The sequence below is a fragment of the Phyllobates terribilis genome, unplaced genomic scaffold (genome assembly GCF_046119375.1).
Source record: "Phyllobates terribilis strain yellow unplaced genomic scaffold, ASM4611937v1 Scaffold_11__3_contigs__length_659146591, whole genome shotgun sequence".
Lineage (NCBI taxonomy): Eukaryota > Metazoa > Chordata > Amphibia > Anura > Dendrobatidae > Phyllobates > Phyllobates terribilis.
In genome coordinates this window covers 352,606,387-352,678,475 of record NW_027362771.1, presented here as the reverse complement: position 1 = coordinate 352,678,475, position 72,089 = coordinate 352,606,387, and the positions used below count along the sequence as shown (strand labels likewise).

Below are 72,089 nucleotides of genomic sequence, written 5' to 3'. Positions count from 1 at the left end.
TACATATTGTTTTGTAAAGTTCATTGTTCTACAGTTGTATGTATAAATATATTTATATCTGTCTCCTTTTTGTTATATAAATAATTCTATGTGTTTTAATAAAACTGTTTGAGAACTATGGGCTGAATTTTCATTTCCAGAATTATAAATCTTGGTATGATATTAGTGAAGAGAAACTGCAGGTGGATCTGTATCAGATCGTGTTCACACATTGCGATTTGTTGGAGAAATGATCTACAGCAAAGTCCTCACATGTAGAGCCGCACTAAATCCTTCAGATATCACCGACAATTTCTTTTGTCTTCAGCAGCAACCTTTAACCCCTTTCCGACATGTGCCGTACTATTAAGACACATGTCGGGCGCACCTTTCCGGGCACATGTCAGCTGATCTGTACAGCTATCATGTGCCCCTAATAGCCGCAGGTGGAGTCGTGATCCACCCGCAGCTGTTAACTAGTTAAATGTCAATCTCTGACAGCGGCATTTAACTCGCGCTTACAGGAAGTAAGACACTAATGCCACCCGTCGCCGCCCGTGTACATGATGGCAGGTCGTCGATGGGTTGGCATGACAACCTGGGGTCTGCAGGAGATCCCTGCGGTTGTCATTACCAGATTGCTATGAGCGCAGACCGCAAGCGAGCATTTCTGCTACACACAGGCGTTCTGATCATCGCCTGTGTGTAGCAGAGGCAATCAGAAAATTGCAGCTTCTATTGAAACATGCAAAATGTAAAAAAAAAAATGTTTAAAAAAAAAAAAAGTTTAAATCACTCTCCTTTCGCCCCATTCAAAATAAAACAAACAAAAAATTAAATATACATATTTGGTATTGTCGCATTCAGAATCGCCTGATCTATCAATATATAAAAGGAATTAATCTGATCGGTAAATGGCGTAACAAGAAAAAAAATCAAAACGCTACAGTTACTTTTTTTAGGTCGTCGCAACATTGCAATAAAATGCAATAAAGGGCGATCAAAACATCGGATCTACCCGAAAATGGAATCAGTAAAAACATCTGGTCAGCGCGCAAAAAATAAGTCCTTCCCCGGCCCCAGATCACAAAAAAGTGAGACACTACGGGTCTCGGAAAATAGCGCCATTTTTTTTTTTTTTTTTTTTACAAACTTTGGATTTTTTTTTCACCACTTAAATAAAAAAGAACCTCTACATGGCATCTACAAACTCGCAATGACCTGGAGAATCATAATGGCAGGTCAGTTTTACCATTTAGTGAACATGGTAAAAAAAACACTTTGGAATTTCACTTTTTTTGCAATTTCACTGCACTTGGAATTTTTTTCCCGTTTTCCAGTACACAATATGGTTAAATCAAAAGTACAACTTGTCCTGCAAAAAATAAGCCCTCACATGGCCATAATGACCAAAAAATAAAAAAGTTATGGCTCTGGGAAGAAGGGGAGCAAAAAACTAAAACTGAAAATGGCCCGGTCATGAAGGGGTTAAAAAAACAAACAAAAATATACTCGATTATGTGACTTGGCTTTCCATGTGGCCCATACAGCCTGGTGGGCCGTCCAGGTCGTATGTGGGGCAAAACATTTTTTGACAGACTTTTTTTGTTTGTAATGAGGCATTTTCGTAAAGTTGCTTTTCGCTGAGGGTCTGACTGCTTGTGCTGCTGCTGTTCCATAGGACAGAATCTGTCAGAAGTCTCCTTACATATTTTACAGAGCGTTAAAATTGCACCTCTTACAAATTTTGAAGAGTATTTTTAGTCAAGGAGGAGGACATAATTTGCAGTTACTCAAATCTAGAGTACGTGGATACAAAATACTGTTTTATCTCATCAATAGTATCTTTACTCATGCTTGATAGCATTGTTATGAGTAGTGTTGAGCGAATTTGTTCGGCATTTCAAATTCGTGTTCGGGGTTCCGGCTTTTTCGGGCCAAAAAATCGACTCCGCCCACGAACATCCCTGATTTGCCACTTTGTCACCAGTACTGGTTCTCACTAGTAGAGTAAACTTGTTTTCACCGAATCACCCCCTTATCGCTCATCCTATCCGGCACAATGCAGCACTTTTATCTCATGTAGAATTGAGCAGCAGTGCACATGCTCAGTCTGACCTCCATTATCACCCTATGGGGATCTCCAGCGATGCTGTTTTTTTCTGGCAGCCACATAGCAATGGTCAGACATCTAACCTACTTCTTAAGGCGCATTTCAGACATCCGTGTTTCCAGTACGTTTGGTGTCCGTTTCCCCACGTACTGGAGACACCGACACACGTAGACCCATTTTAATGAATCGGTCTGTGCACATGTCAGTGTGTTTCCTCGGACCGTGTGTCATTGAGCAAAACACGCTGACATGTCCGTTTTTTTCTCGCAGCACTGGCCGCAAAACTTCCCGCACAAAGTGATGATGTGTGTCATCAGTGTGACACGTAGCGGCGTTTGGGAATCAGTGTACCGTTAGCGCTGTTCCCAAGCGCCGGGTGCTGAAAGCTACCCTCATCATTGTCCCCTACTTGCTGTGATCAGTGCTTGCAAGGGACAATGATGAGAGTAGTATTCAGTCCCCGCTGTGTCCAGCAAGTGTTAAAATAAGAATATAAAAAAAACAACTTATACTCATCTGTCCTAAGTGTCCCACGCTGTAATCTACCTGATCGCTCACAACGAGAAGCCAGGGAGAATGACTCACTGCAGCGAGCGAGCTCCGAACCTTCACTTAGCTCAGTGAGTGATAGGACACCACTCAGTGAGCTCAGCGGAGGTCCAGGGCCCGCTCGCTGCAGCGAGTCATTCTCCCCAGCGTGAGTGGTCAGATGGATTACAGTGGGGGACATCTTCTGACAGGTGAGTATAAGGATTTTTTAAATTTGATTCTTATTTTTACATCAGGACACAGCGGGAGCAGAATACTACTCTCATCATTGTCCCTTGCTAGCGCTGATCGCAGCGCAAGCAGGAGACAATGATGAGGGCAGGGTTGAGCACCCGGCACTTGGGAACAGCGCTCACTGTATGCTGATTCCCAGGCGCTGATACTTGTGATACTGATGCGGCACATGGCTGCCACACGTATCACACACACGGACACTGATATCTCTAGTACTGTTTTTTCCAGTATCGGAAATATCCGGACGTGTGAAAGAGGCCTAATTCTGTAATTCCCCATTGTATTTCCCCTTTTTCCAAGCAGTGTGAGTTGGACACTCATTGATCAGCAAGTTTTCTCCTGTCTCTTGGATCAGTGGTAACTTGTTTTCACTACACAAACCCTGTAAGGCCCATAAACACCCAATCCCTACAATCCTTTAGTGCAATGGTCTCTCATGACAGGAGTGCTTAGCCAAACGTTCTTGTGCTCTGTATTAGAGAGCAGGTGTCAAGCTCCTCTGGTGGCAGCTTATCTTCAGAGAGAGCAAGAGGATCAACTACTGGAATTCCAATGCGCCAGATCCTTCTCTCCCCTGACATCAGTTATCAAGGGAGAGGCAGGAAGCCCCAATACACGTCAGATTGTTGGCTGATCCTGCTGACTTTAGCTTTGTGTGTATGGAAGCCTTAGGCTATGTTCACACATGTTGTATTTTGCTGCATATTTTGTAGCAGATTTTTCTGTAAATTTTCAGCTGCGTCTAGCAGTACCAGCAAAGTCTATGAGAAACCAGAATTCTCTGTTCACACATGTTGCTTTTTGTTTGCTGCATATTTTCTGCCTTGCTTGCGTATTTGGAAAATAGAGCATGTCACTTCTTTCAGCGTTTCTGCAGCGGAAAACGCACCTGCGTTTTTGCTGTGTATTTTCACCAATAGGAAGTAATGGGTGGACAAAAATACGCAGCAAAAAACTCAACCAATACGCACGTTTTTTACTCAGCTGTTTTCCTGCCAGAGAAAAGTTAGCAGATTTGCAGCAGAAAAAAACACGTGTGTGAACATAGCCTTAGAGTAATCTGTGTAAGGGCTCATTCAGACGTCCATGCACCTCAGTCTGATCTCAGAATGCAATGCATGGACTTGCCGAGGCTCTGCCAACCAGAGCATGACAGCCTCATAGAAATATATGAAGGCTCATGCTTGAGTCGGGAGACCCGCGGCCAGTACGTGCATTGCATTCCGAGATGTGTATGGATATCTGAATGAGCCATGATAAACAGTACTGGCGGTGCAGAAATCATGAACCTCCGTGCAGTAACTCCGATCTAGTCATCTCTGTAGTGAGATAGCTAGAATGGAGTTGCTGTATGGAGGACGTCCTTATTCTGTGTGCCCAGAAATCTTGAACCTCAATGCAGTAACTCCATTCTAGTCATCTCTGTAGTGAGACAAACCTCAAGAAAAGAAACAAGTTGAGCCTATTCCAGGTCCACACTGATGATCTGCCTTATCTGGCAGATGCCTGTTGGGTTGCTCTGGTAGGTCATAAAATGGGCCGCCTGGCTGCTGTTGTCAGTGTACCATTGTGTAGCAGTGAGTCCTGCATTCTGTGCAGTCTGAGGTCATCTGTTCATCTACTTATTTTTATGGTAGATAAATAAACAAAAATGTCTGGATAACTCAGTGTTCTAAGAGTTTAGGAAGGTCACTCCACAAAGCATCTGGACACAGATTTGACAAGCAAGTCTCCTATATTGTGCACTAATTAGTAGCTTCTAAATCTTCCTGGCTGCAGAGTTTGCCCTGAAGTTCATCATTGTCAGAACAGATATTCACACAGGTATATAAGTGCTAACTTCCTACAGTATTTACTGGAAAAATATTAATGTGGTCACAAAATGACAAGTGTCCATGAATCGGAGCTGAACAATGTTCAGTTGGCAGGGGTACCAGAAGTGACACGGTGACGGGATGAGACAATTTGAGATGGCCTCTTAATTTTATGGATGATGGGCTCAGAAATTTGGCACATTTACTGAGGCACCTCTGTTCACCGTGCCAGAAATTTTACTCCAGTCGTAGACTGGAGTAATATTTTTGGTGCAAGAAACGCTGCCAGTTTATATGAATTTTTTAATGTGTTTTCTACCACATCTTTAAAATACAAACATACCTGGTTTGACGGGTTTACCGCGACAGAGAGGAGCCAGAAGACCACAGCATCTGAGTTCACGTACTGCTGGATTTAATAGAAGCACGTTTCTGTCTTATTAAATGGTGCTGGCTTCTTTCAGCAGTGCAGGAGTTAAACTGCTCAACCTTGAGTCTCTGTAGCTTCCTTCTTGGAAGTTCTCAGCTGTGCAGTATCAGCCACTTCCCTCTCCTATATAGTCTCTGCTCTGGCAATCTGGATTGCCAGGGTTAAGTCTTGTACTGCCTGGTGAGGAGTGGAGGATTCGTTGTTCGGTAGAGACATATAAGTAGAGTTGTACTGTGACTGTTTCTTGGTATTTTGGCTGAGTGCATAGTCCCATTGTCTTCTATTTTTGTTTTCCCTCTTAATCCCTTCAGTGTTTCCCTCTGTTGTCTGTGAGTGCATATTTTGTATGTTTGGTATTTTCCTTGTTTATCTGGTTTGTGTATTTTCATACACTATTCCTCCCCACTTCCCTGGGTGGGGAGGGGACAGATAAGGGTTGATTCAGGGGTATAGAAAGGTACGTGGCCCCGGCCTCTTCACCGTCAGAAGTAACCTGGGCAGCAGGGATAGCTAGGGCGCCCCTAACGTTAGGGACAGGGTAGAAGCCCCTAGTCCTGGGTTATCAGACAACAGTATTGTGACACCTGGAATCCTAATGAGATTGTTCACACAGCATTTTTGCTGCTTTTTCCATGCAAAATAAATGTGATTTGTAAAATTTAATTTGCAGTTTTTTCTTCTTTGCGTTTTTGAGCTACTATGCGTTCATCTTACAGCCACAGTGTTTAAATTCTTTCAGCGTTTTTGCTGGATTTTTTATCTATTCAAATGAATGCATCAAAAAAAGCACATAATGTATGCAGCGTTTTTCCTGCCAACATTGTTTTTTGTGCAGGAAACAATGCTGCAAAAAAGCACTGTGTAAACATTGCCTAAAGGCACATACATGGTTCAATAGCTCTGCATTCACATATTTATTTTTAGACCACGTTCACACGTTTAGTATTTGGTCAGTATACGACATCAGTATTTGTAAGCCAAAATCTGGTTTTGGTTTACAAATACTGATGTAAAATACTGACCAAACACTGATCGAGTAAACGTAGCCTGATGGTCATTCTAGCGATTGACCTAATAGTCCATGCAGTCGTGAAAGCGGTCACAATATAAAGGTTCAGTGATGAGTCTGGGTTTAGGGTCCTTGCTGAGTCATGTAAGTTCTATGTGGGCCGCTGAGGTCTCCTTTTTATTTTAGTAGACTATTAGAAGTATAACATATAGGTCGATATCATGGTGTTTTTTTATGTTGATAATGATATTTATTGCTAACAAGTATTTCTTCTTTGATTGTCTTTCATGCATATCATGTACAGAATTATGACGTTCTGAAACTTAATGTATAATGCCTGTGGACTCAGTGTTGTGCAGTTCCTCTGTTGTTACTCCTGGAAATGTGTGTGTATAGCATCTGGTGTAAGCAGAGTCACAACTACCTGATCTTACCTAATTGGCTTCAGCTGCTGTACAATGACATCTCCTAGAGTGCATGTAATTCTCAGAAATGCAGCTGTCAATTAGTAGCGTTGCGAAATTAGCATCTCTGGCCTTAGTGACAACTAAGGCTGTGTGCCCACTATGCATTTTTCAAGCGTTTTTGCCGCGGAATTTCCACAGCGAAAACGCTTAAACGCTTGGTAATATGTGCCCCGTGGTTCCCAATGATAATCCGCATGTGCTGTGCACATGCTGCGGAAATTTCCGCTTCGGATTATCATTGCGGAAAAATACGCAGCATGTCCATTAATTTTGCGGACACGCAGCGTAATTGCCGCCATTGACTTGCATTGGACCGCAGAACATCCACATGACTAAACGTACAGATGCGGATATTAAGCGTTTCGATGTGCGGATGGTACCCGGGTCTGGAGAAGAGGAGACTCTCCTCCAGACCCAGGTACCATAGTACCTGTAAAAAAAAAAAGAATTTAAAATAAAAAATAAAGATTATACTTACCTTCCGATGTCCCCCGGCCTCCTCAGCGATGCGTCCGGTCTCTTGTACGGCTTGCGGTGGTGTGAGGACCTGCCATGACGTAATTTAGTCATGTGATAGGTCACGCGACCGCTGAAGTCGGCGGTCGCGTGACCTGTCACATGACTCAATGACGTCATCGCAGGTCCTTCACACCACCGCGACCGATACACCACAAGGGACGCATCGCTATGGAGACAGGGGCCATCGGAAGGTATTTATTTTTTACCATTCTTATTCTTTTTTAACTATTACTTGGTCACACTATATAAATCCATGCAAGTTGCATGGATTTATATAGTGTGACAAAGTTGTCCAGCACTTTTCCAAGTGATGCTAAAATCGCTTGGAAAAGCGCTTGATAACCCCGCATGCAGAAATGCATGCAAAAACGCTTGACAAACGCTTCTACCTGGCGGGAAAAATGCATGTAAAATCCACATGTGTTTTTCCTGCCAGGGAGAAGCGTAAAAAATATGCAGCATTTCTGCTTCGTGGGCACATAGCCTAAGGGTTACCATTTTCCTTCTCACCTACAGTCTGGTACTACCAGCAATGATTAGGCAAGGTTAGACTGGGTAGGGACACACGAATGGTAGCAGCTATTTGTCAGTTTATTCATATATTTCCAGGAGGAATAACAGAGGAATGCCACAATGCAAGAAAAAAGTAACGTTCCATAATTGTTTTATAGGGAGCAAGTATTCACTAACAAAGACAAGTGAGGAAGCCACCAAAGGGCCCCAATCTTTCCATTCAGCAGTGGGACCTGCATTTATCGGACATACGCTATATGGCATATCCTTTCAATTTGCCATAAATGCCCCAAATGGGACAAACTGTGTACCCCACATGTACTGTTCTACTTGTGGGGATGGTGGGGTTTACATATTTAAAGGGAGGTGATCATCCCCAAATTGCATATTACACTAGTTATACAGGGGACTGATCCCCCTATAAAAAAAAAATCATACTAGCACAATTGTGGTACAGCTAATGAGAAACTAACTTACTTCAAATGCAAATGAGGGGATTTTGGTGCACCCTTGGTGTCGCTAAGTGCTCAGTGCACCATTACTCCAACACCAGAGAGGAGGAGAGGGCAGAGAAGAAATTTTACATATGCGGCTCCAGACTTCATTTGATCACTCTCTCTTTTGAAAGGCGGGAAGAGAGAGGCCAGCGGGCTTGTGTGACATAATGTCATATGAACCCTGGGAGAGTGAGTGCCAACATCGCTGGAATGGCGCCGGACGTGAGTATAAAGGTTCATACTCATATGTGAGAAAAACAGACAAGTGCAATCCGATAAAAAATCTGATTGCACTCTGACCAATGTTATTCTATGAGGCACATCTCATCTGCGATTTTTTTTCTCAGCCGAAATCGGAGTGAGAAAATCGCAGCATGCTGCGTCTAGCTGCGTATCTTGGACGAGACTCGCCAATGCAAGTCAATGGGTGCGAGAAAAAAAAACTGACGGCATATGGACCATCCGCATGTCATCCGATTTTTATGGATAAATTACCATTCTGAAGCATAGAACATTGTAAATGATTGCAGAATAATAGTTGCAGAGAAAAAAAACGCATTGCATACGGATGACATATGGATGCTAGGTGTGAAAAATCGCATTGTCTTCTCATGAAAATCGCATGACACTTGTCTGATTTTTCCGTCCAGATATTGGAACGTTTTTTTTCACACATATGGGTATGAGCCCTAAGTGTTGTTATTTTAACAGGGGAAAACGTGCTGATTGAGAAAGGGTTGTCAAGAGTTGTGGACAACCCCTTTGAATGAAGTGGTGTTAACATTTTTTGTAATGTAGGAGTGGGGTGGGGGGACAATATTGTATGTGGGATCTATGTGCCAGGGCTGATTTTTAGTCCCAGTCCAGCGCTGGCCTATACCCTATAGTAAGTAAATAATTAGTAATAGCACACTATATATTTATATAGTTACATAGGAAGAAAAAAGACCTAGGTCCATCAAGTCCAATCTTTCTCCACCAAATATACATTTTTGTCACATTTTTTTTCTTTTGTTTTTGCTCTGAAATGGCCATAGTGTGAACGTGTTCTTACACTTTCCACATATATCAAGTTTATGCTTCGGCTCATTTAGGTTAAGTGCACACAGTTCGTTTTTGGTGCATTTTTTGTATGTTTTTTCAGGGCGGAAAAGGGCCAAAAACGCATTGCATACCTTATTCCATGACTTCCTATGACATTTTGCAAGTTCTGTGCACATGATCTTGCACCGTTAAAAACGGTGGTGCTCCTGGCCAGCACTGGTCTACATTCGTCAAAAGTTGAATTTGGGACAAACTGAAAAATCAGTACTGAGTGTAATTATTTGTATAATAAAATTGCTAGTTTTATTCATCACAAAAAACTAAATGTTGCTGATTTTTTATGGCTGCATCAAAATATATAAAAGGGTATTAAATTAATGTACAACTTTGGATGTTTACTCACTTAAAGGGAAGCTGTCACCCTCTGGGACTTATCAGACCTCTAATATGGGCATACATAACATAGGTGATAGAAATGTTAAATCTATACATACCTGTATGGCCCGTATTAGAGGTCTGCTTGCTTTGAAATATCTTTTTATAAAATCTGTTTTGCTATGCCTATCTACCTACTTAATTTAAACATCCCCCCACCTCCCCGTCACAGGGCGCTGTGACGTGCAGTCTAGGTCTGCACATCCCGCACATGCGCAATGCTCCTATCACGCAAGGCGCGTTCTTTTTTCTCCCTGCCCTATTTTACACTGCTGGGCTCTAGTGCGCAGGCACCGAGGAGACACTGTGACTTCTGCTCCAGTGACCTCCGGGGTGCGAACAATAAGGTTTGGTCTCATCTTCCTCCCGGCATCCTGATTTTATAAAAAAAAAAGTAAGCAGACCTCTAATATGGGCCATACAGGTAAGTATAGATATACATTTCTATCACCTGTATGCCCATCTTAGTAGGTCAGATAAGTCCCAAGGGGTAACTGATTCCCCATAATGACCAAGACAAATTTTACAATTCTGACCAGGGTAAGTTTATGAGGTACTAACCCTGTAACGCTTCAACGGAGCTCACTGATTCTGAGACTGTTTTTTCGTGACATATTGTACTTCATGGTAGTGGTAAAATTTGTTCAATATGACTTGTGTTTATTTGTGAAAAAAACAGAAATTTGGCGAAAATGTTGCAAATTTTCAAATTTGAATTCTTATGCACTTAAATCAGAGAGTTATGTCACACAAAATAGTTATTCCCACATGTCTACTTTACATCAGAACAATTTATGAAACATTTTTTTTTTTTTCTTGTTAGGAAGTTGTAATGGTTAAACGATGACCAGTGATTTCTCATTTTCCCAACAAAATTTACAAAACCATTTTTGTAGGGGCCACATCACATTTGAAGTGATTTTCAGGGGTCTATACGACAAAAAAATACCCAAAAGTGACACCATTCTAAAAACTACACCCCTCAAGGTTGAAAAAACCACATTAATATTATTATAGATTATTATAGCGGCATTTATTCCATGCCGATTTACATGTGAAAAAAGGGGTATACATACAAAAACAATTACAATGATCTTTAACAAAATGTGATGACGACTGGTACAGGAGGAGCGAGGACCCTGCCCGCGAGGGCTCACAGTCTACAAGGGATGGGTGAGGATACAGTAGGTGAGGGTAGAGCTAGTCGTGCAGCAGTATGGTGGAGCAATGGTTGCTGAAGGTTGTAGGCTTGTCGGAAGAGGTGAGTCTTCAGATTCCTTTTGAAGGTTTCCACGGTGGGCAAGAGTCTGATATGTTGGGGTAGAGAGCTTCAGAGTAGGGGGGACGCACGGAAGAAATCTTGTATGCGATTGTGGGAAGAGGAGATAAGAGCAGGAGATCTTGTGAGGATCGGAGGTTGCGTGCAGGTATGTACCAGGAGACTAGGTCACAGATATATGGAGGAGATAGGTTGTTGATGGCTTTGTATGCTGTGGTTAGGGTTTTGAACTGGAGTCTCTGGGCAATGGGGAGACAGTGAAGGGATTGACAGAGAGGAGAGGCGGGGAATAGCGTGGGGACAGGTGGATTAGTCGGGCAGCAGAGTTTAGGATAGACTGGAGGGGTGCAAGAGTGTTAGAGGGGAGGCCACAGAGCAGGAGGTTGCAGTAGTTGAGGCGGGAGATGATGAGGGCGTGCACTAGTGTTTTTGCAAATTCGTGGTTATGGAATGTGCGGATCCGGGAGATATTTTTGAGTTGGAGTTGGCAGGAAGTGGAAAGGGCTTGGATATGTGGTTTGAAGGAGAGATCAGAGTCTAGGGTTATCCCAAGGCAGCGAGCTTGTGGGACTTGGGAGAGAGAATAGCCATTGACGTTGATAGATTGGTCAAATGGGGGGGGGGGTGAATGAGATGGTGGAAAGATGATGAATTCTGTTTTACCCTTGTTAAGTTTTAGAAATATAGCAGAGAAGAAGGATGCGATAGCGGACAGACATTGGTGGATTTTGGTTAGTAGGGAGGAGATATCGGGTCCATGGAGGTAGATCTGTGTGTCACCAGCATAGATGACACCAAGCTCAAGAAGTTTATTAACCCTTCAGGTGATTCACATGAACTAAAGCAATGTGACTTCCGCTCCAGTGACCTCCAGGGTGCGCAACAATAAGGTTTGGTCTCCACTTCCTCCCGGCATCCTGATTTTATAAAAAAAAAAGCAAGCATACCTCTAATATGGGCCATACAGGTAAGTATAGATTTACATTTCTATCACCTGTATGCCCATAGTAGAGGTCTGATAACTCCCAGGGGGTGACAGATTCCCTTTAAAAAATCAATTTACTTCAAATAAAAACACCATGAAATCAACCACTGGGATTTAGCTTTCTTATATAAAGCAGGATGAATCCTAGAGGGAGGAAGGACCTGGTGCATTGGGCCTTTAGTTATAGTATTAACCCCGTCACAACATATATGATGCAGTTACATCATATGTCATAAAAATATAAGAAAAAAAAAACAAATATCCCTTTTGCTCCATTAAAAAAAAACAAGAAAAAAATACACAAACTTGGAATTGAGGTGTTCAGAAAGGTCTGACCTAACAAAATATAAAATAAATTAATCGGATCGCTAAACGGCATGACGAGAAAAAAATTGAAACGCCAGAATTAAGTTTTTTTGGCCGCCACAACATTGCAATAAAATGCAATAAGAGGCGATCAAAACACGGTAGCTACGCCAAAATGGTATCAATAAAAACGTCCCACCAAAAAAAAAAAAAAGCTCTCAACGCCGATGTGGACAGAAAAATAAAAAAGTTATGGGGAGGAAAAAAATTAAAATGAAATAAAAACGGAAAGTCACCCGAGGGTTAAAACACCCCTAGGTACATGCATGGAAAAAATCTGTGGCCGTGTGATCCACAAAAATGATTACCAGTAAATGAAACGGGATGTGGATGTGATCAGAGCAGGATATTGTACAGACTGAAATCAGGGGGAAAATTCCTGCGTATAAACGTCCCATAAAAATAAATATCTGTGATCAGACGTCCTATCTAGACCGCGCCTCAACATTACTGCGAAAAATAACATTACAGTATTCATATATATCTATATACAATAAGTGTCCTGCAGCCCAGTGGGATTCAGCATTGTTATATAGGGCAGTATAAATCCTAGTAGCCAGAAGGGCCTGGTCCCTCTGCCCAGTAGGAAATAGCCGGCTCTGTGTGAGAAAGCAAAATCCTAGTGGCCAGAAGGACCAGGTCCTTCACCGCACTGGGATATAGCCACAACCCTGATCCAGCCCCGGGTGCACCGCAGCCTCCGGCTCCTCTGCTATCAACGCGCTGCCCGACGTCCCCTGCGTGGCACTGTGGCGCCCCTGAGGGTTCAGTCGCCATAGGGGTACTGCACCTCAGATAGAGGTGTGGTATCTCCTCTTTCAGGTAAGGATGGAGCATCACTCAGGACCCCACTTCACACTCAACACTACACCACTCCTGTCCTGTAGGGGGCCTAAATGCACCAGGGTGCTGCCCCGGCCCGGGATAGAGGAGATGGGGGGGAACCAAAGATAGGGGGAACCAAGTAGTGGGTGAGGGTGGAAGACACACTTACAGGAAGCACTTATGAATCTATATAACCTATGGCCATCTTAAGTTCAAGGTCTTTGATTGTGGTTTTCTGTCAGGGTCCAGCAAGAGTCTGTAGCTCGCTGAAGATTCATGGTCCTCGTTCTCTGGCCTTGAGACGAGGAGCGGGTCAGAGTTAACCCATGTCTCTGCCCGGTCAGGGTCCTGTTCTGAGAAGGCCTTGGAGGGGAGCAGAGGAGATAGGCTCCACAGGCAAAAGGATCCCAGGGAGATATGGACGGAGCGGAGTCGCCACCTGTATTCTTCATTTTGGCCTAGCCAGAGGGATTCCTGCTGCAAGAGGGGTGACCGGCCCCCGATATCTGACTTTGTCACTTCAAGTCTCAGTCAGAAAAGCCCGGAGGCTTAGTGGATCCCAGGGGGATACGGACGGAGCGGAGTCGCCACCTGTATCTCTCACACTGCGTTTATCCAGTGGGACCCCGCCTTACACCACGTTCAGACCACACACAGTGAGGAGAAGACTCAGTGGGAGAACAAACTAAGGAGAGGAACACACCAGCGGGGTCTCGACCGGTGCTCCTGATCTACCTGGAAAGTGCTGAACCCCCTACCCGGTGGCCACAGTATGCTGTGAGAAGCAGAGAGAAGCTTTGCGGCTGAAAGTTCATCTAAAGTGAGTAAAGACCTGGATGACTTCATACTCCGCCTCCGCTTGTTTATTCCTGCACGGAACTGCACCCACCATACTTCTACATAGTCCTCCTACCCACTGCCCTGAGGCCTGCTCCGCCTGTGGGGAGTAGTACCAACTGTGCTGCCAGAACACCGGCCTCAGAGGACTGCCGCAGCGCTGGTGGCCATCACCAGGAACCGCAGGTGGCGTAGTCGAATAACCACTCATCCTTGAAAGCCCAATATTTTTATGTGACAGCCCTGGGCACGGAACGGGTCGAGGCCACGACTGCATCCCCCCACCACATCTACACTGACCCGGCTCCGAGTAACCCCCAGCAGCCCAGGGAGGGCGTCGCAGCACCGGATTCCAACTGCCAGAAGTACCCTGCGTGCTGCAGAGGTGACAGACGACGGCTTCTGTACCGGGCGACGCTGACCCCGCCAGGGGGTACCGACGGCGGGGGGCAGGCATAGGACGATGTTAGGGGCCGCCTGCCCACCCGGCCGTCACTGTGCTGGAGCTGGGGGAAGGAGCCTGGTGGCCAGCGCTGGCCAGCGACAGTTGATTTTGTTTACTCATGTTTTTAAAACGGCGCCATCTACCGCCAGGTAAATGTATTCACAGGACATGTAATGTGCGGCTTTATGCAGCTCGCTCCGGCGCTCCCTCTACTGGTGGCTGCAGGTAGTGGTCTTGTCACCATTTGTACCATGAAGTACATATATAGATTATATCATGTGCACTATAGTAGAGATTCCGGGGCACATCCTGTGCTGGGTATATCGGGGGTGGTTGTTCTATCAGAGAGAAGTTTCTAAATAAATATTTATTCCAGATTACAAAGAAAATGAAGATGTTTTCAAAGCAGTGACAATAATGAATTGCTCTTCTGGTCCTGGGCTTCTCTCTTCACCTCATCGCCTTCTGCCTTATGACATCGCTTGATCCTCCACTCGCACCAGCTGCAGCCGATCACTTGAGCAGAGCAATCGTCTCACCGGCAGATGTGTCCTCCCCTTAGACGCCAAACAAGAGCAGCATTTTCTCCAGGCCACAGATGGAAGATTGTGATGAGCTTTTCCTGCGGAGCCTGAGATCAGTAAATCACAAAGTGACAGATAAGTGTCAATGATCCGTGTCCGTATTCCTCTCTCCACTACCTTCCCTGTGGTATAACTTTCTAGGACCCCAGTACAATGGCCGCAGTATACAAGGATTGCAGCAGGTGTCACCCCTCGCCCCTGGTATCACATCTGTTACTGTGCGGCTGAAGCTGCTGCAGGGACTGTGGGAGAAATCATAAAAACACTGTCCCATATTACTGCCGCCATCCTGTGGACACTTTCACAGACAGATTTTGGCCTGGATTTGGGTCAGGAATTTGTAAGCCAAAATCAGGAGTCGGAACAGGTATCTCCAAGATAGATTTTATCTGTTTGCTTCACTCCTGGTTTTCTCTTAAAAAAATACTGATTTAATCCATAGAGTATATGTGGTGGTTGCATATCTGTAGTATAGATGTGCTGTCTATTTACACACAGAATGTGAAGTGTATGTGTTAGGCTACCTTCACACATCCACTTTTTAAGGACTGCAAATACGGACACACGCACACCCATTGTATTCAATGGTGGTGCATGAATGTCAGTTTTTTCACATGTCCGTGTGAAAAACTTGCAGGCATGTAATTTTTTCTGGCAGCACGAAGGATATACGTGCGTGCCGCACACATGCATACTAATGACACACGTGCACACTGATGACACACGGTTGACAGCTTGACCCAGGGGAATGCATTGGGGGGGGGGGGTGATAAAATGTAGTGAACAACCCCTCTAAGGTCAAAATTGGCTTGCTCACTAAGGGGATAAAATATATGGTGGGAGTCCACAGTTTTTTTTTTTTTTTTTATCATCAGCGTTGCCTGGTCTTGCAGGTCGCAGGAAGACCAGGCAAGGCTGATGACAGTTGTCAGCACCCGGGGCCTGGTATTAGCGCTAACCAGGGCTGTGGAGTCGAAGTCGGAGTCCATTTTGGTGAGTCGGTATAAAATGGACCAACTCCAACTCCTAAACTATATAATAAATTGGGTACAGTAGTTCAATGCAGTTTATGGGGAATATTTTTTTTCGTAAGAATTTGGGAAAGTTATGAAATGTCCTATTCCTGATCTAAGGGTCTAGACTTTTAGCTGAGATGAATCTGTGCTACAGTAAATTTATCACTTAAACATGAGCCATGTATGAGGGAGTCGGAGTCGGTGTCATGGAAATTGAGGAATCAGAGTTGGAGTCGTAGTCAGAGGTTCGGCTTACCGACTCCACAGCCCTGGCAGAAACCCCCCCACAAGTGACCCCATTTTGGAAACTAATTAAGGAATTAATTTAGGGGTATACTGAGCATGTTTACCCTACAAGTGATTCAAAAAACTTTATAACATTTAGATGTGAGAACAAAAAATAGTTTTTTTTCCACTAAAATACTGTTTTAGCACCAAATTTATAATTTACACGAGTGGTAATGGGAGAAATTGGACCCCATATTTTTTTATGCAATTTCTCCTGAATGTGGCAGTACCCAATATGTGGTTGTACACTACTGTTTGAGCACACAGCAGGGGTCGGATGGGAAGGAGCGCTACTTGGCTTTTAGAATGCAGATTTTGTTTGAATAGATTGTGGGCTCCATTAGCTGAGCCCTTGAGGTGCCAGAACAGCAGAATCCCCCACAAGTGACCCCATATTAGAAACTTCACTGCCTAAAGAATTCATGTAGGGGTGGAGTGAGTATTTTGAACCCATATGTTCACAGAATTTTATACGATTGAGATATGGAAATATGACATTTTAGTGGTAAAAATTACATTTTTGTATTTGCTGCAAATTTTTCAGGTACACAAGGGTTAATAGTTGAAAATGGACTGCATAATTTATTGCGCATTTTCTCCCTAATGAGGTGCTGCCCTATATATCGTCAGAAACTACTGTTAGGCCACACTACTGTTAGGGCTGAGATGGAAGGAGCGCTATTTGGCTTTTGGAGCACAGATTTTGTTAGAATAGTTTGCGTGCGACATTTGCGGAGCCCTGAAGTGCCAGAATAGCACAAAAAAAACAAAAGTAACCCCATTGTAGAAATTGCACCTCTCAATGAATTCATCTATGGCTGCAGTTACTATTTTGTGACATCCACGCCAAGCTTTTTTTCTGGAGAAATGCAAATATGCCAGTTTAGTGCCCATACATTGTGCCCCCATATATTGTAGTGCCCCCATACATTGTGCCCAGCTTGTGATTCAGGAGACATGCACCCCGTAAATTAAGTGCTCTCTCCACACTACTTATTGGTAACATTTTGGGGTACATACTATTTTTATTATATTATAGAATATATTCTGGCATTTGGCAAATATTAAAATTTATGGTAATCCTAATTAACCTAAAACGGGAAAGGTTTATTCTGATTTCATGTCAGATATTGAGAAAAACATACACTATATAAAAAGACACATATACATGTAAACTTCTTGTTTCAACTGTAGATAAGTTCCTTGAGGGGTCTAGTTTCCAAAATGGTGTCACTTGTGGGGGGTTTCCACTGTTTAGGCACATCAGGGGCTCCCCAAACGCGACATGGCGTCCGTTAATTATTCAAGCAAATTTTACATTCAAAAAGTCAACTGGCGCTCCTTCCCTTCCGTACCCTGCCATGTGTCCAAACAGTGTTTATCCCCACATATGGGGTATCGGCTTACTCAGGGGAAATTGCACAACAAATGGTATGGTGCAATTTCTCCTGTTACCCTTATGAAAATGCAAAATTGTGGGCTAAAAAACATTTTTTGGGGAAAAATGTGAACATTTTATTTTTACGGCTCAATGTTATAAACGTCGGTGAAGCAGCTTGAGGGTTCAAGGTGCTCACCACACATCTAGATATGTTCCTGAGGGGTCTAGTTTCCAAAATGGTGTAATTTGTGGGGGGTTTCCACTGTTTACCTCTATGTGAACAGGCCAGCTGTACTGCATTATCCTTAGGGAGTTCACAGCAGAGTTTCTGTAAATTTGTCTTCAAATATGTATATGTACGTATGCCTGTATGTGTACTTATCTGTGTATATATTTGTATATGTGCGTGTCTCGTATTGTATGTGTACATATCTGTGTACCGTGTGCAAGCATGTTTGAGTGCATGTCTACGTACTGTGTGCATGTCTGCCTTCTGTATGCGTGCATGTTTGCGTACCGTACGTCATGTCTGCATCCTGTGTGTGTGCATAACTCTCACTCACTGACACACACATGTATGCACTCTCACACACTCCCCTCCACACTCTCCGACTCTCTTTTTCTCTCTTGCTCACACATTCTTTCACACTCTCCTACACACAATCTCACACACAGACACTCTCTCACACAAACTCACTATCACGTGCGCACACACACTGTCTCACACACATTATCTCACAGTCACAAAAACACACACATACACTCTCCTACACATTCTAATTCACATTGTCTCTCGCACATTCTCTATCAAACACTCTCATACACATACACTCACACACTCTCACATACACACCCTCTCACACACTCACTATCACGCTCACACGCACTCACAAAAACACATTCTCGCACACTCTAATACACATTCTCACAGACATACACTACCATGCACGCGCACATACATTCTCTCACACACACACATATTCTCTCACAGACAAACACAAACACATTCACTCTCCCACAAACTCACTCGCACACACACATTCTCACTTACACAGTCACAAACCCACACAATCTTTCACTTAAAAACACAGCCACACACAATATCACACACACTCTTTCTATCACACTCACACCTACACTCAAACATTCTCACACATTCTCTCACACACACACATTCTCTCTCACACACATATTCTCAGGCTGCGTGCCGACTATGCGTTTTTCAAGCGTTTTTGCCACGGAATTTCTGCAGCAAAAACGCTTAAAAAACGCTTGGTAATACGTGCCCCATGGTCCCCAATGATAATCCGCATGTGCTGTGCACATGCTGCGGAAATTTCCGCTGCGGATTATCATTGCGGAAAAATACGCGGCATGTCCATTAATTTTGCGGCCACGCAGCGTAATTGCCGCCATTGACTTGCATTGAACCGCATAATATCCGTATGAACACATTTTCACAAGCGGATATCATACGGTCCAATGTGCGGATGGTACCCGGGTTTGGAGAAGAGGAGACTCTCCTCCAGACCCGGGTACCATAGAACCTGTTAAAAAAAGAATTTAAAATAAAAAATAAAGATTATACTTACCTTCCGATGTTCCCCGGTTTCCTCAGCGATGCGTTCGGTCTGTTGTATGGGTCGCGGTCGTGTGAAAGGACCTGCCATGACGTAATTTAGTCATGAAACAGGTCACGCGACCGTCGGTGGTTGCGTGACCTGTCACGTGACTAAATGATGTCATGGCAGGTCCTTTCACACCACCACGACCCACACAACAGACCGGACGAAGAGGAGAAAACACCGGGGGCCATCGGAAAGTAAGTATAATCTTTATTTTTTACCATTCTTATTCTTTTCTTTAACTATTACTTGGTCACACTATATAAATCCATGCCGGTTGCATGGATTTATATAGTGTGACCAAAGTTGTCAAGCACTTTTCCAATTGATGCTAAAATCGCTTGGAAAAGCGCTTGATAAGCCGCATGCAGAAATGCCTGCAAAAACGCTTGACAAACGCTTCTACCTGGCAGGAAAAAATCATGTAAAATCCGCATGCGTTTTTCCTGCCAGGGAGAAGCGTAAAAAATATGCAGCATTTCTTCATCATGGGCACTTAGCCACACACACACACACTCACACATACACTCACACATTCTCACACACAAACCGTCACACACTCACTCTCTCTGACATACTACACACACTCTCTAACACACACATTCTCACACACACACATTCGCACGCACACTATCTTTCGATCTCACTTTCTCTCTCACATTCTCTCACTCACAGAAACACTCACACAGGCACTCCACATACACACTCTCTCCTACACAAAGGCACTCACACACACGTTCACATATAAGTACTCTCAGACCAGACACTCTCACACTCATACACACACACTCTCACACACAGAAACCCTCACACAAAACATTCTCACATTCCACACACACCCACACTCTCCCCCACTCTCACACAAACACTTCTGCAGAAGCACACATGCTCAATCTCTCACATACACACCCTCACACAAACACACACACACGCTCCTACACCCACACACGCACTCTGAAACATGCACTCTCACACAAACACATTTTCACACATTCACTCTCACATACTCTCACACGCTTTCCTACACACACTCATCTACACACAATCTCCCCCACTCACAAACTTCTACACAAACACACATTCTCATACACACTCACTCTCACACTGTCTCACACACACACTCTCTCTCTCACACAAAAACACTCTCTCCCCCAATCTCACACACACTCTCACATTCACACAGACACACATTCTTAGACCAGACACTCTCTCACACACACTCTTTTTCTCTAGACACTCTCACTCTCTGACACTCTCCTACACACATCGATACTGAAAAACAAATGGGTGGATTCTGCGCTGTTGTAGGAAGAATGACGAATGCCACTCTAATTGTAAATGGTTTAATGATTTGACATTTGTTTTCTAGTATCGATGCTTTTATCTCCTCGTGGGTCTGCAGCAGCCTTAAGTGTTTTCAGTGGTTGTGTGTACAGAATGCAAACCAGGTGAGCGCAATTGTGCTATCTTTTCCATATCTGCGCTTTGTCTCCTTCCAGTCTCTCTCTTGGACTCTCCTACACACACACACTTCCCTTTGCACACTCCCCTCCACACACTTTCTCACACACAAAAAAACTTCTCACTCACACACACAGGCATACTCAAACGCACTCACATTCACACAAACATACTCTTTCACACACACATTCTCAGACCAGACACTCTCCTTCATACACACTCTCCCCTCCACACACTCTCACACGAAAGCATACTCTCACACACACTTTTATATACTCTCTCGCACTCACACACAATCTCACATGCACACTCACGAACACACTCTTACACACAAACACAATCACACACTCTCGCATGCACGCTCACATGTACACACAATCCCACACACACCCTTACACACAAAAACTCTTTGATACACATACACACACTCTTACACACTCTCACACGCACACCATCTCTCCTTCACTCACACACTCCTGCACAAACACATTCTTACACAATCACTCGCTCACACACTCTCCTACACACTCTAATACAGTCTGACACGCTCACACACATACACTCAAATACACTCTCATACACACACTCACTCTATCACCCACATACTCACCCAATCTCACACAAACACACACTTACACAAACACACTCTTAACACACAAACTGTCAAACATTTTCTCTTACACACAAGCACACTCTCTCTCACACACACTATCCTACACCCCCACTCTCAGACACACACTCCACACTCTCTCATACAGACACACGTTCCTACACACATACTCTCTCTCACACAAACACACACAATCTCACACACACTGCTTCACACAATTATCACTGACACACACTCTCTCACACAAATGCTCTCTCATTCACACACATACGCACTCTTAAACACAAAAACTATCAATGTACTACTACCTGCTAAAAAATTAAGTAGTGTAGGTCAGGCATAGAGAAAATGGAAGTTTCGCAAATACATATTACAACTATTGTTTAATAGGCAAACATCACATGTAGGGTTTGCAAGCTATACCTTCTAGCTACTTTGTCTAAATTAGAAGCAAATTGTTTGAAGATTACTTCTACCTAAATGACAGAAAACGCATCTATCTTGGTGATGGATAAGACAGCTTGAGTGGATATGGAGGATGCTGTTTTTTTGATAGCAAAATGTTTAAATTACACCTAATAATTTATGAAAAGTATCAGATTTTTCTAACTATTGAACTCACATTAATTTAAAACTAACTCACAAACACACTCAGACAAACACATTCTCAAACTCTCCCACACAAACACTCTCCCACACAAACACTATCCCACACACTCACATAAACACACACTTTCTCTCACAAACACACTCACTCAAATACAAGCACACTCACATAAACACTCACACACAAAAACTCACACAAACACGCTGACAAAAACATGCTCATACATACACGCCCACACAAACACACTCACACAAACATGCCCACACACAAACACGCCCACACACAAACACGCCCACACATGCACACCCACACTATCCCACACACTCACAAACACACACTTTCTCCCTCAAACACTCTCACATAAACCTATAAGCACACTCACTTAAACACACAAACACGCTGACAAAAACATGCTCACACATACACGCCCACAAACACTCCCAAACACACTCCCACAAATATACTCAAACAGTCACATAAACACACACACTCACCCAGACACTCACACAAACGCTCTCACACAAACACTCACATAAACACACTCTCACACACACACTCACGCTCACACAGACACACTCAGACAAGCTCACACATACACGCTCACACACACTCACACAAACATGTGCAAAACCTGAGATGATGATAGGCCAAACCTGATTTGAGCGCGAGATTATGATAGGCCAAATCTGACAAGGGTGGAGATCATGGTGGGCCAAACCTGATGAAGGCGCGAGATGATGATAGGCCAAACCTGAGATGATGATAGGCCAAACCTGATGGGGGCATGAGATGATGATAGGCCAAACCTGATCAATGCGCAAGATGATGGTAGGCCCAACTTGATGATGGCGCGAGATGATTATATGCTAAACCTGAGATGATGATAGGCAAAACCTGATGGGGGCGCGAGATGATGGTAGGCTAAACCTGAGGAGATGATAGGCCAAATCTGATGGGGGCGCGAAACCTATCATCTCCTCAGGTTTGGCCTACCATCATCTCGCGCCCCCATCAGGTTTTGCCTATCATCATCTCAGGTTTAGCATATAATCATCTCGCACCATCATCAAGTTGGGCCTACCATCATCTCGCACCCTCATCAGGTTTGGCCTACCATCATCTCGAGCCCTCATCAGGTTTATCCTATCATCATCTCACGTTCTCATCAGGTTTGGCCTATCATCATTTGGCATTCTCATCAGGTTTGGTCTACCATCATCTCACGCCCTCATCAGGTTTATCCTATCATCTAGCGCCCTCATCAGGTTTGGCCTATCATCATCTCGCGCCCCCATCAGGTTTGGCCTATCATCATCTCAGGTTTGGCCTGATGGGGGCGCGAGATGATGATAGGCAAAACCTGATGAGGGCGTGAGATGATGTTAGGCCAATCCTGATGAGGGCGCGAGATGATGATAGGCCATACCTGATGAGGGCGCGAGATGATGATATGCCAAACCTGAGATGATGATAGGTCAAACCTGATGGGGGCGCGAGATGATGATAAGCCAAACCTGATGAGGGCACGAGATGATGGTAGGCTAATCCTGATGAGGGCGCGAGATGATGGAAGGCCAAGCCTGAGATGAAGGTAGGCCAAATCTGATAAGGGCGTGAAATGATAAGCCAAACCTGATGAGGAAGCGAGATGATAGGCCAAACCTGATGAGGGCGCGAGATGATGGTAGTCCAAACCTGATGAAGGCTCCAGATGATAGGCCAAACCTGATGAGGGCTCCAGATGATGGTAGGCCAAATCTGATGAGGGTGCGAGATGATGGTAGGCCAAATCTGATGATGGCTCCAGATGATGATTGGTCAAACCTGATGATGGAGCGAAATGATGATAGTCCATAGCTGATGAGGACACGAGATGATGATATGCCAAACCTGAGATGGTAATACGCCAAATCTGATGAGGGTGCGAAATGATGATAGGTCAAACCTGATGGGGGCGCAAGATAAGCCAAACCAGATGAGGGCATGAGATGATAGGACAAACCTGATGAGGGCTCGAGATGATGGTAGGCCAAACCTGATGATGGCGTGAGATGATGATATGCCAAACCTGAGATGATGATAGGAAAAATCTGATGAGGGCGCAAGATGATGGTAGGCCAAATCTGACGAGGGTGCAAAATGATGATAGGTCAAACCTGATGAGGCCTCGAGATGATGGTAGGCCAAACCTGCTGAGGGCGTGAAATGATAAGCCAAACCTGATGAGGGGGCGTGAGATGATGGTAGGGCAAACCTGATGAGGGCTCGAGATGATGGCAGGCCAAATCTGATGAGGGTGCGAGATGATGATAAGCCAAATCTGATGAGGGTGCGAGATTATGGTAGGCCAAATCTGATGAGAGAGCGAGATGATGTTAGGCCAATCTTGATGAGAGAGCGAAATGATGATAGGCCAATCTTGATGAGAGAGCGAAATGATGATAGGCCAATCTTGATGAGAGAGCGAAAGGATGATAGGCCAATCTCGATGAGAGAGCGAAATGATGATAGGCCAATCTCGATGAGAGTGCGAAATGATGGTAGACCTAACCTGATGAGGGCGCGAGATGATGGTAGTCCAAACCTGATGAGGGCGCGAGATGATGGTAGTCCAAACCTGATGAGGATGCGAGATGATGGTAGTCCAAACCTGATGAGGGTGCGAGATGATGGTAGTCCAAACCTGATGATGGCTTCAGATGATGATTGGCCAAACCTGATTTGGGTGCGAGATGATGATAGGCCAAACCTGATGAGGGTACGAGATGATGGTAGGCCAATCCTGATGAGGAACAGAAAAAAACATGAGTACAAAATGGTATAAAAAGTTCAAGTTTTATTTAGTCAATCTGTAAATAACTTATATTTATATTATGGATATATTAATGTAATACATGACAAAGTGCAATGTGCTGGAAGAAAAACGCAGTCCTACCTGCAAAGGCATATCATACCCAAGCTAAAAAGATAGAGTCCATATACATAGTGTGGTATCTTTCCAGAGATATACTGGATAGAATAAGGCTGTATATTAGAAGTGGAGCACATAAAAATGTTTAAACCAAACCCAGGTTTACCAGATGCTTACCACAATTGTATATGGTGTCCAGGGTGACACGGAGGACAGGTGGCAAAGGTGTCTCGACACATGTTTCGCTTGTAAAAAGCTTCATCAAGAGACAGGTAAATGAAAGAGAATGAACAGTACATTTATAAATACACCCACAATTGGTCACATGGTGCGTCATGTGATTGAAACACATAGCTCAAGATAAATAAGGATCTTAGACGGAGCATGCGTGGTAGTTTTAAACCCGCTCTGCCCCATGAATACTGAGCATCATCATGCAAATCAGGATCAAATGAAGGCCTGAAGCGGCGCATGTGTGGCAGTACCAAACCCGTTCGGCCCCATGGATAATGGCCGTCACGCCCCCTGTATGCATCTCCAGCAAGTGCGGTCACGCATCCGGAGACCACACACAGGGGATAAAGATAGCCAAATCCATGCGCGGAAGTCGGGGGGCAGCGGCGCAGGCGCACATCGGCCCGTAATAGCACAGGCAATCACCGAAAATCAAACATATGTCACCAACAAATATTACCTCAGCTGGTGTATACAGTATTTGGTGACATATGTTAATATATTAATGTAAGTTATTTACAGATTGACTAAATAAAACTTTAACTTTTTATGCCACTTTGTACTCATGTTTTTTTCTGTTCTAAATGCTATATGAGACTATTCTGGCTGACTCTGGATTTACCGAGGTTTCAGCCATTGTTTCCTTAAGATATGTTGGTCGTTGTTTGTACAATCCTGACCAGGGCGTGATATGATGGTAGGCCCAATCTAATAAGGGCGCGAGATGATGATAGTCCAAACATGATGAAGGCACGATATGATGGTAGGCTAAACGTGATGAGGGCGAGAAGTCATGACATACCAAACCTGATGAGGGCGAGAGATGATGATAGGCCAAACCTGATGAAGGCGCGAGATGATGGTAGGTCAATTCTGATGAGGGCGAGTGATGATGATAGGCCAAGACTGATGAGGGCGTGAGATGATGGTAGGCCAATCCTGATGAGGGCACGAGATGATAATAGGCCAAACGTGATGAGGGCGCTAGATGATGATAGGCCAAACTTGATGAGAGTGCAAGATGATGACAGGCCAAACCTGTTGAGGGTCGCAAGACGATGATATGCCAAACCTGATGAGGGCAAGTGATGATGATGGGCCAATCCTGATGAGGGTGCGAGATAATGATAGGCTTAATCTGATGCGGGCGCGAGAGGATAATAGGCCAAACCTGAGATGATGATAGGTCAAGCCTGATGAGGGCGCAAGATGCTGATAGGCCAAACGTGATGAGGGCGCGAGATGATAATAGGCCAAACGTGATGAGGGCGAGAGATGATTATAGGCCAAACCTGATGAGGGCGCGAGGTGATGATATGCCAAACCTGATGAGGGTGCAAGGTGATGATAGGCCAAACCTGAGATGATGATAGGTTAGCGGGGGAGGGGGGGGTCACATGCTGCCTGTGAGCAGCCAGTGATAGCGCAGCTCACAGGCAGAAACAGCAGTGGGTGGTAATTAGAAAGAAGCTGCTTTTCATCATAAAAACAAATTGGGCTATTTTAAATAGTAGTGGACAACTATTTTAAGGCGTTCCAGCTTCCCACTACTTTGGGATTGATAGGGAACATGGAAAGCCTGTTCGATCCCCAGAGTTGCCGTGATCTGTTTCATCAGTTTTCAAGTGAAGTGTCTGCCTCTGTCACTCTCTATGGTTTGGACACTCCATATCTGCAAACCACCTCACTTTTCAATTTTTTTATTTTTCCTTTTGCGTTAATTTTGGTCACTGCCCAAGCTTCAGGCAACCAAGGGAAGAGATCAATGAATACCAGGACGTATTCATAAGTACCCACCTTAAGTAGCTAAGAAGTTCTGGGTGAGCGGCTGCTTCATGATGTCATAATATCCAGGCAGAGGTGACCATGGTGCTGATCTGATCTAGAAAAAAATAATGATGTAGCAAGTTTGCTAGCTCTAGAGACCTGGATGTCGTCATGACAATGTCGGGTCATCATTACAACGATCGGGCCCATGCGATGACGTCGTGGGGCGCCAATCGGAGGGCAGAGGGGGCTTCCTCCTTCTGCCTATTCTCTAAATGCTGCAATCGATATTGACCGCAGCTTTTAGGGGATTAAAGCACCGGGAGCGGTGTGGGTACCGCTCCTGGTGCCGGGTGTCTGCTGTCAGAATCAACTGACATCCGGCGGCGATCGCACGCACACAACCTCTGTGCGCGCAAAATCGCCTGCATGTATACATACGTCCAAGGTTGGTAAGTACCAGGCGAACTGGACGTATGAATGCAGCCAAGGTCGTGAAGGGGTTAACTGCACAAACAATTTACTGTACATTTAAATGTATACCTATATATAGATATGTACAGACATCTAGAAAACAAAGGTCTACTGCATGCATTGCATAATTCTCACTTATCACACATTACTGTGTAAGTATATGCAAATTGAAAAGTTTTTTAGAAACTGCATTATGCAACAGATTTTTTGTTACTTCAATCAATCTAAAATAAAATGAAAATTAGAGAAAGTTTGCAGCCAGTCATCATTGTGGCTTCAATTTCTACAGAGACCTACAGTATGAGTTTTTCTGCATGCAAACTTTACATCATCAAGGACAAGGCCAAAATGGGTTACTGCCTCCGTGACAAACATATCTGAGCGAGCTAAAATTAATTTACCTTCTGGGTGACCCCCCTGAATAAATTACAAGGAAATGTTCCAATATTTTCTGCAGGGAATAACTGGTTAATTGATAATTTGTAGGTATGAAAAATCTTCACCTACCAACGTTTAGGAGCTTGGAAACAATCTTGTCAAAAACTCCTCTGTCATTCTCTTCATATATTCTCTTAGCAATCTTCTGAACAAGAACTTCTGCAGTGAGTGGAGTTCCATCTAATTGGTGAAGCCCATAGGGATCATCTAAAAGAATAAATTTATGACCTACTTTCAGCCATCTAATTATGTAATTTCTGGAGAGCTGCACTTAATGTCTCCTTCATTAATGCTGAGTGCTTAAACTTAAACTCAATTAGGCATTCAATTCCATTCATAAAATAGTAACCTAAATAGTAGTGATGAGCGAGCACTAGAATGCTCGGGTACTCATTGCTCGAGTCGAGCAAATCATAATGCTCGGGTGCTCGACCCGAGCAACAAGCCCAATGTAAGTCAATGGCAAACTTGAACATTTTTCCGGCGGCCCCCTGGAAAAATTGGCCAAATCGATGGGAAAAGTGTCAAAATGATATAGGAACAGCATGGGGAAGACCCCTGGAAGCATCTCTGACTCCCAGGTCACTGCTGTGAACATGTTGTCAGAGTATTACGTCACTTTTAAGCTAAAATGGAAAAAATGTTAAGGAACATTCTTTCCAGGGTAATTACTTCAATATAAGGCAAAATAAATAACCAAAACCAAAAATGCTCCTCCATACCTTGGGCTATGTTCACATGTAGTGTTTTTTATGCGTTTTTGCACTTTTGCATTGCTTTCAACGGTGAAAAATACATTCACCCGTAAATGTCATTTTAACACCTTATCTGGCCATGTGGTGTGAGACATGATCAGACACATCATTTATGAAGGAGGGACTGTGAAAGTCACAAAGCCTATTTTTACAAGGCCATCAGGTAGCTCTTACTATTGTTAGAGGGCCATCAGCCGGCTATGCTTTGTTGTTCCAATTATTAAGTAGTGGGTCTCCATCTACTGTTATTGCATATGCAGCAAGTTCGAGGGCTGCCAAAAATTAGGACGCACTCCAATACCCCCTTTGAAGAGACGTCAAGGAGGGCCTCATTAAAAAAATTGTTACCATTGTTAAGGAGTGGGTCTCCAAACTGGTAATGCCCATGCACTAAGTTCATGGGCTGAAAAACATACATGAACATTCTATATAACATACAGAATGTTAGAGGTAGACCTCTAAAAAAATTTCCTACGGGCATCATAAACACCCTTAAAAAAAATTATGTGGGTGTTGCATCACAGTCACCCTGGTGATATGGTGGTGGAGGATGAGGAGGAGAAGGAGGAGGACAACAGAAAATAGACAAAATCAAGAAGCGTATACCCATGTCTGGGTTTGAAGAGGTGCATGGGAATAGACCCCCCAAAAATGCCACTGGATTTGAGTTTATATTCTGCTGCTATCATCCGATGGTGTTGAGAAGTCTGGCCCAATCCAGCCCTTGTTCGTTTTGATGAGTCCGCCTGTTGGCATTTTCAGTTGATAGGTGGATGCGCCTATCAGTTATAATGCCCCCGGTGGCACTAAAAACCCGCTCTGATAAAACGCGAGCGGCAGGCTGGCCAGGACCTCCAAGGCATAGAGAGCCAGTTCATGCCCCATGTCCAGCTTGGTTACCCAATAGTTATAAGGCACAGAGGAATCACGAAGGACATTGGTACGGTCGGCAAGGTACTCCTTCAGCATCTTCCAAAACTTTTCCCTCCTTATCAGAATACCCCACGCATCAGGGCCTGGGCGCTGGGAGGGTCTGAGAAAACTGTCCCACACCTTTGACAGTGTTCCCCTGCCACTTCTGCATCATATTTGTGTCTCCCTCGCCTGTACTCCTTGGTTGTCCAAGGAACTGTGACCTCTGTCACCAGCGTTTTCAGATGGGAATTTTTTTTAATTCCTCAACAAGGGCCTTCTGGTACTGCAACATTTTATTAAACCTCTCCACCACGGGAAGGAGAAATAGAAAGTTCTCCTTGTGGCGTGGGTCTAGAAGTGTGACCAACCTGTAATTACGGTCGGTCAAAATGCGTACAACGCGAGGGTCATGGGAAAGGCAGTGTAACAAACTCAGCCATGTGTGCCAGACTGCCAACAGCCAAGTCATCCCTGTCCTGACCAAGAAGACGACTGTCCATGCTCTCCTCCTCTTCATCCTCCTCCTCATTCTCCCTCCCCTCAGGCCATCCACGCTGAACAGACGGTATGACTGTTGTGTGGATAGGACTGTCTGTAGCACAGGAAAACAGTTCCTATTCCTCCTCCTCCTTCTCATAATCACCCAATCCGAGTTGAGATGAGATGAGGCTGGGCTGTGTGGCATCACTCTGTATGGTTCCTTGCTCCATCTCATCGTGCTCTGCCGGCAACGCCTCCTCTTTAATTGTGAGCAGCGAGTGTTTCAGTAGACAGAAAAGCGATATGGTGACGCCAATTATGGTGTCATCGCCGCTCACCATCTTCGTGGAGTCCTCAAAGTTTTGGAGGACGGCACAGATGTCAGACTTCCATGCCCACTCATCAGCTCTTATATGCGGAGGCTGACCTGAATACTGACGGGCATGTTGAATCTGGTACTGCTCTCTGCTGCTCACAAATGCTTCCCAACATATGCATCATTGAGTTCCAATGCATGGTGACATCACACACCAGTCGGTGAGCTGGAAGCTGCAAACGCTGGTGAAGCACATCGAGGGCGGCGGAAGCTGTAGGAGACTTTCGGAAATGGGCACACACGCAGCGTGCTTTCACAAGCAAATCATGCAGATCTGGGTAGGTTTTGAGAAACCACTGAACCACTAGGTTGAGCACATGGACCAGTCATGGTACATGTGCAAGCTTGCCTAGCTTCAGAGCCGCCATCAGGTTCCAGCCATTGTCACACATGACCATGCCTGGCTGTAGGTTCAGTGGTGACAGCCACAGATCTGCCTGCTCTGTTACAGCTGTCAAATCAACAACTCTGCAGCGGTGTGAGGTTTGGCCCCTAAGCACATTAGCTTCAGCACAGCCTGTTGTCACTTGGCCGATGCAGTGCTGCAGTGCTTCCAGCTTCCAACTGATGTGGTCATTTCAAAGATGGAGGCTGAAGAGGAGGAGGAGCAGGAGCTGTGGAATGTGGGGGTGACCCTGATTGACCCAGGTCCAGCAATCCTCGGCGTTGGGAGGACGTGATCCATCCCAGGGTCCGACTGGGTGCCGGCTTCCACTATATTAACCCAGTGTGCCGTCAGCGAGATGTACCGTCCCAGCCCACAAGCACTTGTCCATGTGTCTGTGGTTAGGTAGACCTTCCCCGTAACTGCATTGTTGAGGGCACGGGTAATGTTCTGGGACACTTGCTTGTGTAAGGCGGGAATGACAAACCAGGAGAAATAGTGGTGTCTGGGGACAGAGTACCAAGCGATGGCCGCTGCCATGAGGTTGCGGAAAGATTCCTTCTCCACGAGCCTAAAAGGCAACATTTCAAGTGCAAGCAGTCTAGAAATATGGTAGTTTAGCTCTGAAAGCAAGCGCAAATATGCAGCCAATGCCCCACAGTTCACAAAGGACAGAGGTAGGGACAACTGAACGCTGCGCTGGGACAAGGACGTGGTTGCGAGTGAGCAACGACAGGTGCAGGGCGGGAGGAATCTTCGCCTGCACCATGGATAGAGGATTGGCGTGCACGCACAACAGGCAATGGTGTTACCCGAAGACACTGATCCTGGACCCTGGTGTTTGACCCAACTAATCGGGTGCTTTGCTGTCATGTGCCTGAGCATGCTGGTGGTGGTTAGGCTGGTAGTTTTGCTGTCCCTGCTGATGCTGGCGTGGCAGATGTTGCAAATGGCCTTTTTGGGGTTATCTGAACAGTCTTTCAAAAAGAGCAAGACTCTGGAAGACCTAACAGTTGGACTGGCAACTTCCTTTGTGTTGGTGTTCCGGGGAACAGTTGCCCACCGTGTGTCCTGTCTGTTGTGGTGCTACGCCTCCCTCGCCCCCTGTGTTGCTGTCCTCGCTATGCATGTCACCTTGCCAGGTTGGGTCAGTGGCTTCATTGTCCACCACCTCGTCTTCCACGTACGCATCCTGGGCCTCCTCCTGACTTGCTGGCAATTGTGTCTCATCATCATCATTCACCTCTTGCAACACTAATTGCACTTTCCCACAGTCACCTTCATGTGACTGTGGCTGCTCAAATATTTGGGCATCACTACATGAAGTGGGCTGGGCAAGAGGCCCGAATCTATAAATGGAAAAGTGAACAGCTCTTCAGAGTGTCCAAGTTTGGGATCACTTGTCTCTGGGCACTCGGCATGCTGGGAGAAAGGAGGAACAGGGTGAGGAATATGTAGTCCAGACTCACGGCTACTGAGACTGGACCGTGTGGAAGACAGGGTGGTGGTGGTGGTGGCAAACTGACTGGAAGCATTATCTGCTATCCAACCAACAACCTTTTCACACTGCTCTGGCTTCAAGAGTGGTGTTCCGCGGCCCCCTAGAATTTGGAAGTAGTTCGACATGATGTGGGTGTTTGTTGTGCTCCCTCAGCAGGCACAGTTTAATCTTGCCAAAGGGCTCGGCCTCTGCGTGCACCATTAGCATCACATCCACTTCCCCGTCCCTTGCCCATTTTCAATGAAGTGTGATATTTGGCACGCTCCAAAAAAAGTGACGATTATTACGGCAGTAATATCGGATCACGTCTGATGACCACAGTTTTAGGCAGTGGCGATATAGATATAAATAATCAGGATTAAGAGCAAAAGAAATAAAAAAGTAGCCCTGATTTCTAGGGCTATGGATATCTGTAACAGCAGAAGACAGAACTTGCTCCTTTTCTGTTGTATACACTGTCCTCAAACTCTGCCTCCCTAACTCCTACTATCACCAGGAATAATATATGCAGCTGGATTAATCCTTAGAAGGACTGTTAGTTCAATTGTGTGTGTGTATATATATATATATATATATATATATATATATATTTATTTATTGCAGTAGATGTGGAATATTTATACCTAACTAATAAACTGCCAATTCTCTCCCTAGCTAAGCAGCACCTCTCCCTACTCTGACTGTCTGAAGGGTAGACTGTGACGTGCATAGGGTCACAGAGTCTAATATAGACCCGATAACGCTATGCAGCCAGCCAATCACTGTAATGCCACAACCAACATGGCTACGGCATTACAGTGAGTGGCAGGCAATCTCTGCATGTTTATTCACTGTTAAAACAGCGCCAAACATGCGGGGCAGGGACTCGAGCTCCCGGCCGAGCATTTCGGAAGTAGTCGCGGAGCGCTGAGCAGTGAGATGCTCGGGCGAGTACAGAGCAGAAGTGAGCACGCTCGCTCATCACTACTAAATTGGGAAAAATCGATGCTATTAAATTGGTTATTAGAGGTAGTTATAAAAAGAAATACATTTACAGTATGATTTATAATAAAAGAAGTCTCATTAGCAATGAATGCCTGAGGTTAATACATTTTACCTTTACGTGTTCCTCTGTTTACTGTATCTGCTTCGGCAAGCTAATAGATCCCACTACCCAAAGTATCTATGCTCCTAAATACAAGTGTTTGTTTGCAAGAATATTACTGTGTCCGATAGTAGTCTAGTCTGTGCATCTGTTGCATGACATATTAGTCCATCTGTTTTAGAATCGATCAAGGTTGTACAATAATTATGGTAATTTATTAACAGTTACAGTACACATTATATGATATTATTAAATAATTATCGGCAGCCCACTAAGCACAACACATCTGTTTGGAAATGTTTTCTATAAATTCTCTGCACAAAATGCAGTAAACCATGTAAAAGTCTGGAAACTTGCCTGTTTTTCCAGTGGTCTCTCTACACTTAATGCTCTATTATGCAGCGCCTTGTCTAGAAGGGATAAAGAGGCAGAAATATTACAATTAACTCATCGCCGAGTTTATATATGTAAATTAAATATGAATAAATTCAGGAATAATTACTAAACATAAACTATAGAAGAATAATCCTAAATACACAACTACATGTTACTAAGACTGCTTTCAACAAAAAAGGTGCTTTATTCCTTTAAGAGTTGATTTGTGAAGATGGATTTAGTTAAATTACTTTAATCGTTGGGTTACAGTGAACATGTCAGCTGTATTCTCCCCATATACAGTACAGACCAAAAGTTTGGACACACCTTCTCATTTAAAGATTTTTCTGTATTTTCATGACTATGAAAATTGTACATTCACACTGAAGGCATCAAAACTATGAATTAACACATGTGGAATTATATACTTAACAAAAAAGTGTGAAACAACTGAAAATATGTCTTATATTCTAGGTTCTTCAAAGTAGCCACCTTTTGCTTTGATTACTGCTTTGCACACTCTTGGCATTCTCTTGATGAGCTTCAAGGTGTAGTCAACGGAAATGGTCTTCCAACAATCTTGAAGGAGTTCCCAGAAATGCTTAGCACTTGTTGGCCCTTTTGCCTTTACTCTGCGGTCCAGCTCACCCCAAACCATCTCGATTGGGTCCAGGTCTGGTGACTGTGGAGGCCAGGTCATCTGGCGTAGCACCCCATCACTCTCCTTTTTGGTCAAGTAGCCCTTACACAGCCTGGAGGTGTGTTTGGGGTCATTGTCCTGTTGAAAAATAAATGATGGTCCAACTAAACGCAAACCGGATGGAATAGCATGCCACTGCAAGATGCTGTGGTAGCCATGCTGGTTCAGTATGCCTTCAATTTTGAATAAATCCCCAACAGTGTCACCAGCAAAGCACCACCACACCATCACTCCTCCTCCTCCATGCTTCACCAGGCATGTAGAGTCCATCGGTTCACCTTTTCTGCGTCGCACAAAGACATGGTGGTTGGAACCAAAGATCTCAAATTTGAACTCATCAGAACAAAGCACAGATTTCCACTGGTCAAATGTCCATTCCTTGTGTTCTTTAGCCCAAACAAGTCTCTTCTGCTTGTTGCCTGTCCTTAGCAGTGGTTTCCTAGCAGCTATTTTACCATGAAGGCCAGCTGCACAAAGTCTCCTCTTAACAGTTATTGTAGAGATGTGCCTGCTGCTAGAACTCTGTGTGGCATTGACCTGGTCTCTAATCTGAGCTGCTGTTAACCTGCGATTTCTGAGGCTGGTGACTTGGATAAACTTATCCTCAAAAGCAGAGGTGACTCTTGGTCTTCCTTTCCTGGGGCAGTCCTCATGTGAGCCAGTTTCGTTGTAACGCTTGATGGTTTTTGCAACTGCACTTGGGAACACTTTCAAAGTTTGCCCAATTTTTCAGACTGACTGACCTTCATTTCTTAAAGTAATGATGGCCACTTGATTTTCTTTACTTAGCTGCTTTTTTCTTGCCATAATACAAATTCTAACAGTCTATTCAGTAGGACTATCAGCTGTGTATCCACCTGACTTCTGCACAACACAACTGATGGTCCCAACCCCATTTATAAGGCAAGAAATCCCACTTATTAAACCTGACAGGACACACATGTGAAGTGAAAACCATTTCCGGTGACTACCTCTTGAACCTCATCAAGAGAATGCCAAGAGTGTACAAAGCAGTCATCCAAGCAAAAGGTGGCTACTTTGAAGAACCTAGAATAGAAGACATATTTTCAGTTGTTTCACACTTTTTTGTTAAGTATACAATTCCACATGTGTTAATTCATAGTTTTGATGCCTTCAGTATGAATGTACAATTTTCACAGTCATGAAAATACGGAAAAAACTTTAAATGAGAAGGTGTGTCCAAACTTTTAGTCTGTACTGTACATTCTGTCTTCTTTCTAGAGGGCAATACACATTTCTAGCACACAGGATCTGGTTTATAATTGCTATAATAATTGCTTATAATAACTGCTTATAATCTGGCCCATAAACACTATCTAAGCGATGCTAAATTATAGCATTAATTGCTTATTTAAGAGTAAGTTTACCTTGGCTACTTTCTGGTTTAGGAAGTCCATGAACAAAACATATCACTCTAATAAGGGCACAGAAGGAAATTACATGCTTAAGAGCCATTTCACACCAATACAAATAGCCTTGTCCAATCCTGCTGTATACTTGGATTCAGTCGCTGACTTATTCTTGTGCCAATAACCAGTGCATTGGTTTATAATTGAGGATATCAGAGAGGGGCAAGAGGAGAAGGACATTTTCTTCAAGGTAGAAGTGAAGCTGGAGCTGTCCTAGGCAGAAGTGCTGAAACTGTTGCAGCCAGAGGCACCAAAGAAGTCCACTAGTGTCATGCTGAATCTGGATGGCACTGCCCTCCGTGGTGTTGCACCAAAATTTGACTATAATGTCCAGCTGACCAGCTGCTCACTTACGTGGTGCTGAATCTAGACTGTGCTGCCCAGATCAGAGCTGCCCATCGGTGTGGTGCTGAATCCAGGACTGTACTGCCCAGAGGAGAGCTGCCCATTGGTGTGGTGCTGAGTCCAGGACTGTACTGCCCAGAGGAGAGCTGGCCACCACTATGGTGCTGAATCTAGGACTGTACTGCCCAGAGGAGAGCTGCCCATCGGTGTGGTGCTGAATCTAGGAATGCAGTGCCCAGAGGAGAGCTGCCCACCGGTTTGGTGCCGAATCTAGGACTGTAGTGCCCAGAGGAGAGCAGCCCATCACTGTGGTGCTGAACCAGTACTAAACAAGGGAAAGGACACAGGAGATTGCCCCAAATGCTGAGCAGAGATGCTAGATGTGCTGTAGCTGTCTTCTATTGTTCATCAGCAGATCGCATCAGTCTATAAATGGGATGTGCTCTGCTATATCCCTGCAGCTTACTTATAATTCTCAACTGGTGCATATTAAATGAGACAAAATAACTCACACCTGAGGATGCTAATAAGGGTAAATCGCTACCCATATAGACTCATAGAAGAAAAAAGCGATCAAGATCACCCAAAAGAATGTTTCTCAATATAAAAGACAAATTTTATTGTATGAATATAAAATACAAAATGTAATACACATACTTGACAAAAATGGTGCAAATACATACACTATAAAAAATCCATCGTAATGTAGGACCGACGGGGTCCGTTCTGTGAGAATCACAACAGCTCAGTGGCCATGTGCACTGTCATTAAGTGACCCACCAAGCCATACTAGAGTCCAGGAAAATAATACTGGTCTATAGTAAACAGTTCATTGAATGGTCACCAAATAGTTAAGCATCAAACTATCCACAAGAGATAGATGTATGAACAATTAATTCATACCTGGACACAGGACCATATGGTGTGGGAGCTAACAGGGGGGCCACGCATCCACCCCAACGCGCGTTTCGGCGCTGCCTTCTTCAGGGGGCGTAAACCAACTCAGGAGGTGTGTCTCTTTAAATGATAGCCCAGCCAATGGGTGAAGATGGGAGGACCATGAGTGACGCATGTAGCGTTGCGGTTGCCAGGGCGACCCATGACGGCGTCATTCGGCGCATCACGCGGAAGTCACTTGGGCCCATGTGACTCCGCAGGTCCTTGCAGGTAGACGCCGAAGACCACGGGGCGCTGTGCCAACCCGCGAAGCGCATGCGTTCAGGTCCTATTGGCCCCAAACACTATCCCAGTGCTCAAAGAATGCAGTACATAAACGGCATACCCGCCCAAGTTACATGTCACCTTTACCACAACTCATACAATGCGATCTGAAGGTCAGTTTAGCAATACATTTAAATCTGGATAATAATACATTATCATATAAAACACAATATATCAGATGTTATAATTAATAGAAAAGTTTCATACATTAACCAACCCAAAAACAACATGTACATACTTTATAATGTCTTCATTCATATAAATATAGATAGTTACCATATCAGTGTACAGACAATAGCTCACATATCTGGCAGGGTACTGTTGAAGCTTTATTTGAGTTCATGGAATCCCTCAATAAGAATGATATGAACATTTTTATCACATTTACGTGGGATAGAAATGTAATTAATTTCTTAGATGTGACCCTTACTAGGGATCAAAATAATTTCTTACAGACTAGTATCTATAGGAAAGACACTTCTACAAATATGCTACTCCATGCGACATCCTCTCATCCCCCTCACATGATTCAGGCTATACCAACAGGCCAATTCCTACGTTAGCGTAGGATTTGCTCTGACGACATGGAATTTGTTAGACAGTCAGAAGACCTGAAAAATAGATTCTACGAAAGGGGCTATAGCAGACGCATGGTAAAAAGAGCATATCATCGTGCCAAATACTCTAGTCGACATGAATTATTATATAAAAAAAAGAGCCCCAAGATAGATGGAGGACAAAGTGAGATTCATAACAAATTACCATGGGCAGTTTGGACGTATGAGGGAATGCTTGAGCAAGGTGTGGCCAATTTTATTGACAGATCCCACGCTGTCAAAAATTCTTCCTGATCGTCCATCTATCACTGTACGTCGCTCCAAAAATCTACGGGACCAACTGATACACAGTCATTACCAGACTGAATCCGTGACTACAATTTTGGGTGCCTCAAGTCCTGTGTGGAAGCTTTCCTTGCGGTCGATGTGTTGCCTGCCCTAATGTGCAAAGAGTGAATACCTTCACTAATGCAGCTGGCACTAAGATATATGAAATCAGGAGCCGCATCACCTGTACCTCACGCTATGTCATCTACTATGCCACTTGTCCTTGTGGACTAATCTACATTGGCCTAACTACGCGCCAACTGAAAGGGAGAGTAAGGAAACATGTGTTGGGTGTTTTGGCAGCCACCGACAGCATGGACACTTCCACACTCAGGACAATACAACGACACTTCAAGCTATGTCATGGCTGTGATAGTTCCCTATTAAAGATCAGAGGGATTGATTTACTTAAGTACGGAATTCGTGGAGGAAAACTTAGTCAGCGTTTAGCTCAACTACAGTCACGATGGATTTGGAATTTAGGTACGGTACATACAAATGGATTGAACGAGAACCTCAGTTTTGTCCCTTTTATCTGATCCCTCTCTGCCTGCAACATACATCTATATTGTTTTTTAAATTGTTTTTAATTTTGATTTTATTTTTCACAGTGTGTATCCATCTATATTTGTTGCTAAATCTTCTTGGGATGGATGTGGCCTAGTTACATCTCTTGTGATGCCTTTTATCTTCGACCATGGGTGGAGAGGAAAATTCACTTGATCTGGGAATGACAAGTGCCTTACTGTGCATCGATTGGCTTTCTGACCCGTTGATATTGTAATAATTTTTTTTGTACCCATTGTATGAGAGCTTATCCATTGCAGTTTGGCCAGGTGTCTCATGCAGTGCAGGGGGTGTCCACGTCGAGTCATGTACGGACTCCTTTGGGGTTTTGTCATGCCAGGCGTGGACACCTCCTGTCTATGATATTCTGTCTATATTTGTGGGTGCGCACATGTTCCCCTATAGGGACACTTACATTCTTGTGGGATGTAGTGCATGATTATATATATATTTCGGACCCCATAATGACTACATCACATGTATGGATAATTTAGGAGTGAGGACTGTAGTGGTTGTGATGTTTGTCACTTTTATTATATGTAAGCTATTGTCTGTACACTGATATGGTAACTATCTATATTTATATGAATGAAGACATTATAAAGTATGTACATGTTGTCTTTGGGATGGTTAATGTATGAAACTTTTCTATTAATTATAACATATCTGATATATTGTGTTTTATATGATGTATTATTATACAGATTTAAATGTATTGCTAAACTGACCTTCAGATCGCATTGTATGAGTTGTGGTAAAGGTGACATGTAACATTGGGGGGTATGCTGTTTATGTACTGCATTCTTTGAGCTCTGGGACAGTGTTTGTGGCCGATAGGATCTGTACGCATGCGCTTCACGGGCTGGCACAGCGCTCCGTGGTCTTCGGCGTCTACCTGCAAGGACCTGCAGAGTCACATGGACCCACGTGACTTTCGCGTGATCCGCCGCATGACGCCGACGTACCGGGTGGCCACGGCAACCGCGACGCTACGTGCGTCACTCATGGTCCTCCCATCTTCACCCATTGGCTGGGCTATCATTTAAAGAGACACACCTCCTGAGATGGTTTACGCCTCCGGAAGGCAGTGCCAAAACGCGCGTTGGGGTGGACGCGTGGCCCCCCTGTGAGCTCCCACACCATATGGTCCTGTGTCCAGGTATGAATTAATTGTTCATACATCTATCTCTTGTGGATAGTTTGATGCTTAACTATTTGGTGACCATTCAATGAACTGTTTACTATAGACCAGTATTGTTTTCCTGGACATCTTTAAATACTTGTACATTTACTTGGACTCTAGTATGGCTAGGTGGGTCATTTAATGACAGTGCACATGGGCACTGAGCTGTTGTGAATCTCACAGAATGGACCCCATCGGTCCTACATTACGATGGATTTTTTATAGTGTATGTATTTGCACCATTTTTGTCAAGCATGTGTATTACATTTTGCATTTTATATTCATACAATAAAATTTGTCTTTTATATTGAGAAACATTCTTTTGGGTGATCTTGATCGCTTTTTTCTTCTATGAGTCTATATCCCTGCAGCTTGTAGATCAGGAATCAGAGCTCCATTGTGCGTCACCTGAATGACAGCAGTCTGGCATCACCAATGCTGCTATGCGGCACATTGCGCCCTTTACTACTGTTTGCGATGTAAAACCCCTTCTAATTGGAGCGAGAGGATCTGTGATTGCTTATTGAAGACACACCCTCGTACATGGTGGACTTGTGTGTTCCCTTTAAAAATATGAGTGGTTCTCGCATGTTGTGGCTGATGCCTGATAACATAAGTGCTATCCCCTCATTCTGCATGACTGCAGCTGTCGTCTCATGGGCGGCTGATGTATTCCGTCACTATAGTACAGGTGAGATCACAGCCATCTGTAGGAAAAAAACACCATCTTATCCGTGTCATGTACAGATTGTGGTAAATCGACTCTCTCGGCTTCTTAAAGAGGCAGACACAGGAACCGTTTCTATTTAAAGTGCGGCTGATTTATTGCAATCTTCATAAACCACGTCACCAGAAAACATAAATACAGCTTTTGTCCGGCAGAAGGGTAAACATAAAATAACAAGTCCATACAATAGTGCTGGTTAGCCAGCCCACCTGGCTTAGAGTCCAGCTTTCATGTCCTTTAACAAAGGGATTCAAACCAGGAGACCTGCAATCTCCATACATCCAGCACGTGTGAAAACAAACAGCTCAGAGCTTTCACCTCCAGGCCCTCCCCACACCAAATGCTCTGAAAGGCTGTGAATTATATCCTCAGAGTTCCTCCCTCTCTATAGGTGTTCAATCATCCCAGCACCAAAGATGGCTGTTTAGCTCACTTGTGTGCTGGAACCTTTTTCCTATGTACAATTACTGCAGCTATCAATCTCAGTGCTACATATCTCCCCTCTAGTACTTTGCCAGTGACTTTGTCACAAGATGCATGTCACTATGCAAGTCGTCCCTGTATTCCTAAACATCAGCAATAAAGTAGGAAGGAGTGAGTCACTGAATGCAAAATGTGACAAAATAAAACCAACCTTGTAAGGCTGCATGTGTAATGGTCATAGCAACCTCCAGTTACAGTCACATAAAATCCCTGGTGCCAGTGATAAAGGAGGGGAGATCTCTGTAATACCATATATGTGTAGGTTTAGTCCACCAGTGTCTGGAAGGCATGTTGAGCTCAGCTATGTTGCTCATGAGAGCGCTGGGTCCTAATGTCCACCATTACCACTCCGTTCTTAGTCTAATTTTACATATCACTTGATCAATGTATTTCTTCCAACATTAGATATTAATAATAAAGTGTTTAATTGAAAATATAATGAATAAGGTTAAAGCTTTAAAAGAAGAGACGTGTATGATAAACTATACAGTGGGTACGGAAAGTATTCAGACCCCTTTAAATTTTTAACTCTTTGTTTCATTGCAGCCATTTGGTAAGTTCTAAAAAGTTCATTTTTTTTCTCATTAAAGTACACTCTGCACCCCATCTTGACTGAAAAAAAAAACAAATGTAGAAATTTTTGCAAATTTAGTAAAAAAGAAAAACTGAAATATCGCATGGTCATAAGTATTCAGATCCTTTCTCAGTATTGAGTAGAAGCACCCTTTTGAGCTAGCACTGTCATGAGTCTTCTTGGGAATGATGCAACAAGTTTTTCACACCTGGATTTGGGGATCCTCTGCCATTCTTCCTTGCAGATCCTCTCCAGTTCCGTCAAGTTGGATGGTGAACGTTGATGAACAGCCATTTTCAGGTCTCTCCAGAGATGACCAATTGGGTTTAGGTCAAGGCTCTGGCTGGGCCAGTCAAGAATGGTCACAGAGTTGTTCTGAAGCCACTCCTTTGTTGTTTTAGCTGTGTTCTTAAGGTCATTGTCTTGCTGGAAGGTGAACCTTCGGCCAAATCTGAGGTCCAGAGCACTCTGGAAGAAGTTTTCATCCAGGATATCTCTGTACTTGGCCGCATTCATGTTTCCTTCAATTGCAACCTGTCGTCTTGTCCCTGCAGCTGAAAAACACCCCCATAGCATGATGCTGCCACCAACATGTTTCACTGTTGGGATTGTATTAGGCAGGTGATGAGCAGTGCCTGTTTTTTCCACACATACCGCTTAGAATTATCACCAAAAAGTTCTATCTTTGTCTCATCAGACCAGAGAATCTTATTTCTCATAGTTGGAGAGTCCTTCATGTGTTTTTGAGCAAACTCTATGCGGGCTTTCATATGTCTTGCACTGAGGAAAGGCTTCCGTCGGGCCACTCTGCCATAAAAGCCTGACTGGTGGATGGCAGCTTGACTTTGCGGAACTTTCTCCTATCTCCCTACTGCATCTCTGGAGCTCAGCCACAGTGATCTTGGGGTTCTTCTTTACCTCTCTCACCAAGGCTCTTCTCCCACAATTGCTCAGTTTGGCTGGACGGCAGGTCTAGGAAGACTTCTGGTGGTCCCAAACTTCTTCCATTTAAGGATCATGCAGGCCACTGTGCTCTTAGGAACCTTGAGTAATGTAGAAATTCTTTTGTAACCTTGGCCAGATCTGTGCCTTGCCACAATTCTGTCTCTGAGCTCCTTGGGCAGTTCCTTTGAGCTCAAGATTCTCATTTGGTCTGACATGCACTGTGAGCTGTGATGTCTTATATAGACAGGTGTGTGCCTTTCCAAATCAAGTCCTATCAGTTTAATTAAACACAGCTGGACTCCAATGAAGGAGTAGAAACATCTCAAGGAGGATCACAAGGAAATGGACAGCATGTGACTTAAATATGAGTGTCTGAGCAAAGGGTCTGAATACTTATGACCATGTGATATTTCAGTTTTTCTTTTTTAATAAATTTGCAAAAATTTCTACATTTCTGTTTTTGTTAGTCAAGATGGGCTGCAGAGTGTACTTTAATCAGAAAAAATGAACTTTTTAGAATTTACCAAATGGCTGCAATGAAACAAAGAGTGAAAATTTTAAAGAGGTCTGAATACTTTCCGTACCCACAGTATATCTGTTGTGAATAAAAGTACTAGTAAATTCACTCTGCATCTCAAGTGTCATATCTACAGTGCCAAAGGTTTTCTATCTGAATCTTATTGCTATTCCTTCTGTGCACTACATCTTCTAATTAGGAGTGCAAAACTTCTAACGCTTTACAGTATGATAAACTGATTGTATATACGAGTACTTCTATATATCTCTTTGGACAAAACTATTGTGATACACCTTTAAATCATTGAATTCAGAGTTTTCATTCAGTTCCATGGCTGCAGGCGTATGAAATCCAGCCAGTAGTTATGTAGTCAGAGTTTACATATAAACATATGTGAATGCATTATTCTAAAGAGTTCACTGAATTCAAATCTGGTCCTGTAATAGGAGGTCAACATTGTAACAACTCAGTTTGTAAAAGTTCTTTGTTCCTAAATATTCCACAAGCAATCATCTGTGTATGATATTATTAAAAAGTGGAAGCAGTTAGGAACTACAGGCACTCAGCCACGAAGAGGAGACCACGTAGAGTTACAGAGCGGTGTCACCATGTGCTGGCACATGGTGGATCGATAAAAATCACCAACGCTCTGCTGAGTCCATAACTCCAGAGTCTAAAACTCCTTTGTCATTAACATCAGCACAAAATCTTTGCCCCAGTAGCTTCATGGCATGGGTTTCCAGGTACTACATCCCCTGGCAAAAATTATGGAATCACTCAATTCTGAGGAAAAAATTATGGAATCATGAAAAACAAACACACAAAAGAACACTCCAATACATCACTAGTATTTTTTTGCACCACCTCTGGCTTTAATAACTCAGTCTCGGAGGCATGGACTTAATGAATGACAAACAGTACTCATCAATCTGGCTCCAACGTTCTCTGATTGCTGTTGCCAGATCAGATTTGCAGGTTGGAGCCTTGTCATGGACCATTTTCTTCAACTTCCACCAAAGATTTTCAATTGGATTGAGATCCAGACTATTTGCAGGCCATGACATTGACCTTATGTGTCTTATTTCAAGGAATGTTTTCACAGTTTTTGCTCTATGGCAGGATGCATTATCACCTTGAAAAATGATGTCATCATCCCCAAACATCCTTTCAATTGATGGGATAAAAAAACTGTCCAAAATATCAATGTAAACTTGGGCATTTATTGAAGATGTAATGAGACATCTCCCCAGTGCCTGTACCTGACATGCAGCCCCATATCATCAATGACTATGGAAATTTGCATGTTCTCTTCATGCAGTCATCTTTATAAATCTCATTGGAACGGCACCAAACAAAAGTTCCAGCATCATCACCTTGCCCAATGCAGATTCGCGATTCATCACTGAATATGACTTTCATCCAGTCATCCACAGTCCATGATTGCTTTTCCTTAGCCCATTGTAACCTTGTTTTTTTCTGTTTAGGTGTTAATGATGGCTTTTGTTTAGCTTTTCTGTATGTAAATCCCATTTCCTCTAGGCGGTTTCTTACAGTTCGGTCACAGACATTGACTCCAGTTTCCTCCCATTCGTTCATTTGTTTTGTTGTGCATTTCCTGTTTTGGAGACATATTGCTTTAAGTTTCCGGTCTTGACGCTTTGATGTCTTCCTTGGTCTACCAGTATGTTTACCTTTAACAACCTTCCCATGTTGTTTGTATTTGGTCCAGATTTTAGACACAGCTGACTGTGAACAACCAACATCTTTTGCAACATTGCGTGATGATTTACCTTCTTTTAAGAGTTTGATAATCCTCTCCTTTGTTTCAATTGACATCTCTCGTGTTGGAGCCACGATTCATGTCAGTCCACTTGGTGCAACAGCTCTCCAAGGTGTGATCACTCCTTTTTAGATGCAGACTAATGAGCAGATCTAATTTGATGCAGGTGTTAGTTTTGGAAATTAAAATTTCAGGGTGATTCCATCATTTTTTCCCTCTGTTCGGTCTGAAAAAAATTTACCCTTATTGAGTACCACATTTTTAATCTTGATTTCTTTGTGTTTCTTAAAGCCCTAAAGTTGCCATTTGAAATTACTTTAGTTTTGTGCCATGTCTGTGATCTGCTTTTTTTCAACAACATTAAACAGCTGAATGAACATCCTCTGAGCCTGGTGATTCCATAATTTTTGCCAGGGGTTGTAGCAGCTGCATGCAAGCCGTACATCACCAAGCACAATGCCAAGAGTCAGATGAAGTGGTGTAATGATATCAACCACAGGACTCTGCAGCAGTAGAAACTTGTTCTACGGAGTGATGAATCACACTTCTCTATCTGGTAGTCTGTTATATGAATCTGAGTTTGGAAAACATAGTAACATAGTTTTTAAGGTTGAATTAAGACTATGTTACTAAGTCCATTTAGTTCAACCCATAGCCTAACATGTTGATCCAGAGGAAGGCCAAAAAAACCCATGTGGCAAACACTAAGCTCCACTTTGGGGAAAAAAAATTCCTTCCTGACTCCATACGGCAATCAGACTGGTTCCCTGGATCAACGCCCTATCAAGGAATATAGTATATATAACCTGTAATATTAAAATAGCTAAATAACCCCAAGTGTAATAACCTGTCTTAGCATTGCAGAACCCCAGTCCTCTAATAACCTTGGTTGCTCTTCTCTGCACCCACTCTAGTTCAGCTATGTCTTTCTTATTCACCGGAGACCAGAACTGTACACAGTATTCTAAATGTGGTCGCACTAGTGTCTTGTATAGCGGTAAAATTATGTTCTCCTCATTAGCATCTATGCCTCTTTTAACGCATTCCATTATTTTATTTCCCTTTGCAGCAGCTGCCTGACACTGGCCACCAACAGTGAGCTTGTCGTCCACCAATACACCCAGGTCTTTTTCAGTGACAGTTTTGCCCAGTGTTTTACAATTAAGCATATAATTATACATTTTATTTCCTCTGCCCAAGTGCATTACCTTACATTTATCCCTATTAAAGCTCATTTGCCATTTATCAGCCCAAGCTTCTAGTTTACATAGATCCTCCTGTAATATAAAATTGTCCTCCTCTGTATTGATTACCCTGCAGAGTTTAGTGTCATCTGCAAATATTGAAATACTACTCTGTATGCCCCCTACAAGGTCATTAATAAATATGTGAAAAACAAGCGGGCTCAATACAGACCCCTGTGGTACCCCACTGATAACTGTGACCCAGTCTGAGTGTGTTCCATTAATAACCACCCTTTGTTTCCTATCACTGAGCCAGTTCTTAACCCACATAAATACATTTTCCCCTATCCCCATTGTTCTAATTTTATGTATCAACATTTTGTGTGGAACCATATCAAAAGCTTTTCAAAAGTCCATATACACAACATCCACAGCATTTCCTTGGTCCAGTCCGGAACTTACCTCTTCAAAAAAGTTGATCAGATTAGTTTGACAGGAAGGGTCCCTCGTAAACCCATGTTGATATTGGGTCATGAGGTTATTCTTCTTCAGATACTCTATTATAGCATCTCTTAGAAAACCCTCCAGGATTTTAGCCACTGTTGAGGTTAAGCTTACTATCCTATAATTTCCAAGTTTGGTTTTTGTCCCCCTTTTGAATAATGGCACCACATTTGCTATACGACAGTCCTGTGGTACAGACCCTGTTATTATGGAATCTTTAAAGATTAAAAATAATGGTCTATGACTATTAATTCCTGCAATACTCGCGGGTGTATCCCATCCAGGCCCGGGGATTTGTCAACTTTATTGATTTTTAGATGCCGCTGTACTTCCTGCTGGGTTAAGCAAGTGACATTTAATGGAGAATTTTTGATATCACTGATCATGTTTTCTGTCATGCGATTTTCTTGTGTAAAAACTGTTGAAAAAAATAATTTAGTATATTGGCATTATTCTCATCCTCATCCACCATTTCACCCAGACTATTTTTTAAGGGGGCCAACACTATCATTTTTTAGTTTTTTACTATTTATGTAGTTAAAGAATATTTTGGGATTATTTTTACTTTCTCTGGCAATGAGTCTCTCTGTCTCAATCTTTGCTGCCTTGATTTGGTTTTTACAGAATTTATGTAATTTTCTGTATTTATTTAATGCCTCATCACTACCTACTTGCTTTAGTTCGCTAAATGCTTTTTTTGTCACTTATTGAGCCCCTTACAGCTCTATTTAGCCATAATGGTTTCCTCCCATTTCTTACATGTTTATTCCCATAGGGTATATATTGTGCACAGGTCCTATTCAGGATGCTAATAAATGTCTCCCATTTGCTTTGTGTAGTTTTATGTCTCAGGATATCGTCCCAGTTTATTGCACTAAGATCATCTCTCAACCGTTGGAAATTTGCCTTCCTGAAGGTTAGTGTCCTTGTAACCCCTCTATTACACATCTTATTAAAGGATACATGAAAACTTATTATTTTGTGATCATTATTACCCAAGTGATCCCCAACTCGTATATTTGATATGCGGTCTAGCCTGTTGGTTAATATTAGGTCTAGCAGTGCCCCGCTTCTCATAGTTGTCAAAAACCTATTACCTTTGCTGGAACTAATGTTCCCCAATGTATTTCAGGGTAGCTAAAGTCCCCCATAATAATGACTTCTCCTTGAGTCGCTGCCACATTGTACTTATAAAAGTGATGGACTGTTCTGCTGCATTCCTACCCCTGAAGACAACAAATCGAGCTATGTGTACAGTGCCATGCAGTTTTACATGTGATGTGAATAATGATGTGCGTCTTTTATATTGTCTTATAGTAATGTACAGCGTATAAGTACTGTTCATATAGTTAAGTGGCTTAGCAACGATACAAGACATATGATAAAGATAATGGGTTTAGTCTTTAGGAGAGGATAAAGTTAATGGATAGAGACTGCAAGATGGCGGGGGAGTGGCGCGAAATGGTGAGATGGACCCATCCCATCATGGGCGTAAGAGAAGTGAAAGATATCTAAAATGCATCCAGCCTGGGAAGTGGCTTGTTTGGAGAGACTGGCCTGTAGTTAGTAGTGCCCGCCCCCAATGGGCGCCGTGGAAGAAAGAGAAACCACGCCCATTGTAGCAAGCCAAGGGAGAATGGGTGGAAACTCCCAGGAAATGGGCATGTGAATCAAAAGTAGCCTCACCCAAGAACAGGCAGAGCAATGGAAGAGCACACCCACTGCAGAGTGGGCCTGGATCATTGTTGGGGAGGAGGCGAAACGGCATGAGAAGATGGAGTGCTACAGCTAACCTATTGAAAGCGATGGCCGATGCAACGGCATCGCACTCTACGGTGGGCCTGGACAAGCCGAGTGGAAAAGGAAGATGGCGCAGCAGGAGCAAGAAGTGCGGCTGGGTTGACTGACTCAGTAAAGCCCCCCACCAAAGTCCAGGGAAGGCACAGGATCCAATTCCGGACCCCAAGACAAAAGGTTCTTCTGCAGGTCCCAAAACTGGAACCCAATTCCAAGGTGGAGGCAGCCGTGTAAGCATGACAGAGGTCCTGCGACCAGGCAGGGTGGCAGCCTTGGTGGTGAGTACACCACAGCCCCCTGGAGAGGTATCAGCACTCATCCCCTGGCCACAGCAGTACATGGAAAAGACCCCAGCCCCGGACCTCGCTATGGCCAGATGATGGTGAAGGTCACTGAGGGGAAGAAAGAGCGGGAGAAATGGGTGAGGGGTCAACTCGAGCGCCCAGGAGGAGGTGAGGTCGTTGACCGGATGACCAACTGTCACATCCACTATTTTAGCCCTCAATGGGGAGACCATGTCCAGCAATGACTCCTCCACATACAATAACACGGCCTTGGGCCTGACTGAGGCAGTGGGTACTGCGACTGCAGTGTGCGTCTCCCAGGGCCCCTACTGTACATGCTGTGTGTCTACCAGGTTCCAGAATGGGCGAGGACAACCATGTCCAAAGTGGGAAGGAATATAAGAGCGATGGACTGTTCTGCTGCATTCCTACCCCTGAAGGCAACAATCATCCTATGTGTACACTGCCATGCGGTTTTACATGTAACGTGAATAGCGATGTGCGCCTCTTACAGTGGCATGTAAAAGTTTGGACACGCTAGTTTGGGCACATATTTTTGCTGCGTCCAAAGTGCTGCGTTCGAGCATGTAGGTAAATCCGGATGTGTTCATCGAACACATGCAGAGTTAATGCATCTGTGTCGATACATCTTATAATGTTAATCAGCCAGACGATTAGATTTGCTAAGCCAAGAGAAATACATTCATAATTCAACAGAAACACAATAGTGTTTGTGTATTTCTGTGGCTGGTCAAGAAGAACAGACCAGTATTTGTATAAAACTAAATGTTGACTTCTCTTCGTTTGGAAACAATGATGTTTGTTAATATGCTAATGACATACACTGTGTGCAGAATTATTAGGCAAATTAGCATTTTGAGTACATGATGCTTTTTATACATGTTGTCCTACTCCAAGCTGCATAGGCTTGAGAGCCAACTACCAATTAAGTAAATCTGGTGATGTGCATCTCTGTAATGAGGAGGGGTGTTGACTAATGACATCAGCACCCTATATAAGGTGTGCTTAATTATTAGGCAACTTCCTTTCCTTTGGCAAAATGGGTCAGAAGAGAGATTTGACAGGCTCTGAAAAGTCCAAAATTGTGAGATGTTTTGCAGAGGGATGCAGCAGTCTTGAAATTTCCAAACTTTTGAAGCGTGATCACCGAACAATCAAGCGTTTCATGGCAAATACCCAACAGGGTCGCAAGAAGCGTGTTGGCCAAAAAAGGCGTGTCAGGAATTCCAACACATAGAGGGACAACACAGGGGAGATCACGCAATATCTCACCGTGCCGTCACGCTGTCCGTATTTTGTACGGAGTCGCGAACACGCGATCCAGACTACTCGCTACGTAGGTATCGGTAAGCGACCAGTGAGCATATGGCTCAACACCCTGGGTTCCACAGCCTGGAATCCGTGTTTAACGCTCTCCGTACGGTCACTGTCAGCGTCACGATAGCCCAATTATTAATACTCTCTGCCACCACCGGCCGAGTTTGAAATATAATACAGGCCTGGCCGGACGCCTGCATTTTGGTAGCGTATATGGCTTCGGGGAAGGGAATGATTAGTGAACAAAAGAAACAGAACTATTACATTTTATGTTTAATCCAAAAGGGAGGCAGTGTTTAGGAAAAATATATACATAAGGATGTTACAAAGGAGACATTAAAATACATACTAAGTTACATAAAATAAACAGGAGGAAAGAAGATAACATTACTTACACTATACGATCGCTGAGACGATTCAATGTAGGTGGAGGAGGGGCTCTCCAGTTAAATTATGCTGTTATTGAACAGGACCCGTTGCTTATAATTCTTATTCCCCCCTGGCAATGAGTGCTCCTGTCTTCTCCATGGATTCTCTTATACCTAAGGGGAGATCTGGCCACACGCCCCTTGTGGTGACACCATGTGGGCCGGTCTCCAGCCTGTACATTTTTATTAAAAACGCTAAATTCTGCGATAACACACCGCTCGTTGATTGCAGAAGCTTGCAAACTATGCCATTTTTTCCCTTATGATTTTATCTTTATTTAGAGACCACATATCGCATAGCTGCAGTCTGCTATTCTGGTGTTTTTGCGCTACAGCTCCCTGATTTTGGTTACAGCCCTGGAAAACTACCTATACATTCCTGGGCTGATTTGGTCACTAAACATATGGGTCCCGTTACTGTCGGACGTATGGAACTCATAATATTTCATAATTCATATCGGAGTCAGTTCGTCTGTAAATTCCCCTTTGAGGCTCGGGAAGCAGCCTCACGGGTACACGCAAATTAGTGCAAGCCAGCGTTTTAATTACCTCCTGTGTCTTTCAGAGACAAGATGCTTGCTTCCTAACAAAGTTATAATACTCCTTGCCTGGCATCGTTTGCATAAGCTATTTCCCAGGTGTGTGCTAATTGGTGCTTTTGTGCTGAGGAAAATGGGACAGCTCAGTGCTGACAAGTGGTAATAATTTGCAGTAGACACTATATAATTGTCATCTCTGGACAAACACTACAGCAGAGGGCATGGGAGAAGGGGCTAATATTCTGTTAATATGTCCCTGACATTAATATTTTCCTGACAAGGCGCAAAATAACGGCCCATGAATTGAGGAAAATCAAGTGTGAAGCTGCCAAGATGCCATTCGCCACCAGTTTTGCCATATTTCAGAGCTGCAACGTTACTGGAGTATCAAAAAGCACAAGGTGTGCGATATTCAGGAACATGACCAAGGCAGGAAGGCTGAAAAAAGACCTCCTTTGAACAAGAAACCTAAGATAAAATGTCAAGAATGGGCCAAGAAATATCTTAAGGCTGATTTTTCAAAGCTTTTATGGACTAATGAAATGAGAGTGACTCCAGATGGGCCAGAGCTGGATCAGTAAAGGGCAGAGAGCTCCACTCCGACTCAGACGCCAGCAAGGTGGAGGTGGGGTACTGGTATGGGTTGGCATCATCAAAGATGAACTTGTGGGACCTTTTTGGGTTGAGGATGGAGTGAAGCTCAACTCGCAGACCTACTGCCAGTTTCTGGAAGACAACTTCTTCAAGCAGTGGTACAGGAAGAAGTCGGTATCATTCAAGAAAAACATGATTTTCATGCAGGACAATGCTCCATCACATGCATCCAACTACTCCACAGCGTGGCTGGCCAGTCTAAAAGAAGAAAAAATAATGACATGGCCCCCTTGTTCACCTGATCTTAACCCAATAGAGAACCTGTGATCCATCATAAAATGTGAGATCTACAGGGAGGGAAAACAGTACACCTCTCGGAACAGTGTCTGGGAGGCTGTGGTGGCTGCTGCATGCAATGTTGATCGAAAACAGATCAAGCAACTGACAGAATCTATGGATGGAAGGCTGTTGAGTGTCATCATAAAGAAAGGTGGCTATATTGATCACTAATTTTTTTGGTTTTTGTTTTTGCATGTCAGAAATGTTTATTTCTAAATTTTGTGCACTGATATTGGTTTACCTGGTGAAAATAAACAAGTGAGATGGGATTATATTTGTTTTTTATTAAGTTGTCTAATAATTCTGCACAGTAACAGTTACCTGCACAAACGGATATCCTCCTAAGATAGCGAAATCTAAAAAAAACCCCACTCCAACTTCCAAAAATATTAAGCTTGGATATTTATGAGTCTTTTGGGTTGATTGAGAACATAGTTGTTGATCAATAATAAAAATAATCCTCTAAAATACAACTTGCCAAATAATTCTGCACACAGTGTATTGTACTAAGCCAGCTGAATGTTGATTTATAGAGCCCCTACTATAGCAACTATGTAAATTTGATCGGTTCAAACAATGAGACCTGAGCCCTGTGAGTAATGCCCTCCCTAAACCCTTGACCTGTGGATGTGTACTTAAAAGGAGATATGCTTCTGTAGCAGTCAGACTTAAAACAGATTTAAAAGAGACTTTACAAAGAGAATCAAAGACTAGCAAAAGATCAGAGAGACTCTGTCACACCATCAGCTTAGGAGCATGGCTTTACCCAAAGAGACACAGATTTGGATTCTACATGATTCCGGCCTAAGGGTACGAGGCCCTGACTGGAAAAATACGGATCTGCTCCATTGACCATCGGAGAGCCCATGGATACATTTGGGACGACCAAGTTGGGACGATGAAGTCACCTGGCCCCATGGATATGTTGTTTGGGGTTGCCAGGTGGGACCCTCTGGTCGCCTGGAACCCATGGAGACATTCGGAGAAGCCAGATTGGGACCAATCGGTCATTTGGCCCCGGGGAAACTCTCGGAGAGGCCAGGGTGGGACCCTCAGGTCTCCTGGCCTTGTACCTCGATGGACTGCTAGCTTCCTAAGCTTGCGTGTACCTTTTCTCTGTGAGGGCCCACCAGAAGCGGGGGGCCACTGGTTGAGGTAGTTGGCCCTGGAAGTCCTAAAGTCGCAGCTGTTCTATCCCATGCGGGCCAGCGGAAGGGTGAGGACTGAGTAATATTATACCATCTTGGGGATATGCTGGGACTGTTCTATGTGTTTATTGTCCACTTTGTGGTTCAATAAAGTATTGCCACACTGTTTTACCCTCACCCTGTGTTGTCTGAGTAGTGTTACGCCCACGGAAGACCCTGGGTCTTCAAGGCATCTAATACATTGTATTGGGGAGATTTCTGTTGCGGAGACAGCATCTCCGCAACAGAAATTGACACGCTATAGCTCGTAAAGCCGTGCCACGGGCGAGTTTTTGCGGTGTCAAATAGAAGCACACCGGGCATGGGATTTCTATAAATCCATCCACTGTGCTTCTAATGTAGAACGCAGCATTTTGAACGCAGCGCAGGTGATCTGCATCCAAACCGGTGCTATTACGGATCGTGGGCACGCAGCCTTAGGGTTATGGCTTGTTCACCATCATCGTTAGGAAAGGTTAGGTGATACACATTTCCCAACTTTATAAAAACCCAGCCTACTCTAACCTTGTGTTAAAAACAGCAGCTATGGTTTCTTCTCAGCAGCAGCCTAGCACTCTGAAAATGAAAATGATGGAGGCCCACAAAGCAGAAGTAGGCTGTAAGAAAATAGCAAAGCATTTTCAAGTTGCAAGCTTATTGACGTCACCGCTCGTCACTGCAGGCGTGTCCTCACGCTACTGTCAGTGAGTTCCAGCTGGCTTGCTGAGCAGACGCATTCTCATGCAACCGCTCAACACACCATCCGGATATAGCAGAGCTGGGGATCATTGTGCTACATCATGAGTATGGATTACCTGCGGACAGGTGAGGATTAGTTTGTTTTTTTATTTTTATTTGGATCTTAATAAATGGGTAAAAGAGGGTCCTCGAGTGTTTTGCTCAAATGACGGACTTTGTTCTGTGTGAGTTTTTTTACTTGAACTAAAGGAGTCAGTAATGGGGATGTCTTATTGACGCCTCTCCATTACTAACCCCTGGGCTTGATGTCAGCAAACATGAAATAGCTGACATCAACCCCAAAACCATTACTCCACTTGCCAACGCACCAAGGCAAGTGAGAAGAGCCGAGGCTAAGCACCAGAATTGGCCCATCTAATGGATGTGCCATTTCTGGGGTGGCTGAGGGCCGATATTATTAGTCTGAGAGGAGGCCAATATCCATGGCCCCTTCTCAACCTATTCATATCAGCCCGCAGCTGTGTGTTTAGCCTTTGCTGGTTATTAAAACTTGGGAGTACCCCAAGTAATTTTTTGGGGGATACCCCCTTTTAATAACCAGTAAAGGCTACACAAACAGCTGTGAGCTGTTATTTATAAGCTGGGAATATCCATAAATAGTGGCCCATTCCCAGAACAACACCACCAGCCCACTGCTCTCCCTCAGCTGGTTAAGAAAATGAGGGGGACCCCACCCGATTTTTTTTTAAAATAAATACCCAAATTTGTAAGGAAGTAAAACAACGCCAAAATGTTGTAGACTAGACTACATATGAATAGACAATATAAGATCCCAAGTTCCTGGGCCAAGTCATCACTGCTATAGCCCTACTTATGTATTTGAAGCCCCCCCCCTTTCTCAAAATCTTTTTAAATTTCCCCAAGATTTCTGTGAAATTCAGATATGCTTTAACATTACATTTAAACTACCATTTTATATAAGGTAGCAAAGAAAAAAACAAGCAGATAAGAAAAAACAAAATGTATTAAAAATGATGAAAACATTAAATAAAACAAATATATAACAAAAACATTACAAAATTATAATAAGGTCAGAACTGTAATCAGGGCCAGGAGTGGGTGTTGAAAACGGTGGGGGATCGGCAACAGGAGTGGAGACATAGGGGGTAAGTGAGGGAAGTGGACTAAAGGGTGGAAGCTCATCTTTTGGGACAAAGGATGATACAAAGTGAAAAAAAAAAAAAAAAACACGCCTCTACAGAAACCAACAACATGGCTAGCACCAATGATGTCGAAATGATGCTGGTTCTGGTTCAGCAAAGACCAGAATTGTGGAACAGAAGGGATGATGGCTATGGGGACCAGAGTCACCTGCAGGCACCGTGGAACTATATTTGCTGCCAACTATATCCTAATTTGGAAGACAGCTCACAGCAGATTCAAGAGGATATAAGAACGGCAAATATGAACGGGATATTAGGATTGTCTGAATATGTGTTATTTTGTAGGTGAGGTCTAACAAATAACTATTGAAGCCAGAACATTAGGTGTGTAATTTTTGGTCCAAAAAATATCGCCAAACTCGAAAATTTGGCAACCCAGCATAAACACACAAAAAGACAAAGAAAAATAACCATTATACTAGCAGTAGTGATCTTAGAATACACATTATACATGTTATTGCATACAGCATCCTTTACCTATAAAAAAATTATGTAATCTATTCCTATTTTCTTTCCAGTGGGTGTAGTGACAAGGTTATGTAGGAGTTGCTGGGACCAGTTCTGCTGTGAGCGACAACAGTGTAGGAAGAGTGGGTGTGGTCTTAAAAAAATGGCCATACCTATATTATGACCGGCTCCAGTTTTTGGCCCCAGTCCTAGATCTTCGTCCGTAAGTGGCTACCTTTTTCAGTTTGTTTGTGTAATGTTTTGATTAGGATTTTGCATAATAATAATAATAATAATAAATGCTTTTTACCCTTTCATCCCTGACCTTACAGATCTGACCGGACCAAAAAGGGAAATACCGCCAGCTCGGAAGAAGAAGAGCCTGTGGAGAGCACCAGCACACCACAGCCCCTCGACACCTCCCTTCATGCACCAGTAAGCCAGCTTCACTACTGCCGAAAGAGGGCCCCCCCATCACCACCACTGGCGTACACCACATGGGAATACCTGTGAATGAGGATGGGCAGGAGGATTTTTGTCTAAGCCTGGCCCATTATTTCAAGCATGTTCCCTTTTCTTTGAGGCTGCAGAACAGGGCCACCCTCCAAATTGTATTGTCCGTCACCATGCCACCAAATTTACCAATGGCCATTTTTGAATTCCTCGAAAGTGAGCAGCTTTCTGAGGTCAACAAAAAACGGTGATTAGACCCCCAAGAAGGTCACTCAGCAGACCCACCATCACGGCAGCCACCACCTCCATTGTCAGCATCACGGCAGCCACCATCACCTAAAGTGCCAGTATCACGGCAGCCACCAATACCACCTCCAGTCACAGCATCTTGGCAGCCATCACCACCTACAGTGACAGCATCATGGCAACCACCTCCAGTGCCAGCATCTTGACAGCCACCACCAACTCAAGTGCCAGCATCTTGGCAGCCACCTCCAGTGCCAGCATCACGGCCGCCAACAACCCCCTCACCAACATGTCTCTTGCCCCAAACACCCTTGTCTTGTTGACATGATGGCCAAAACACAGAAAACAAGGCCAGATGAAGATCGGAGACTAAGAATTTCTGCGCCGAGATGCCACCACAGCCACTGAAGGGTGTTACATAGGTGCGTATTATATGGATGCTATACATAGTTTTTAAGGTTGAAGGAAGACTATGTTACTAAGTCCATCTAGTTCAACCCGAAGCCTAACATATTGATCCAGAGGAGGCAAAAAAAAACATGTGGCAAACACTAAGCTCCACATTGGGGAAAAAAATTCCTTCCTGACTCCATACGACAATCAGACTAGTTCCAGGATCAACACCCTATCAAGGAATCTAGTATATATAACCTGTAATATTATACTTTTCAAGAAAGGCATCCAGGCCCTTCTTAAATTTTTATAGTGAATCACTCATTACATCATGCGGCAGAGAGTTTCATAGTCTCACTGCTCTTACAGTAAAGAATCCGCATCTGTGATTATGATTAAACCTTCTTTCCGCCAGACGTAGAAGATGCCCCCTTGTCCTCGTCTCAGGCCTCAGTAAAAAGATCAGTAGAAAGGTCTTTGTACTGTCCTCTCATATATTTGTACATAGTAGTAAGATCACCCCTAAGCCTTCATTTTTCCAAATTAAATAACCCCAGGTGTAATAACCTGTCTTGGTATTGCAGAACCCCAGTCCTCTAATAACCTTGGTCGCTCTTCTCTGCACCCGCTCTAGTTCAGCTATGTCTTTCTTATACACTGGAGACCAGAACTGTACACAGTATTCTAAGTGTGGTCGCACTACTGTCTTGTATAGTGGTAAAATTATGTCCTCCTCATGAGCATCTTTGCCTCTTTTAATGCATCCCATTATTTTATTTGCCTTTGTAGCAGCTGCCTGACACTGGCCCCCAAATGTGAGCTTGTTGTCTACCAATACACCCAAGTCTTTTTCAGTTACAGTTTTGCCCAGTGTTTTACAATTAAGCATATGTGGCACCCCAGAGGGTCTGGTTGCCACAGTGGTATTAATACCATGTCTGGGAGCAAAACAGGAGTTTCCTGGTCAGGAACACATAACACGCAACACCTCCTGCCCCAGACCAGAAAGGGGAGGATCCTGCCCTTTATAACTGGATCTGGAGGCGGGGTTAGAGAGTCTGAGTCTAAAGTTCAGTGTGTGGAGTCAAGCAGGACACGAAGGAGTACAGAGCCAGGGACTGGAGCTGGAGCTAGCTCGTCCTGGCTAGTATCCACAGAGGACCGGAAGCCGGAGTCTGAGGCTGTGGAGATTGCATACCCAGCAGCAGATACCGCAGGGCAGGAGATTACAGGTCTCCTGGCCCAACAGAAGCCCGGAGGCTCAGCCACACGAAAGGACCCGTACCGCCACAGAGGAGCGAGGAATACACAAGGCCCGAGTCGATAGCCATACGGGTGAGCACAGCACGTTACACTCAGGGACGTGGGCTACAACATGACTATAAGCAGGATAGCCAAAGAGTATAGTCAGAACGGCAGGCCTACAACTTCACTTGGCCAGGAGGACTCTAGGATTGTTCCCAGACTGATCAGGCCCTCATCACTAGCCGGTACTCCCGTTGGGGCCCATATAATTGCCGACAGTAAAGACCCTGGGACTGCACTGCAAAGACTCCATGTTGTCATTACTGATACCTTGCACTACCACCACCATCATCCATACACGCTGCCCTGAAGCTCCACTCTTCCTGTGGGGAGTTACATCACCTTGCTGCACATACCACCAGCTTCAGCGGACTGCTCCGCAGCGGCGGTTCCCAATAACCGCATTCCACAGGTGGCGTAGTCGGACTATACATAACAGATATACATAAACTACCCTTAGATTGACCACCTGGGTCACGGACCGGGTCACCACCATGGTGACTACAACCCCCAGCATCTACAGGCCCGGCTCCGGGTACCCCACGGCCCAGGGGGCGCGTCACATATAGTTATACATTTTATTTCCTCTGCCCAAGTGCATTACCTTACATTAATCCCCATTAAAGCTCATTTGCCATTTATCAGCCCAAGCTTCTAGTTTACATAGATCCTCCTGTAATATAAAATTGTCCTCCTCTGTATTGATTACCCTGCAAAGTTTAGTGTCATCTGCAAATATTGAAATACTACTCTGTATGCCCCCTACAAGGTCATTAATAAATATGTGAAAAACAAGCGGGCCCAATACTGACCCCTGTGGTACCCCACTGTTAACTGAGACCCAGTCTGAGTGTGTTCCATTAATAACCACCCTTTGTTTCCTATCACTGAACCAGTTCTTAACCCACATACATATATTTTCCCCTATCTCCATTGTTCTCATTTTATGTATCAACCTTTTGCGTGGAACCGTATCAAAAGGTTTTTGAAAAGTCCATATACACAACATCCACAGCATTTCCTTGGTCCTGTCCGGAACTTGCCTCCTCATAAAAGCTGATGGCATAAGCATGGTCCGTGTGCCGTGCATTTTTTTTTTCGCACGCATTGACTTGCATTGGTGAGCAGGGGTGAATTAAGAGTAACCAGGGTCCTGGGCAGTTTAGAAGGTGTGGGCCCCCTCCCCCAGGTACCCAATGTATCACGTGACATGTCACATGATCCTATTTTGATAGATTATGTGATAAGTCATGTGAGTAACATACAGGTGCTCTGGTGCACATCTGTAGATGGAAAAAGACAGACAGCGGCGCACATAGCGCACCGCACAAATTTTTTCCTTGTGTACAGCACTATGCATAACATAGCGCTATATGAAAAAGAGCAGGGGTGGGAGATTAATTTTCCCGAGGGGCCACATGAGACCGTGACTGTAGTGGAGGCCGAACCAATAGGCTGAAATTAATACTGCTCAATATTAATGCTAACATATTAATTATAATTTTTTTTTTTACATTAATTGTATGACTTTATAGGGGGATGTCAGCATAATTAATTGTGCTCAATATATACAGTATGAGCCCCCACATGGCCCCCTACATACAATAGGAGACCTTGTGACAATACAGCTTTTTTTCCTAATTATGCCAGACACATTCAGTAGGCCAGGAGCCATACACCTTTATGTTGACTTTTGAATGTGTTCTTCTTTGGTTGATCAACACAGACTATTATTTGTATAATAAATATATCATAGAATCATAGAATGTAGAGTTGGAAGGGACCTCCTGGGTCATCTGGTCCAACCCCCTGCTCAAAGCAGGATTCACTAAATCATCTCAAACAGATGTCTGTCCAGCCTCTGTTTGAAGACGTCCATTGAAGGGGAACTCACCACCTCTCGTGGCAGCCTGTTCCACTCATTAATCACCCTAACTGTCAAAAAGTTTTTTCTAATATCTAATCTGTGTCTCCTCCCATTTAGTTTCATCCCATTGCTTTCCTTGTGCAAATGAGAATAAAGATGATCCTTCTACAATGTGACAGCCCTTGACATATTTGTAGACAGCTATTAAGTCTCCTCTCAGTCTTCTTTTTTGCAAGCTAAACATTCCCAAATCCTGCAACCGTTCCTCATAGGACATGGTTTGCAGACCAGTCACCATTCTGGTCGCTCTTCTCTGAACTTGCTCCAGTTTGTCTATGTCTTTTTTAAAATGTGGTGCCCAAAACTGTACACAGTATTCCAGATGAGGTCTGACCAAAGAGGAGTAAAGTCCGATAATGACTTCACGTGATCTAGACTGTATGCTTCTGTTAATACATCCCAGAATTGTATTTGCCTTTTTTGCTGCTGCATCACACTGTTGACTCATGTTCAGTCTATGATCTATTAGTATACCTAAGTCTTTTTCACATGTACTGTTGCTTAGCTCTATTCCTCCCATTCTGTATATGCTTTTTTCATTTTTATTGCCCAGATGTAGTACTTTGCTTTTTTCCCTGTTAAAAACCATTCTGTTGGCTGCTGCCCACTGCTCCAGTTTATTTAGGTCTTTTTGAATCCTCTCTCTCTCTTCTCTAGTATTAGCTATCCCTCCTAGCTTTGTGTCATCAGCAAATTTAATCAGTTTACCCTCAATTCCTTCATCTAAATCATTGATAAAGATGTTGAACAATACAGGTCCCAGGACGGAGCCCTGTGGTACCCCACTTGAGACATTCATCCAGCTGGATGTGAAGCCATTTACAACCACCCTTTGAGTCCGATCACTAAGCCAGTTATGAATCCACCTAACAGTTGCCTGGTCCATTGCATACTTGGTCATTTTTTCAATAAGGATGGTGTGAGATACTTTGTCAAATGCTTTGCTGAAGTCAAGATATACTATATCTACAGCATTTCCCTGATCCACCCAGTCAGTGATTCGGTCATAGAAGGAAATTAAGTTAGTCTGACATGACTTGTTAGTTACAAACCCATGCTGACTCTGGTTAATCACTTCATTCTTATCCATGTACTTAACCTGATACGTGCCCTACAGGATCTGCAGACTGCATTATAATCTTCTTTAGATATGCCTCCCTCTTTCCATTTAATAAACATTTCTTTCTTTCTTTTTAGCATGTGTTTAAGTTCTGTGTTCATCCATCCTGGTTTCCTTAAATGCTTCCCATTCTTCCTACTTTTTGGGATTGTTAACGATTGTGCTTTGAGAATCTCATTTTTAAAAATTTCCCATCCTTCCTGGACATTTTTGTCCTTAAGGACATCCAGCCATTGGATCCCTCCTATTCTCTTTCTGAGTCTCTTAAAATCTGCCTTTCTAAAATCTAACCTTGAAGTTTGAGTCTTCACATGTCTTCCTTCTCTAATTAACCAAAATTCTATAATAGCATGATCGCTGCCTCCTAGGGTCCCAGCCACCTTTACCTCCTCAACCATTTCCTCCCTGTTTATAAGGATTAGATCCAAAGTAGCAGATCCCCTTGTTTTCTCCCCTACCTTTTGGAAGATAAAGTTGTCAGCAAGAGAGGATAAGAATTTGCTTGACCTGTTAGTTTTACTTGAGAGAGATTCCCAACAAATGTCTGGATAGTTGAAATCTCCCATGACCACTACGTCATATTTTTTTGAGAACTTGGTCATTTGATACATAAAGAGTTCATCCATATCTTCAGCTTGCCCAGGTGGCCTGTAGTAAATGCCTACAATGGTGTCCTTTCCGTTGTTCTCTCCTTGTATTCTTACCCAAACAGTTTCCACAGAACTCCCAGTCTCTGAAGCTTCAATCTCTGTGCAGATATACGCTTTTCTAACATACAATGCGACACCTCCTCCTCGTTTATCAAGTCTGTTTCTTGCAAATAAGTTGTATCCTTTTAGCCTTTTATTCCAATCATGTGTATCGTCCCACCAAGTTTCAGTGATTCCAATGACATCATATTTCTTTTCCTGCATTAGTAGTTCCAATTCTCCTTGTTTGTTGCCCATGCTTTGTGCATTTGTATAAAAACATTTTAGTTTGTGATTGGTTTCTCTTCCTCCCATATTTTTATTACTTAGATTTTTTTGTCTTTGTTCTTCCTTTCCACTTCCAATAGCAGAGATCTCAATAGTATTTGTCAGCTGTATGGCTTTTTCTGGCCTTTTGCTTCCCTTCCCACATTGTTCTAGTTTAAAACTCAAGATATGTTGATCACTTGAGTTTATATTTTGTTAATGGATGTAAATAACAGGCATTCATATTATATCAGCTCCTACAATGTATTATCTGCCAGTTTTGAAAGACAGAGACTCAGGATCTTTGAACAATGAATGTTTGCAAGATATGTTAAAGGAGTTGTCCACTCCTTTCACATTGATGCCTTATCCGTAGTGGCACCCCCGCCAATCAGCTGTTATCGGTGCTGGCAGCGGCGGCCGGAAGTCCTTTCCTGTGGTGCTTGGCCGTTAAGTTGTAGGGGCTGGCACTTGTTACTGCACATCCGCCTCCTATTCAACTGAATGACTGAATGGGAGGCGGATGTATAGTAACCCCTGGCGGCCACTACAGATCGACAGCCAAGCACCACAGGTAAGGACTTCCGGCCGGCAGCCGTCGCTACCGATAACAGCTGATCGGCGGGTGTGCCGCTTGCGGGACCCCGGCCGATTATACATTGATGCCCTATCCTATGGATAGGGCATCAATGTGAAAGTAGTGGACAACCCCTTTAAATACCATTGTAGGGGGTTTGCCAGTAAACACTGGGGGGATGAGCTGTGGATACTCAAGCCCTGCGGATTAATATCATCATCCTTTATCCTTGACCTGTGGATGTGTGCTTGAAAGGACTATAGGAAACTATATAAAGGGGCATATGCCTCTGTATCGAGGAGATTATACAAAGAGACAGCCAAGAGAGACTATTCAGCATAGCAACCAGGACACATGGCTCCATCAAGAGAAATACAAATCTGCTCCATTGACTATCACTGAACTCTCAGAGCCGTTATGAGGAAATTCAGGTTGGGACAATCATGTCACTTGGCCACATACCTCACTGCTCTATTCCCGACGGGCCAGCGGAAGGGGGAAACTCTGTAACTGGCACCATCTTGTGTATTTGCTGGGACTGTTCTATAGGTTTAATGTCTGTTTGGTGGTTCAATAAAGTATTGCCACACTGTTTTACCCTCACCCTGTGTTGTCTGATTAGTATTACACCCACGGGTGACCCAGTGTCCCCCAACCCCCTACATACAGTATGAGCCCCACATAGCCCTCTACATACAGTATGAGCCCCCACAAAATCCCCCTATGTACAGTATGAGTACTGTGAAGACACAGGGTCTTCTATGGGCATAACACTACTCAGATAACACAGAGTGAGGTTAAAACAGTGTGGCAATACTTTATTGAACCACCAAACACACAATAAACATATAGAACAGTCCCAGCAAACACCCAAGATGGTGCAAAACAACACAGTCTCACCCTTCCGCTGGCCCGCTGGGAATAGAGCAGCTGCGACTTTGGGACTTCCAGGGCCAACTAACTCAACAAGTGGCACCCCGCTTTTTGTGGACACCAACAGAGAGAACATAGCGGCAAGCTTAGGAAGCTGACAATCCATTGAGGTACGTGGCCAGGAGACCCTCGGGTCCCAATCTGGCTTCTCCTGACATATCCATGGAACCAAGTGACCGGATGGTCCCAACCTGGATTTCTCCCGAATATATCCATGAGTTCTGTGATAGTCAATAGAGCAGATCTGTATACCTCTGGATGGAGCCATGCTGTCCTGTAGAGCTGTCCCTTAGTGTTCCTGTCTGCGGTTTTGTAAAAAGACTCCTGATACAGAGTCATAACCCCCTTATATGGTTCGCAACTGCCCTTCAAGACATTTTCTACAGGTCAGGGGGAGGTGAGATGAGTTTAACTCTCCATTGTTTGATCATTTAATTGATCTTAATAGCTTATACTCCTCTGCTCTGCGAGTCAACAAGCCACAGGTCCCACACAATGGTTAATCAACATATTTAACAAACATTCATTGTTCAAAGACCCCATGCAAAGATAACAGTACAATAAACTGTAGGAGCTGATATAAGATGTAAATAACAGCTATTCATCAGTTAACAAGGCTTAACTCAACCTACAAGAGAAGTCAACATTCAGACTTATGACAAAAGTCCATGTTTCTTGCCCTACCTGAAGAAACACATGAATTCAAAAGTCAACATAAAAATAATAGTGTATTTCTCCTGGCCTACTTAATTTAGATAAGTATTATTAATTATTATTTTGGATAATTAGGATTAAAAGCTGTGTCGTCACAAGTTCCCATATAGCTCCATACCTCCAGTAGGAGGCCGCACGGAGCTCCCTACCTCCAGCAGGAGGCCGCACGGAGCTCCCTACCTCCAGCAGGAGGCCGCACGGAGCTCCCTACCTCCAGCAGGAGGCCGCACGGAGCTCCCTACCTCCAGCAGGAGGCCGCACGGAGCTCCCTACCTCCAGCAGGAGGCCGCACGGAGCTCCCTACCTCCAGCAGGAGGCCGCACGGAGCTCCCTACCTCCAGTAGGAGGCCGCACGGAGCTCCCTACCTCCAGTAGGAGGCCGCACGGAGCTCCCTACCTCCAGTAGGAGGCCGCATGGAGCTCCCTACCTCCAGTAGGAGGCCGCACGGAGCTCCCTACCTCCAGTAGGAGGCCGCACGGAGCTCCCTACCTCCAGTAGGAGGCAGCACGGAGCTCCCTACCTCCAGTAGGAGGCCGCACGGAGCTCCCTACCTCCAGTAGGAGGAAGAAACGTAGCTCCCTACATCCAGTAGGAGGAAGAAACGTAGCTCCCTACATCCAGTAGGAGGCACCACATAGCTCCCTAGATACAGTACACACATGCAGTCACACACACACATGCAGTCAGACACAAGCAGGCATGCACACACAGTCATGCACATGCAGTCGCACACATATGCACACGCAGTCATGTATACACATGCAGACTTGCACATATACGGGTCGCAGAAATGTGCACACACCAGGGGCATTGCTAGAGTTTGAAAAGATCAGGGGCCCAAGCCCCGAGGTTTAAGCTTTGCATCCTACCCCTCCCCTAAACAAAAAAAAAGGAATTCAGAAGTCAGCAGTCACACAGAATGACTGCAGACTAATCACAAACGTGGACAATATTTTTAATCCTCCTAACATAAATAAAAATATAAAAATGTCAGCATCATAAAAAACATTTACATCCAGGTACCTTATAGGTGACGCTGTCTCTGGAGTCGTTCTCTTTCTTTTCTTCCTCTTGTCCAGACACATGATGACTTTTCCCATCCACAGCTCGTCTCTGCAGACTTCCATCTTCTCCGATCTTCCGCAGCACATCCCCACACGATGTCCTTAAAGATTAGCAGCGTCATTATAATGCTCCTGAATACAAATATCTGCCCTACATTGATCCCCTAAATAAATAATGGCCCCTCTCTATATTCCCTGCACAAAATATGACTCACACACTGTCCCTCTTATGACATATGCCCTCCATACTACCCTTTCCTTTCCATACTGGGCCCCCTCTTCACACTGTGTCCCCCCTATAGGTCCCAGTCTCTGTACTGTGCCCCCTCATCACACTCTTCCTCCTGGCTGTGACCTTACACTGTCCCCCCATGCTATCCCCCACCCACTACTCTCTCTATTCTGTGCCCACTCACACTTTTCTTCCCCCATAGTGTCTTCTCACACTATTCCCCTACCTCCTCATATTTCCTCCTCACACATCCCCCTAACTCCCCATACTGTGTCAGCACACATCCCATCACCCTCGCTTCCCATACTGTGTTCGCACACATTTTCCCCCTCGCTACCAATAATGTGTCTGCACCCACCCCCACAGATTAAACCTCTCCCCCTCCACACTGCATAAATATCCCCCTGCACAATTAGTAAATAGCCCCTGCACAATTAGTACATAGCTCCCCTGCAAAATTAATAAATAGCCCCCCCCCCTGCACAATGAATAAATAGACCCCTGTACAATACACAGCCCCCCAGGACAATTAATAAACAGTCCCCCTGCACAATTAACAATTAGCCCCCTACACAATTAATGATTGCCCCCCTGTACAATTAATAATTAGCCCCCTACACAATTAATAATTGCCCCCTGACAATTAATGATTGCCCCCCTGCACAATTAATAATTAGCCACCCTGCACAATTAATAATTAGCCCCCTGGGCTGAATCTTCGTTGTCTACAGCTCCATAGCCACAGGAGCACTTATCACTAAGGCTCTGCTCTCTCTTGTGGGCACCGGCGAGTGACGTCAGTAGCACGATCACATGACCTGATCACACTGCTGACGTCGCTCTAAGCCGACGGTCAGAGCTCCAATTGTACTCGCGTCTACAATCACTGGGACCCGGCACGCCGCAGCTTCTCTGAGCGGGCTGTCAGCTAGAAAGCCCTCTCAGAGAACAGCCGAATCCCGGTCCAGGAGGCGGCAGAATGCTGCCACCGGGAGGAGGGCACCTCGGACCGATGCATTAAGCGGCTCGACGCCCCCCACCCTGCCCGCTGCACCTGGGGCACGTGCCCCCCGCCCGCCTAGATACGCCCCTGCATGACCTACACATATGCTCATTATGTATATACACATGTATACAGAGACAAGACCTGTATACACATTATACCCATTATACTGGGACATGACATAGACATACTCTCTTCATCAGTAGTTATCAAGTGGCAGCATTGGAAGAGTCCTGACCTTGTGAATCAGCAGTAAGAGGGATGGTTGTAAACAGGAGACCCCCTGTCAGGCCTGCACTGTCCCTGCACACCCTCCCCCATCTGGACTGCTGAGCTGCCTGAAACATTAAAGGAGGGGGGATGTGCTGTGCAGCCACAGAGAGAGTTGTAATCTCCCTCTTATCTCCCCATGGCCGGCTGTATTCCCTGACAGACTTGGCCCCACTGACCTCCTTCCTCCCCCTTCCATCATATCCTCCCCCTAGGTGGCGCTGTACACTCGCTCTGCCCTGACTTCCCCGAAGAAAAGGATCAGCAGGGAGGAGGAGCTGCGAGGTAATGACACAGAGCAGCCACACTGCCCGCAGGGGTGCGTCAGGCAAACCCTGTGTGTTGCGCGGTGCCTGCACTCAGTGCACAGACAGTTAATAAAGTTTAATTATTTGAAGAAAAAAAACAAAACAGCTACAGCAAGTTTCGGAGCAATGCACTGGGGCCCAGGCCCCGGATATAAGTGCCTAGCGACGCCCCTGGCACACACACAAACATATACAAAGACACATACAGGCATAAACACATTTGAAGACATACACAAAAATACATATAAACAGACATATCACACATACATAGATAAACACAATCATATATGCACACACTGTCACACACACACATGTCACTCACCTTCCCCCGGCTCGCTTCCCGTCCAGCTTCTCTCCTATGGGAAGCAGCAGTGCAGGGCGCACTGTGTCCTGCGTGACGTGACTTTAGCAGACACGACCGCGCCCAGCCCGCCCCTGCCTGCCGGGATATGTGTGTCGCATTGGCGGCGCACACAACAATATAATGAGGGTAATCTGGCTATGGGCTCCCCGGATGGGGCGGCTTGGGTGATAGCCCAAATTGCCCTCATTATAATCTGCCTACGTTGGCGAGTCTCATCTGATATACGCGGCCACTCGCAGCATGTTGCGATTATTTTTCTCAGTCCGATCCGAGCGGAGAAAAAAAAAATCACAGATGAACACAATCTTTCAATGACAATAGTCAGAGTGCAAGCAGATTTTTTATCGCATTGCACTCATCCGAGTTAAACGCTGATTAGCATGAGCCCTTAGACCAAAAGATTGTAGAAATAGAGATAATGTTACTAAAGTATATCTTATTGCTCTAATAGGCATCTAGTCATTCAACACAGTCTATTACCTATATATTCTACAAGCCGAGCTTATGAATATTAATAACAGTATGTAAAATAATCACAGGCTGCAATTACCCACCATGATTTTTTTTAAACAATGAAATCAACTTTTTTGTGGTTGTAAATTTGAAATAACAGTGACAGCTATGATGACATCACAAAGCACATGACATCATAGACATCACATGACATCACAATTGGAGTAGAATGTATAAAATTCTGCACCGGAGCCATCTTGTGTCACTAGAACCTGACAGCTGAAAGGGGACAGAGTCCAGGTAGGTAGCTCTTTATTTTAAGCTTTGGTATACTTATAGTGTATCCAACACATTCATCGGGAACACTCGATCATAAGACATTATCAAGACAACCCTTCACTAAATGAGGAGTTGCTGATGATCAGTTGATCTTAAAGGGTATGGCAGCAAAAATCCTAGCAATTAGCTGCTATATTGCTGGGGAAGTAATGACCCCTACAGGACACCTATAGTAGGAGGATGACAATGTAATATATGTTTGTTGGGAGTCTTCCAGCTCTTTGCACTGGCTCCCCACTATGGAAGTCGTCAGTGGAGCTCGCCCTCTATGTCATCCCTATGCTCTAGTAAGGCATGTAGATAGAAAGTAGTCAAGTTGGGATATCTTTATGTGGCTCAATTTTTGGGTCGTTTTGCTATTTACGCGGACAAATTATAGTATCATTCTCTGTTGTCAGCTCTTTTATTCCTATAGAAGTAGAGGCTGACATTTGAGTTGTAGTTTAATGCGATCAGGAATGGTAGTAAGGAGTCCTGTGTTTTCTTTTAATACATAGAGCAGTAGGTAATAAAGATAAAAGGATCCCTTTAAATGGACGTCTTATAATTATGAAACAACGGAGGAGGTTATGTATTTTTATTAAATTAATTTCTTGTTAATGTTAAAAGTTGGATACATAAAAAGAAAAACAGTGACAGTTCTGATGACATTACAGGACACGTGACATCAACGACATTCCATGACATCACAATTAGAATAGAATGTACAAATTTATAAACCAGAAGCATTTTGTATTTTAGACACAGAGCACATGACATCATAGACATCAGATGACATCACAATTGGAGCAGAATATATAAAATTCTGCACCGGAGCCATCTTGTGTCACTAGAACCTGACAGCTGGAAGGGGACGAGTCCAGGTAGGTAGTTCTTTACATCTAAGCTTTGGTATACTTAAAGCGTATGCACCGGATTTATCATGGATTGCAGGGAACACTCTGTAATAGGACATTTTCAGGACACCCGCTTGCCTAAATGAGGAGTTGCTGAATATCAGTTGATATTAATGGGTATGGCAGCTAAAACCCCTAGCAATTAGCTGCTATATTGCTGGGGAAGTAATGACCCCTACAGGACACTTATTGTAGGAGGATGACAATGTAAATAATACATGTTTGTTGGGAGTAGTGTTGGCATGAGGTTCCCCGTAATTTTAGTCTCTAGCGGAGGTTAAGCAGATGGCTGGGGCAGATGTTTGAAGCCTGGGAAGGGGGTAATACCCACAGAGCTTCCCAGGCTACTAATATCAGCCCCCAGCTGAATACCTAGCCTTTACTAGCTATTAAAATGGGGGACCCCCCCAAAAAAATGACGTGGGTTCCCACCTATTTTAATAGCTAGCAAAGGCTAGGCAGACAGCTGGGGGCTGATATTAATAGCCCAGGAAGGGTGCCATGAATATTGGCCCCCTCCCAGGCTAGAAACACCAGCCGTCAGCCGTCCCAGAAATGGCGCATTAATAGCTAGTAAAGGCTAGGTATTCAGCTGGGGGCTGATATTAGTAGCCTGGGAAGCTCCGTGGGTATTACCCCCTTCCCTGGCTTCAAACATCTGCCCCAGCCGTCTGCTTAACCTCCGCTAGAGACTAAAATTACTGGGAACCCCACGCCAATTTTTTTTGTAATAAATCCTTTATTTTAACACTAACTGACAAGTACAGTAACCAACACTATCACTGTACTTATTATATATGTGACTGACATGTTTCTATCTATCTAATCTATGTGTGAAGCTCTATTCTTTCTATTCTAAATTGTCGGGTACCGGTGTATGCCGCTGATGAATTGCCGGCTTTTCATGTTTCACTGTGAGCACTGTTCCCATCTATTTGGGCAACCACTGTAATGCCACAACCATCATGGCTGTGGCATTAACGTCTTAAAAAAATATTAATTCCTGCTATTCCATTTAATTGTAATGTAAGGGAGATAATGTAATGTCAGCGCTTGAGCAGGAGAATTCTCCCACGCTGGGATGGCATTCTGATGACAGGCTGGATCGCAGCTGAGCACTGCCATCCAGCTTGTCATCCTTCAGAGACACTGCAGAGCGCAGGCATTATGTGAACTTCCGGTGTTCGATATTGTAAAAGTATCGGAACTCAGTATCGGAACTCTGATACAGCGCATATCGGTCGATACCCGATATTTCAGTATCGGAATGCTCAACACTAGTTGGGAGTCTTCCAGCTCTTTGCACTGGCTCCCAACTATGGAATTCTTCAATGGAGCTCGCCCTCTATGCCATCCCTATGCTCTAGTAAGTTATGTAGACAGAGAGTGGTGAAGTTGGGATATCTTTATGTGGCTCTATTTTTTGGGTAGTTTTTCTATTTACGCGGACAAATTATATTAGCCTCTAATTCAATAGTAATAAAAGAGCTGACAACAGAGAAGGATGACATTTGAGTTGTAGTTTAATGCGGTCAGGAATGGTAGTAAGGAGTCCTGTGTTTTCTTTTAATACATAGAGCAGTAGGTAATATAGATAAAATAAAATGATCCCTTTAAATGGGCATCTTATAATTATGAAACAACGTAGGGGGGTATGTATTTTTATTAAATTAATTTCTTGTTAATGTTAAAATTTGGATACATAAAAAAAGCAGTGACAGTTCTGATGACATCACGGCTCACGTTACATAATCGACATTCCATGACATCACAATTAGAATAGAATGTACAAATTTCTAAACCTGAATCATTTTGTGTTTTAGACACAGGGCACATGACATCATAGACATCACAATTGAAGCAGAATGTATAAAGTTCTGCACCGGAGCCATCTCGTGTCACTAGAACTTGACAGCTGAAAGGGGACAAGTCCAGGTAGGTAGCTCTTTATTTTTAAGCTTTGGTATACTTATAGCGTATCCAAAGGATTTATCGGGAACACTCTGTAATAAGACATTTTCAGGACAACCCCTTCCTTAAATGAGGAATTGCTGATGATCAGTAGATCTTAATGGGTATAGCGGCAAAAAACCTAGCAATTAGCTGCTATATTGCTGGGGAAGTAATGACTCCTACAGGACAAATATAATAGGAAGATGACAGTGTAATAAAACATGTTTGTTGGGAGGTTAAGTTGGGACATTTTTATGTGGCTCCATTTTTGTGTAGTTTTGCCATTTACGTGGACAAATTATATTATTATCATTCTCTATTGTCAGCTCTTTTGTTCCCATTGAATTAGGGTCTGACATTGGAGTTGTAGTTTAATGTGGTCAGAAATGGAAGTATAGGGGCTGACACAGAGGCGTAACTAGGGTTTTGGTTCGGGGGGGGGGGCGAAACTTCTGAGTGGGCCCCTAACCAGGTAACCCTGACTATAACTATGGTGGCGCGCGCATCCAGATAGTGGATGTAGGAGAACCTCAGCAGATGACCGAACGGTTACTAAAAATAATCTCTATACAAAGACCAGCACTGATATTACCACCATATGGTGACATCAGTCCTGCAGAACATATAAGAGATCAAAGCACAGTTATATATAGTACCTTACAGCTGACTTTCTTTCTGATTAAATTGTACACTTTTCCCGTCTTTTCCATCTGGCCATGACCGACACAACGACTTCTCCATCCAGGACTCAGAGTCTCAGGTCTGCAGAGATCACAACAAAGACACATTTGACTCCTTACATTTCAGGCACCATCCACATCTATTCCCAACCTGCACAAACGCCTCATCCTGCTAATACCCCAATACTGAGCCTCTGTTGCTGTATGCGTCCCTATTACTGCACCTTCTGTGTGGTACTGTGTGCTCTCTAGATGGTAAAACCAACCTCTAGTATATAGTAATGCCGTGTGTAAGTGCCCTAGAAAAACATTGCCCATATTGTGCCCCCTAGAAAGTAATAGTGCTCTCTGTGTGCCCCTTTGACAGTCATAATAA

General features: G+C 43.9%; 1 long non-coding RNA gene across 1 annotated transcript; it reads right to left on the bottom strand.

Annotated features, from left to right (window-relative positions):
- Window positions 1–14,692: 14,692 nt before the first annotated feature.
- On the bottom strand, window positions 14,693–65,808 carry LOC141165174 (uncharacterized). The gene is made up of 5 exons (XR_012251082.1): window positions 65,175–65,808; window positions 33,590–33,642; window positions 27,806–27,916; window positions 26,855–26,939; window positions 14,693–14,971 (listed from the first exon to the last, which is right to left on the bottom strand). It is a non-coding gene; the product is annotated as an uncharacterized lncRNA (long non-coding RNA).
- Window positions 65,809–72,089: the final 6,281 nt, after the last annotated feature.